General features: G+C 49.8%; 1 protein-coding gene across 1 annotated transcript; it reads right to left on the reverse strand.

The window, feature by feature from the left end:
• Positions 1 to 22,353: 22,353 nt before the first annotated feature.
• On the reverse strand, positions 22,354 to 43,165 carry Pard6b (par-6 family cell polarity regulator beta). The gene is made up of 3 exons (XM_038331707.1): positions 42,991 to 43,165; positions 36,644 to 36,866; positions 22,354 to 25,139 (listed from the first exon to the last, which is right to left on the reverse strand). The coding sequence occupies exons 1-3, from the start codon at positions 43,054 to 43,056 to the stop codon at positions 24,316 to 24,318; spliced, it is 1,113 nt and encodes a 370-aa protein (XP_038187635.1). The 5' UTR covers positions 43,057 to 43,165; the 3' UTR covers positions 22,354 to 24,315.
• Between the last annotated feature and the right edge of the window lie 28,034 nt (positions 43,166 to 71,199).

The following is a 71,199-nucleotide window of genomic DNA, read 5'->3' on the forward strand; positions in this document are numbered from 1 at the left end:
TTTCTCTTCAGTTTCCAGCCATTCAGTCAGGCAGCTGGTCCTAGGTTCTTCCGTCAGAAGGAAGGCTCTCTCCATCTCCTGCAGCCACCTCTCTGCCTCCTGCAAGGACTGGGACCTGAGGCCCTCTTTTGACCTCTGTGGGCACCAGGTATGTGTGCAGTATGCAGACATATACGCACGTGAAACATCCATACACATAATATAAAACATAAAATTTAAATGAAAGAAGTAGAAATCAACCAGGCAGGTTGCAGGTCTTGCGGCTCACCGGGAAGGGCAAAACAAGGTCACACATGCAAGGTGAGATTGGGCTGTGTAGTCTGGGCTTTTTTATCTCAAAAAAAAAAAAAAAAACAGGTTCCTTGAGATGGCTCAGTGGGTGAAGTCACAAGTAGAGCTAGCCAGATAGCGTGAAGAAGAGAATGGGCTTCACAAGGTCCTGTCCTCTGAGCTCCACAAGGTCACCATGCATGCATGCATGCATGCACCTGCACTCACACAGCTGATGACTATAATTAAAAGAAAAACCATCTGTGGTTTCTCAAGACAGGGTTTCTCTGTGTAGCCCTGGCTGTCCTGGAACTCTCTCTAGATCAGGCTAATCTTGAACTCACAAAGATTTGCCTGCCTCTACCTTCCAAATGCTGGGATTAAAGGTACGCACCACTACCACCCGGCTTCTCCAGCCAAGAATTTCAAGCCATGTGTTTTCATCATACTCACCTCTTAGATCATGTTCTTCTCCCTCTGATCCCTCCAGATGCACCTGCCGCTCAGTCCTTCCCAACTCCATGGCTCCCTTTTTCTCCCCCCAAATAACCAGCTGAGTCCAATTTGTGTTGTCTGTTCATGCACAGGTGAGGAGCATTCCGCTGGATCATGGCAAACCTACCATACATCAACACCTTTATAGCAAACTGACTCTCCTCCCTCCCAGAAGGCATCAGCTGCCAATCATTTCTCAAGTAGAGGTGAGGGTTGTGAGCCCCTCCCTGCTCCATGTTGACTGCTTGATCTTAGGTAGGGCCTCGTGCAGGCAACCACAGCTGCCGAGTTCATGAGTTCAGGGTCCTGTCTTGTCCAGAGGACACTGTCCTTCATGACCTCTGACTTTTACAGCAGCTCCACTCCCTGACCCCAGTGGAATTCTTCTAACCCAACACCTACAGCTGGAATGCCCCAAGGCCAGCGGGTCAGAAGGAAAGACACACCCCAGTTCTCCCACAGGTTTGCAAGCTGGACAAGGAGAATATTATCGGTTTCACAATGACACAGTCTCGCTCATATTTTTCTTGAAGTTTAACACCATCTTTGGTTAATTTATGGTGTCTTAGGGTTTCTATTGCTGTGAAGAGACACCAGGGCCACGGCAACTCTTATAAAGGAAAGCATTTCATCGGGGCTGGTGTACAGGTTCAGAGGTTTAGTTCATTATCATCTGGTGGGACATGCTGGCATGCAGGCAGATATGGTGCTGGAGAGGAAGCTGCGAGTCCTACATCAGGATCAGCAGGCAATAGGAAGAGAGACTCTGGGCCTGGCTTGAGCATTTGAAACCCCAAAACCTGACTCCAGCGACACACCTCCTCCAATAAGGTCGTACGCACTACAAGACCACACTTCCTCGAGACTGAGCACAGTAGACGGATGGGATAAGGTGTTGGCCACTTTGCTCTGAGCACCTCACAGCACGACAAACATAACCCTGTCCTAGCAAGAACACAGGGCTCATGTCTGGTCCAGGGGACAGGATCTGGAGAGCCCTGAGTCACTTCCCTCTTCACATGCTGGCTCTCCCCTGCCAGCATGCGGCTTCCAGAGACCTTCCCTGAACTGCCTGTCCTCAGATGAGGAAGCAGGAGAAATGTGGGACTACTACACGGCCTGCCAACTCGGCTCCTCTGTCCCGGGGAAGATGGTGCCAGAGGCCTGCATGGCTCTGCCAGCTCCCACTTCAATAGTGACCCTTCTAACAGCAGGGTCTTTCTCTTCTCCATCCTCGAGCTCTGTCCTAATGCAGAACCTTTGCAACAACAGATCCCTGAACCAGAAAGGTTTGTTTTTAGATTTATTTTTAAAAGATTTGAGTGTATGTGTGTACGTGTATGTGCCCTCTTGTCTGTGTTTCAGGTGTCTGCAGTACCCATGGAGGCCAGAAGACGGTATCAGACCCTTGAAGCTGGGGTTACAGGCAGTAGTAGGCCATCCAGTGTGGGTGCTGGGAATCATTGTCCCATCAAGAACAGCAAGTGCAATCAGCCACTGGGCCAGCCGTCTCTCCAGTCCCTCATTACATTTCTTACATTGTTGGAGAAAGGGACAGAACCCAGGGCCTGGAGTGTGCTAGGCAGGTCTCTACCACTGAGCTGTCCTAGCCCCCTTCAAATGAACTGCTATCTCTATAGGTGTGTGTGTGTGTGTGTGTGTGTGTGTGTGTGTGTGTGTGGGTGTGGGTGTGTGTGTTGCTGGGAATGCCACATGGTACCCAGGGCCTTGTACATGGCAGACAAGAATTCTACACGGACCAACAACCCCAGCCCTTGATTTTCTGAGACAGGGGCTTGTTACACGCAGCCAGGGCGAACTCCTCCACGCTCTCTATCAACAACAGCTCCACTCTTCATTTCAAACACTCTGTCCCACTGTGGGGGTCTTAAAAGAGAGCGGGTGTAGAATTTGGGTAGGTGACTTCATTCATACACCGCAATAGACCGCCCGCCACAGCTGGAGCCCAGTTTGAGATCTACTTTTTTGGGTTTTGGTTTTTTCAAGACAGGGTTTCTCTGCCTATCCTGGAACTAGCTCTTGTAGACCAGGCTGGCCTCAAACTCACAGATATCCTCCTGCCTCTGCTTCCCGAGTGCTGGGAATAAAGGCGTGTGCCACCACCCACCACCAGGCTGAGATCTACTTTGTTTTTATGCGTTTAAAATAGAACCTGTGACCAGGACGCATATTTTTCTTCATAGCAACCACAGTTGCCTGCAGCCTCCAGGCTTCCTGGAACCCACGTGGCCTACACACCGTTCCTGGCATCTGGCTCAGCCTGAGGAGAGCTGAGGGGGCTGAGACTCTGCAGCTGAACCAGGTCCTGCCTCCGGGGTCCTGTGTGGCACCGGGTGGTAACTCTGGACATTCTCAGCCTGCTGCACTGGAAACCTGGGGTTGCTGGGGTCCCTGTGCAGAGATGAGACTGTTGTGGGGATGGATCTCAGATGAGGATGGGACCCAGGTAGGGATGGCACCCAGGTGGGGATGGGAGTAGGGGGAGGGGATGTGGGTCCCAGGTGGGGATGGGACCCAGGTGGGGATGGGACCCAGGTGGGGATGGGTCCCTGTTGGGGGTGGGAGTAGAGAGAGGGGATGTGGGTCCCAGATGGGGATGAGTCCCAGGTGGGGATGGGACTAGGGGGAGAGGATATGAGTCCTGAGTGGAAAAAGGTCCAGGTGGCGGGATGGGTTGGGACGGTACCTGGGTGGATATGATCTGAGTGGTGTGGTGATGGACCTGAGAGGGTCTCTTGGTCTCTCCAACGGGAGTGGGGTGGAGGGGAAAGGGATGTAAGATGCATCTCTGGGTAGCTCCGAGCAGCCACAGTCTGGAAAAGTGACCTCCTGTCCCCAACCCTGTTGATGGCATGGTGAAGCCGAGGTCGCTCTTAGTTTAAAGCCCCGACATGCAGGCTGGCGAGCGCGCTACCCCGCCGGGCTCTCCGCCCTTACCTCTGCCCGAGCTCTGGGATCAGAGAGAACGCAAACTCGTGTGTCCCTCCGGCTCAGACTGGTCGTCCGAGTGCCACATCTGGAGGATGTCCTGTACTGGCCCGCTAATGTCCCGAGGCCCGCCTGGCGGAGGCGGAGCAGGTGCGAGCGCAGGACCCGGCGCCGGCCGAGCGCACAGCGCCGCCCAGTGGCAGCCGGTGAGCACTGCAACGGCTGCAGCCCGCGAAGCTCGGACGCTCGGAGCGCACCGGGTCTCTGCGTGCCTCTTTAACAGCCCAGCTCACACGGAGAGCTGTCCTTGTACGCCAGCTCCCGCTGCATGGCAGAAACCCACACGGAGCTTTTAAACCAGACCAGGTGTTGTTGCTCACCGCACTCCCCAGATAGAAGTAGGGGGATCAAGATATAGGGGGTTCGAGACCAGTCTTGGCCTTGTAAGATCTCATCACAAAAGCAGCCTCCCCACCCCTCACACAAAAGACCTATGGAAATTAGGAAAGCCTTGGGGGTAGCGGATAGGCAGCCCTCTTCCAGGCAGCTTTTATTTATTTTACAAGTATTTATTCAGTGTGTGTGTGTGTGTGTGTGTGTGTCCTTCCAGCTTTTAAAATCAGTTCCAATCCCATCTCACAAAAGTAAAATGGTGCAGATGAGGTGGCTCAGAGAAGGAAGGCGCCTGCAGCCAAACCTAAGGTCCTGGATTAGACCACTGGGACCCACACACGGAGGGAGACCGAATTCTCGAAGTTTTCCTATGACTGCCACACCTGTGGTGGCATGTGTGCACCTACTACATGAACACACACACTAATAAAATTAACGCCGGGCAGTGGTGGCGCATACCTTCAATCCCAGCACTCTGGAGGCAGAAGAAGGTGGATCTCTGAGTTTGAGGCCAGCCTGGTCTACACATTGAGTTCCAGGACAGCCAGGGCTACACAGAGAAACCCTGTCTCAAAAAACCAAGAAGGAAGGAAGGAAGGAAGGAAGGAAGGAAGGAAGGGAGGGAGGGAGGGAGGGAGGGAGGGAGGGAGGAAGGGAGGGAGGGAGGAAAGAAAGGTAACAGATGTAAAACTATAGCAATATAGCACATGTTTGAAAAAGTTGCAGGAGGGAATTTGGTGACTCTGGAGGTAAAAGCCACACTCCTTGGTGGTTCCTTCCCATAATTCCAACAACCTGGAAGCTGAGTCAGGAAGACTGCAGTGAGTTTGATGCCAGCCTGGGCTACAAAGTGAGAGTCTGTCTCAGAAAGGAAGGAAGGGAGGGAAGGAAGGAAGGAAGGAGGGAGGGAGAGAAGGGAGGGAAGAAGGAGGAGAAAAATAGAAAAGAAAAGAAAAGAAAGCCCTGACTGTGAGCCACCCAGGCAGGAGGATCACCTGGACTGCAGAGTGGGGCCTCCTCCTCCCTGCAACACAAATGGGAAAATTCAAAAGGCAAAAGAGTCAAACTCTAGTCTAGTTTTGGATTCCCAGCTGATGTCTTTTAAAATATTACATTTACTTTCCAATGGGTTGATCTTAGGGTTGATCATAAATATCCACCGCCCTTGTCCCTTCTCCCCACTGTATATGCATTATATTCTGTCTGGCACCCTAGGCGGCTAAACAAACTTCATCTGACTGTTGTGTGCTCTAGCGATGTTAGCGTTCCTCCTCCAGATGTGTGGCTGCTGGTTTTCCATAGCCATTCGTTCCCTGTGACCTTCCGGCCAGCGTCTTCTAGAAAATTCTTGGCAAAATCCCAGGTGCTTGAACTCCTATTGTAGAAATCCACCGAGGCACACGTGGCCCATCCATCCATCCTAGTTACGCCTTGCCTTTCCTAGTTCTGGTCACACGGTCACCTGCTGTCTAGCAAGCGAGCCCAGGCTGCCCTTGGGTGGCACTAAGTGGTACAAGTCACTGGGTGGATAGCCAAAAGAAAGGTTACAAGTGAGTGGGTGAGGTCTGGCAGTGTGTTCTGCCGTCACCGGGCAAGGCTACACTGTGCGTGGCTTCAGCTGTGGCCTGGCCGCTACGCTGTGGAGGGGCAGGATTTGGGGCTGAGAGAGAGGAATCTGGGGAGGAGTGTGCTCAACGTTTGAATATTTGTGGTCTGTTTCTTTAGTGAGTTGGTTATAATTGCCAACCTTTAGCGTGACCTTGGGAGGCAGAGGCAGGAGGATTAATGTTTTTAAGGCCACTGCTGCTTAATGAGTTTGAAGGTAGCCTGGGCTGGATGAGCTCCTGTCTCAAAAACCTGACCTGGACTCTTGAGTATAAAGCGTGAGTGGCTTGGGGAGGCTTTTCTGGGGAAATTATCCCGTCTTCAAGAGTTACACCCTGGGTAGAGCTGGGGAGCTAGCAATCACTGCGCTTCTAGAAACCGGTGCCATTGATCGGTGTTGATACACAAAGTCTGAGAGCCACCCCAATTCAGGGCTTCGCCTAAGCCCCCTGTGCCAGGGACTCTGCCCAAGGCCACAGGAAGGTTTTAAACAAAGGGTTGACTTTGCCCGGGGTCTAGCCTGCCAGAGGGACTGTAGCTGCGACCCGCTCCAAGGCCCTGCTAACGGAGGTCTTGCCCAGGCTCCCCAGCCCTTGGAAAGGCCTGGGAAGTGCTGTGCGCCTGAGGCCTGGAATGAAGCCTGCATAGGCCGCACCCTGCCCAAACCAGTTTGAACCAGCTGTGGGAAGGAGCCGGGCCAATCCCTTCGAGCTCCCTCTGGCGCCCAAGTCGGGCTCGGAACTGCAGCGGGTTTTAGAGGTCTGCGCAGTTGGGGGCGGGGCCCCAGCAAGGCCTGAGGATGGGAGTGCGAATGCGCGAATAAGGGGTGGCGGGTGGCGATAGCGGGGTGGAGTGGTTGGGGTGTCTGCCGGTCTCTGCCCGGTGGGGAGTCTCCCGGGAGCCCCAAGCTGTGCCCCAGGTCACGCTCTTCCGCTCCTGCACCTTCTGGCATTACCTCAAGGGCACAATGGTTGTCAACCTGCTTTTCAGGGTTCTCTTGGCCCTGTGGTGCTTGTTTGTCTGTTAAAGCCCCCAGTTGAGGTGGAGGCAGGAGAGTCAGGAATTTAAGGGCACTCTTGGCTACACATCAAATTTGAGGCCTTGATATGTATACAAACCTATCTCAAAGAGCAAAAAGCAAAACAAACAAACAAACAAACCAAAAAACCCATGCAAGTTGTGGCCTAGCCATGCTTCCCAGATTTGCCTGCACAGTGGAAAGTTCTTTTTTATGTAACATTTTAATTTTGATTGCATTTACTTATTTATTGTTGTGGTGGGTGGTGTGCCGGTGTGGGGGCCAGAGGACAACTTGTGACAGTCAGGTGTCTCCTCCCACCACGTAAGTCCCAGAGAGTGAACTAAGTCAGCAGGCTTGGCTAGTTAATTGGTGTGTGTGGGGGGAGCCTTGGTGCTGAGCTTTGGATGACCCAGGGTCAGTCCCTTGTATCACGCTCTGGACTTGCTCAGCGGTGGCACTTCCAGGCCCTGCAAGTGTCATCATATCGGCGACCCAAGTGTCACCACGTGCCAGGCACTGTTCTCAGCTCACCGGGTCCCCATCCCACTGGTGATGGCAGGTCAGCCCTGCCGTGTTCCCATTGTACGAGGTGGAGGAGGAGGAGAGGAGAGGTTGGGCCACGCATCGGAGACCAGGACCCAATCAGGGACAGTCTGACACCAGACACACCTAGCAGCCACTGCCATCTTCACCAGAGCAGCTGTGACCATCCACAGGGGTCCCTCAAATCGGGCCTGCGGCTGTTCTGTCTCAGAAGGATCTAGGAAGGGTCTGGACCCTCGCCTGAGATCCCAGCCAACCCCTCCCCAGCTGTGCGCAATTCCATCCCAGTGGCCCGTGGTCTGAAGGTGTGTAGACCACGGGCAGATAATGACGGGGACTCCATCCACGCAGCGCTTGGGAAGTCATCTCCCTTATCGGGGCAGTGTTTGAGCGAGAAATGCCCTCCATAGGCTCACATATTTGAACATTTGTCCTCCGGTTGGTGGTGCTGTTTGGGAGGGGGTTATGGAACCTTTGGGAGGTGCAGCCTTGCCCGAAGAAGTACATCAGTAGGGTCACTTCCTCCCTGTTTGCTTTCTGCTTCCTGTATGCAGTGAAGAGCTGGTCTCCCAGCCTCCAGCTCTGGTTGCCTGTGGCCATTATGGCCCCCTCCTCTGGAGCAGTAAGTCAAACCCAGCATTGTTGTGTAAGTTGCTGTTGGTCATGGCGTTTTACACACAACAGAAAAGTAGCTCACAGGCCGCAGATGATTTGGGGTCACTTCGGTTCCTACCTGAAACTCCAGTAAACTCATTGGCTCAGCAAGCTGAACCTGGGCAGAATGTGTGTTCCGGTTGGCCGATCCGATGGTGCCCTATCTGGAGCGAACAGGAATGGACTCAGTTCTCTCCAGGCAAGTTCACCATCTGTCAGGCCCTGCACGGCTACCGCGTATGGCCGCCAGGTCTCAGCCACAGGGTGAGCTGGCGTGTGACCATATCACACGGACAGCTTTTCTGCACAAGATATATGAATATCTGCCTCCAGCAAGCTCAGCGAGCCCCCAGAAAAAGCTGAAATCATGGCTGGTGAGATCCCTCTCAGGTAATCTTGCCATCAGCCCTGAGGACTTGACTTGGATCCCCGAGACCCACACGGTGGAAGGAAAGAACCGATTCCTGCAAGTTGACCTCTGACCTCTACTCTTGTGCTGTGGCATGTGCACACCCCAAATAAACAAATCTTTTCTTTTTAAACAAGAGCGGAGGCCGATGTGGTGGAGCCCATCTTTAGTTTCAGCACGCGGGAGGCAGAGGCAGGCAGTCCTCAGAGTTTGGGGCCAACCTGGTCTACACAATGTCCTCAGGTTCTAGGATATCTCTTTTTTGTTGCTGTTGTTTTTGGTTTGTTTGTTTGTTTGTTTTTAAGACAGTCTCTCTGAGGAGCCCTGGCTGTCTGAGTATTGGGATTAAAGGTGTATGTTACCTCAACTAGGTCCTCTTGAATATGGCAGGCAGCTTTGAAAGGAACTCTTTCTAGTGGCCACCACGCAGCGGGTGGACCTAACCTATGTGGGTTTGAAAACTGCCTCCACGGCTACCCTGTGTGATCTTGGTGGAGTTGCTTAACCTCTACCAGCTTCCTTTCCTTCATTACCTAATGCTGCTGCCCTGCGGCCTGCCAGTGTACTAAGGGCTGCTGGGTACTCACCACGTAGACGCCACTTAAGAGCGTCTGACAGAGAGATAGCCTCGCTCTGCACTACACTGGGAGTGGGATGGACAAGCTGGTGTTTTCAGGAGAGGACAAAGCTGGCCAGGTCACAACGTTAACGGGTGAACCTGCCGGGCAGGGTCTTTGTGAGCAAGCACGCACTGGGCCTTCTGAGACACTGCAGTATGCGGGTGTGCCGGGGGCTGCTATGGAGGCTAGAGAAACGCTTTCCCTGGAGGATGATGGGAAAGGAATTCAGTGAACTCTATGGGGTCTCTAGAAAGAGGACTCCCAGTGAACCAGAGATACAATGCCCCACCCGATTATGCAGGCTGGTCCACCCCTGCCAGGCTGCAGAACCTGCACCTGGTGCTGTGCTGTGGGGACCAAGGATGGCAAATTCTGACTTGTCCCGGCTATGCCTGCCCCCTGGTGGACATATCTATTATGGCACCCTTGCAGAGCTTGGGCGGTGGTTCCATTAGTTGCTTGGGAGTTCATCAAAGGGGTTTGTCTCTCTAGGGCACACTTGATGTCATAGGGCCGGGCTCTTTAGGAGAGCTGAGAACTCGGAGATGGAGAAAGACTTAGTTAGAAGACAGCAAAGGTCCCTCCAGCTGGCCAGAAAGGAAGTAGGCGGCCTGGTTGTGACCAAGAGCATCTGGTGTTCAGGAGTCTGGGCTGCTGGCCGCAAGTGTCCCTGCACCCTCCTGAATGCACCTGGAGGAGGCCTGAGCCTCTCCAGGACACACCCTCTACTCAAGATGTTTGGCCCCTCGCTCTGACCCCAGGACAGTTCTAACAGAGAGGCAGCAACCTCTCACACATTCCTGACACACAAAGACGGAGTTCATTGTTGAAGTAAAGTTGACAGAGGCCAGTGTAGATAAAGGTCTGCCTCAGACATAAAAGCGACCCGGGGTCCCCGGTGTTCCAAGGGTAACAACCTCCCTGGGGACCCATTAAAATACTTATGAGTGTATATATTATATATATATATATATATATATATATGGGGGGAGGGGCATAGGCACATGTGTCCCACAGTGTGAAGGTGGAGGTCACAGGACAGTTAGCCAGAGTCCAGTCTCTTATTCCACCATAGGAGTTCTGGGGTTCTAAGTTCTAGGTTCTAGGTTGCCAGGCTCGGCAGCAGGTACCTTGATCCATTTTACCAAGTGTGCTTGGAGATTTGGTCAACGTGAAGCCCAAGCAGGCCAGTGTGGTGGCCTGACAGCTGTTGTTCCTCACATGATGTTAAGGAGAAGGTGGTAGAATTTCTGATAGTCTCAGAAACATTTTTCTTTTATTATGTGTGTTGTGTGTGCATGCATGTTTACATGTGTGGGTGTATGTGTGCGCACAGGCAAACCTGACCGTGTGTGTGTGTGTGTGTGTGTGTGTAGGCTGATGTTGGAAGTCTTTCTGGGTGTCCCTCCACCTTATTCTCTGAGGCAGAGTCTCTCAGTGGAATCCCAGGCTTGCTGTTTGCCTAGGTTAGCCAGCTAGCTAGTTGCTCCAGGGAATCCTGATTCTGCTCCTAAATGCTAGGATGACAGGCAGTTGCTGTATTCAGCTGGCACTTACAGGGCACCAGGACTTGAATTTGCATTCTCATTCTTGGGCAGCAAGTGCTTGATCTGCTGAGATCTTACACCACCACCGCCCCACCACCCCCCACCCCCCCCACCCCCGCCTCCACGCCTTCTTTCCTGGGACAGGACGGCAGAGCCTGGTCCCCAGGAAGGCTGCTGTTTGTCTTGATCATGGGTGTGTCCACCATCTGACAGAGGAAACAGTGGCATATCTCAAACGACTGAATTTTCAGGGTCCTTCATTGTGCACAGCCTCCCTGACCTGTGACTCCGATCCTAGGCACCTCTCCTGTTCACAGTGTGCAGTTCAGGGCTGCCTAGTGTGCACAGAACCCCGAGTTCCATTCCCAGCACATGCAAACAGACTCGCTCCTATAATCCCAGCGCTTGGGAGGGGGAGACAGGAGGATCAGGGCTTCAACACCAGTCTTGGCTGGTGTCAGGCTGAACTACACAAAACTCTGTCTGAAAAAGGGAGAAGAAACTGAATATGGTGACCCACATCTTTAATCCCTGCATTGGGAGGCAGAGGCGGATCTGTGAGTCCATGGCCAGCCAGGATTACAGTGAGGGTGCCTAGAAATGAGGAAAGAGAGCGTCTTAGCTGTGTTTCCATTGCTGTGGAGAGACGGCATGGCCACAGCCACTCTTTTAAAGGGAGTGTTTAATTGGGGCTGGCTTACAGTTTCAGAGATTCAGTCCATTATCATTGTGGTGGCGGAAGCACTCAGGCATCATGGTAGCTGAGAAGTCTAATCTAGATCCATGGGCAGCAGGAAGAGACAGACACTAGGCCTGGCTTGGGCTTTTGAAACCTCAAAGTTCACCCCCAGTGACATATGTGTGCCAACAAGGCCACACCTCCTCATCTTTCCCAACTGGGGACCAAGCATTCAAACATATGGGCCTATGGGGGTTGGGGGGCATTCCTATGCAAACTACCACAGAAAGAAAGAAAAAGAAGAAAACTAAACTGCCTGAGGAAGACAGCTGCCCACAGAAGTGGTGATTTCAGAAGACATTTGAAGGTGAAAAAGAAAAATTGGGGGCTGGAGAGATGACTCAGTAGTTTAGAGCACTGGCTGCTCTTCCAGAGGTCCTGAGTTCAATTCTCAGCACCCACATGATGGCTCACAGCCATCTATAATGAGATCTGCTGCCCTCTTCTGGCCTGCAGGCATATGTGCAGGCAGAGCACTGTATACATAATAAATAAATAAACCTTAAAAAAAATTGGGGGACATGAAGCTGCAGTCCCTACTCTTGGGAAGCCCAGGCCAGAGGACAGAAAGTTTCAGGCCAGGCTTAGCTACATAGCAAGACCCCGTGTCAGAGTCATCCCCAAATTCATGGCCCAGGCTGGACAAATGGCTCAGTGTATACAGGTGCTTGCCACCAAGCCTTCAGTCCCCAGAACCCACATGGTGGAAGGAAGGAAAGAGCCAACTCCTTAGGCTGTCCTCTGACTGTCTGCCTTGTTTAAATACGCATGGCCCTCATAGGCTCATCTATTCGAATGCTTAGGCACTGGGGAGTGGCTCCACTTGAGAAGGATTAGGAGGTGTGGTCTTGGAGTAGGCAGGGCCTTTGGTGGAAGTGTGCCACTGCTGGAGGGCTTTGAGGTTTCCAAAGCCCAAGCCAGGCCCAGTGTCTCTCTCTTCCTGCTTCCTGCTGATCCAGATGTAGAATTCTCAATTCCTTCTCCAGCACCACGCCTGCCTGCATTCTGCCATGTTCCCTGCCGTGATGATAATGGACTAAACCTTTGAACTGTAAGCCAGCCTCAATTAAATGTTTTCTTTTATAAGAGTTGCTGTGATCATGGTGTCTTGTCACAGCAGTAGAACACTAAGATAGTCCACACACACACCATAGTACACTTGCATGCACACACACACACACACACACACACAAAATAAAAATATAAAAACAGGGGCTGGGGAGATGGCTCAATGGTTAAGAGCACTGGCTGCTCTTCCAGAGGTCCTGAGTTCAATTCCCAGCAACCCTATGGTGGCTCACAACCATCTGCAATGAAATCTGGTGTCCACTTCTGGCATGAAGGCTGAACACTCTATACATAATAAATAAATCTTCAAAAATATTTTTAAAAAGTGTAAAAACAAAAAAAAAAAAATCATGATACACAGATGACCCCTGACCCTCACCTTTGGTTTATCCTTGTATTTCTAGCTCTTGGGAGACTAAGTCGAGATGATGATTGTTAGAGGCTAGCCTGTGCTACATGGTGAGGCCTTATCTCCAAAACAAATCAAATGAACCATGCAACCCAACAGAGGTGACTGCCCTGGCATCCCAGCATGCACCTGTATCGCAGCCATGCTCTGACAACATTGAGGACAGCACGGAAGAACTGTGGGTGGTTCTTTCAGGTTATCTCTGCCACAGCAGTGCCGGGCTGCAGCGAAGACCCCTCTCGGCACGGGCCCAGTGTCTCCTCAAGAGAATTCCCAGAGGACCAATTGCCAGGTGGAAGCAGATGCTAGTTTTCAAAAAGAAAGAAGGGAACTTCTCTCCCTCCCTCCGGCCCCTCCTTTCCTCCTGCCCTCTCTCCCTTTCCCCTCCTCCCTCCTCTCTTTCTCCTTCCTTCCTTCCTGACAGGGTCTCATGCAGTCCACTTTGGTCTTATACTTGCTGTGTAACTGAGGACGACCTTGAACTTCTGATCCTCCTGCCTTCACTCACCAGTGCTGGTGTCACCTGTGTGTGTCACCGCCCATGGCTGGTGTACTTTTTACAAGTAATGCTCAAACACAGAAACACAGGAGGAGGCCAGGGGACAGGGCCCTGTAGGAAGAGAGTTTGCCTTGCACGAAACCCGGGGTTCATCCCTACACAATCTGGAGAGGCTGCCGTGTGCTCCAGGGGTGGAGGCAGGAGGATCAGAATTTCAAGGTCATCCTCTACTATGTTTTGAGTTTTACACCAGCCTGGGCCACATAAGAGCCTGTCTCAAACTACACTAAACTAATTAATGTTAATTTTTATCATTTATTTATGATGATGTGTGTATGGGTACACACAGGCCATTATACCCATATGGAAGTCAGAGGTCAACTCGTGAGAGTCTATCTATTCTCCTTCCACCGTATTGCTCCTAGGGAATTAACTCAGCTCAGACTTGGCAGCAAGAGCCCAGTGGGGCCATCAGAATAGCCCCCCCATCCCTTCACCCACTGGGCCATCTCATTAGCTCCCATGCCTTTTTTCCCCTCCCATTGTTTTTTTGTTTTTGTTTTTGTTTTTGTTTTTTGTTTTTTAAGACAGGGTCTCTCTGTGTAGCCCTGGTTGTCCCAGAACTTGCTCTGTAGATCAGGCTGGCTTCAGACTCAAGAGATCAGCCTGCCTCTCCCCGCTGAGTGCTGGGATTAATTGCATGCACCACCACAAGGTCTCTGCTTCTGTTCTGAAGCCCAGACAAACCCGAGGCTCAGACAGAAATCCAACAAACTGTAGTTTTTGCTTTGGTTACCTGTGGATGAAACAATATTGGGTGCTAGACTGTGATTTGGGGGTTTCGTGTCCTGAGGTAGATTTCTTTCCTAAGTGTGAAGCCCTCTGTTAGGTAGATGCCCAGCATGGAGACAGAAACTAAGGGGAAATGATCATATCTACCTGTCAGCAAGAAAAATGTATAACAATTAGCATTGGGAAGAAAAGTCGAGCCAGGCAGATGTCAAGGACGTGAGATGGTTGGTTGTCTGAGAGGCCCTAATGAGGGCAAGGCTGAGGGCCGGAAAGGAGCATCAACCACGCCATGAATTATGCATGGCCGCTGTTAAATATTTCATCCACTCTTAAGCATGGTTTATCTTAGCACAGCTAAATGAGGAATGAAAAAAATTGTTGCGGTCGGAAGCCGCGTCGGTCTAGTCACAGAACGGCCACCGAGCTCCAAAGACGGCGTTGCAGGGGCACCCTGGTGCAAGCGAGGGCCCGCAGGGTGACCTCTGCCTTCCGTAAGGTGAGGGCTGGCAGAGCGGCTTCACCTCCCCCTTCCGGCCCGTCAGCCTTCCGATCAGTACCATATTCTTCGGCTCAACATGCTGTTTTTAAGACTGTATGCAGTGTTCCTAAGGGGTCTGAGTTCCCCTGGGAGTCCCACAGTAAGTGGGCAGTCCAGCAGGACGTCTGCACTTGAGGAGCAGAGGCGGGAGGCGCCTGGCTCGCCTGGCCAGCTGCCCAGCCCGCCTGCTGTTGGCGCTTCTCCCTTTACCACGGATTTTCTCTGGCTTCCTTGGCTCTGTGTGCCCGGCTGTTGGAGGCACACGCCAGCCCCACTGGGCACGGGCACTGGGAACACAATCCAAGGCCTCCTGGGGAGGAGGGCACTGAGGCCAGCTCCCAGGGAACAGGCTCCTGGGGCAGCAGAGTCACACGGGCTTTCCTGTGCCCTTCTGCAGGGGCTGGGACCACAGTCGGGAGAGCTTTGCTTGTGTTGCGGGTGTGTGCATGCCTGTGCAGGAAGCTTAACTGCACATTCAAGTGGATCGTGTGTGTGTGTGTGTGTGTGTGTGTGTGTGTGGTGTGTTTTCAGAATTTACTGATCAGAATTGGGCTGGCTTAGCTGGTCTTATAAAGGCGCTTGCTGCCAAGCCTTATGAGCCAGGTTCCATCCCCGGGACCTACACAAAGGAGGAGAGGACTGACTCCTGCAGATTGTACCCCCACATGTGTGGTACAATGGCAAACGCACACAAATAAATAAAAAGCAATAAATTAATATTTAGGCCAGTGAGATGGCTCAGCGTGTAAAGATGGATTTATGTGCGGAGTTCAGCCCCAGAACCCGCTTAAAGGTGGCGGGGAAGACTGACATCACAAAGTCGTCCTGTCATCTACGCACACCATGGCATACACACTCTCCTCGATTAAAAGGCAAAACAATGTATAAATGAATAAATCTGGGTGGTGGTGGCACACACCTTTAATCCCAACACTCAGGAGGCAGAGGCAAGCACATCTCTGAGTTCGAGGCCAGCCTGGTCTACAAGAGCTAGTCCCAGGACAGCTAGGACTGTAACACAGAGAAACTTTGTCTCAAAAAATCAAAACCAACAAACCAAAACAAAATAATAAAATAAATGAATAAAAAAAAAGTGTGCCTGTGGTTTTGAGACAGGCATTCTTACAGAGCACAGGGAGACTGCTGACTCTCAATCCTCCTGCCTCAGCTTCTAGGTGACAGGATTACAAGTGTGGACTTCTATTCCTGCCAATGTGTATCAGTTAATCTATTCAGGGACTAGGGAGATGGCTCAGTAGTTAAGAGCACTGGCTGCTCTTCCAGAGGACTTGGGTTCAAATCCCAGTACCCACATGACAGCATACAACTGTCTATAACTCCAGTTCCAGGGGGTCTGATTCCCTCACACAGACATACAGGCAAAACACCAGGGCACATGAAATAAATTTTTTAAAAATTTATTTATTAATAAGGTCTCATGTAGCTTAAGTCAGCCTCAAATTTGTTATGTAGCTGAGGATGACCTTTGAACCCCTGACCCTCTGGCCTTTACCTCCAGAATGCTGACAACCAGACATGTACCAAAGTGCTGAGTGAACGCTGTGAACGCTGTGAACGTTGTGAACGCTGTGCTGGGGATAGAACCAGCACCCGTGGCTGCCGGGCAAGTGCGCTATCACAGCTGTAACTCCAGGCCCCGTGTGTTTTTACTTATTTTTCTGAATGTTTTGCAGTTATTTATGTACGTGTATGCAGGTGCATGTGTGCCGTGGTATGAATTTGAAGGTCAGAGGCCAACTTTCAGGAGTCAGCTTTCTCCTTCCACTACGTGGATCTGGGGGATCAAACTCAGGCATCAGGATTGGTGGCAAGTGTCTTGCCCTGCTGAGCCATCTCACCAGTCCCCTGTGGGTTTGGAGACCAGAGGGTTCCCTGTGACTCACCCAAAGAAGTGGTACCCTGTATGAGTCGTGGAGTTGTAGCCGCTTTCTGATTCCAACCGAGCCAAAGATCGCTCCCATCTCTCTGGGAAGCCACGCGGCTGGCTCTGTTGGCAGTGTTCGGCACCGTCCCGGCATCCTGGAAGGCAGGCACTCTGCCTTGCCCTCCGGCCCTCCTCACCCATGCTCTCCAGCCCTCTGCTAAGTTAATGATTGAGTTTCTGAGTCACTAAGCACACATTTGGACAGTCGGTGAGGGCACACACCTGAGACAAGCAGCTGAGGGCTGGAAATAGCCTGATTAGTATCTCCGTCCCTCCTGGCCAGGTAGCCTGGGAAAAAAGGTATGTTCTAGAAGAACTCGGTGGAGGCTGCATGCTTGCGTTGAGAGCAGTCTGCTCAGGTATTAGAAATGAAGGAATGAGTGCTATTTGCTCACGTCCTTAAGCATCTTGGGAATCCAGACGGAGAAGAAGGCTGTGCTGATAGGCATCGGTGGTTGTACTGGGTCCAGTGCCAGCGTCTCTCCTCGCAGATGACACAGCACAGAAATGCAGACTGAGGCTCTCAGGGGCTCATTGTCGGCATGCCTTCAGCGAGCCTTGCCCTGCTGTGGGGAGTGACTGGAGCCATCAGAAATGTTTCTGAAGGGCTACATTCCTGCACCTTGGTGACCTGCAGGCCAGGACTGTTCCAGACGACTGAGTTACGGCCATGAGAACTTCAACCATACTGGGGGGCTAGCCTTGTCTACAGAGCCAGCCAGTGACACTACCGCAAATGAATTCCAGTCTCCTGGAATGAGCATTCTCTCCTTGAAGTGGCGCCAGAGCAGACGGGGTAGAAAACAAACCCCTTGAGGGCTTATTAAAGCTAGAAACTACAGAGCCAAGGGTGCCAGTCAGCGCTACAGTGCTTGCCTAGCCTGTCCAAGTTTCTAGACTCGATCCCCTGTGGGGCAGGGGAAAATAGCCAAGTGTGGTGGCTCATGTTTCATAGTTCTCAGGACTTGAAAGTCAGAGGCAGGAAGATGAGGAGTTCAAAGTCATCCTGGGGTACATAGTGAGTTGGAGGCCAGCCTAGATGACAGGAAACCCTGTCCTAACGTCAGAGAGAGCAGGCGCAGCGGCTCAACAAATTAACAGGGGTTGGAGGGATGGCTCAGTAGTTAGGAATGCTGCTTGTTTTATAGAGGGCCCAGGTTCAGTTCCAGCATTCATAGAGTGGCTCATAACCATCTGTAACTCCATCCCTGGGATCCAAAGCACTTTTCTGATTTCTGTGGGCATCAGGCACACACACAGTATGGAAACATACACACAGGAAAAACACTTGTACACATAAAATCAAATTTAAAAATAAATAAAAATTAATGTGGGCAGCCTGAAGAGATGGTTCCGTGGCTAAGAACACTGGCAGCTCTTGCAGAGGTCCAGAATGTTTCGTAGGAAACTGTGGGTTTCTGGAATACCCCAAAAGTCAGAAGTGCAGACAGCCTTGGGCTGACACATACCCAAATGGTATTCCTGGAAGTGCTGAACCCCTATTCTGAAGGTTCAGGGGCCCCCATTTGTCAGCCCCATCCACCCTGTCCCATTCTAGCCCCAGGACATTTGAACCAGCAAGAAAACTATTAGCACTATAGACTCCCACCACTGCAGAGGGATGTTTACCTCTGTTACATACACATGTGTGTGGGTACCCACAAAGGCTAGAGGAGGGTGCTGGATCCACTGGAGCTGGAATTACAGGATGTTCTGAGCCACAAGACATGGGTGCTGGGAGTCCTCTGAAAGAGCAGCCTTGGTTTTCAGCCACGGAGCCACCTCTTCAGGCTGTATGTATGTATGTATGTATGTCGTCTGTTGTATTGAGACGGTATCTATACTTAGCCTTCTATCTATGAGTCTTGCACCCTGATGTAAGGGAATACCCCCCAAGGTTACACTGGGACATGTGTCCAGGTTAGGGTAATGAAGTCACTGGGCTGGCTTGGCTCAGGCATAGCGGGTCAAGGACACTGAATAGCAGAATAGAATCTGCAGGCCACCTTTGCCACCACAAGGCGGGGATCCTGTGCCTGAGAGAAAAGCTAACTGAATTCAAAAGCATAAGCAGGGAGGGTTGTAGTCACCAGCCACTCATGGCCACTTATCTCATGTGCATGTGTGTACATGCACATGTTCATATGTGACAGTGTGCATATACACAGGAAAACATACGTGTGCATGCCTAAGATTGACACTGAATGTCTTCTCAATTGCTTTCCATATTATTTTTCTTTTCTTTCCTTTTTTTTAAAAAAAAGATTTATTTATTATAGAAACAGTGTTCTGCCTGTTCTGTCTGCAGGCCAGAAGAGGGCCCCAGATCTCATTACAGATGGTTGTGAGCCACCATGTGGTTGCTAAAAATTGAACTCAGGACCTCTGAAAGAGCAGTTAGTGTTCTTAACTGCTGAGCCATCTCTCCAACCTCCCTTATTTTTCTTTAGACATTTATTTTTAAGAATTTGAGCTGGGTATGGTAGTGCACACCTTTAAATCCCAGTGCTCGGATGGCAGAGGCAGATAGATCTTTGTGATTTCAAGGCCAGTCTGGTCTACATAGTGAGTTCCTGTGCAGCCTACATGGAGAGACTGTCTGAAAACAACAACAACAACAACAACAAAGAATTTGTGTGTGGAGCATGCATGATACTGCACAGATGCAGTCAGAGGACAACTTGAGGGAGCAGCTTTGCCCTTTCATAATGTGGGCCCTGGGGATTGATGTCAGATTGTTAAGATGTGACAGCAAGCTCCGCTATTCACTGAACCATCTTGCTGGCCTCCAGCTTATTTTTGTGAGACAAGATCTCTCACTGTATCAGGAGCTGATTCCACCAGAGCGGCAGGTCAACTGGGCCTGTATAGCAGGGCTATACGGCCACACCTGGCTCTTTTTGTGGGTGCTGGGGATCTGAACTCAAGCCCTTGCACTTGTATGATGAGCTCCTTCCCGAGAGAACCCTTGCCTTGGCGCCCCATTTACTCTTTGGTACCGGAGACTGAACCTACAAATTCATGGATATTAGGCTAGATCTCTGCTACCGATGTCTCAGCCCTGTTCACATTTGAGAAGGGGTGTAAGTTGTCTAGGTTGGCCTGAATTTGCCATCCTCCTGACTCAGCCTAACCCAGGAGCTGGAAGGACAGGTCTGTGCTACTAGGTCTGGCTGGCAACCATCAGTCGACATAACGGTGGACATCTCCCGGGCGGGCTGTCTACATCACATCACTTTCTTTTCTTAAAGACAAGGTCTTGCTGTGCAGCCCTGGCTGGCCAGAACCTGTGCCTACCTGCCTCTGCCTCCTGAGTGCTGGGTTTAGGGTATGTGCTACCATGCCTGGCTATTTTTATAATTTTAAGGGTGTGTTTTGCTCATATGTGCACCATGGGCATGCCTGGTGCCTGTGGAGGTCAGAAGAGGGTGTCAGCCCCTGGAACTGGAGTTAGATGGTTGTAACTGCTGTGTGGCTGCTGGGAATCCAAGGCTGTCTGGAAGAGCAGCCAGTGCTCTTAACTGCTAAGCCATCTCTCCAGCCTCCACTATCTTTATCTTAAACATGCAGGTGTCATACCAGGCTGGGCCATTCTACACGCCTTGAAATCTGGAGCTATCAGACAGTGTCAGAACCCTCACCATGGGGTGGGTGAGGTGGCTCTGCCATCAAGCCTTGGGGGTTCAAGCCCTTCCACAAGTTGTCACTTGTAAGTGCACATGCACACTCACATTAATAAATACCGTTTAAAACTGGGCAGTGGTGGTGCACACCTTTAATCCCAGTACTCAGGAGCAGAGGCAGGTGGATCTCTGTGAGTTTGATGCCAGCCTGGTCTACAAAGTGAGTTCTAGGACATCCAGAGCTGTTACACAGAGAAACCCTGTCTCAAAAAACAAAAGCTGGGCAGTGGTGGCGCATGCCTTTAATCCCAGCACTTGAGAGGCAGAGGCAGGCAGATCTCTTAGTTCGAGGCCAGCTTGGTCTACAAGAGCTAGTTCCAGGGCTGGAGAGATGGCTCAGAGGTTAAGAGCTCTGACTATTCTTCCAGAGGTTCTGAGTTCAATTCCCAGCAACCATATGATGGCACACAACCATCTGTAATAAGATCTGGTGCCCTCTTCTGGCCTGTAGGGACACATACAAGCAGAATGCTGCATACATAATTAATAAATAAATCTTTAGAAAAAAAAAAGCTAGTTTCAGGACAGGCTCTAAAGCTACAGAGAAACCTTTTCTCAAAAAAACCAAAATCCAAAAACCAAAACCAAAAACCCAAGAACAGCAATATATATATATACATATATATACACATGTGTATTTATATAATTTAAATATATGTAATATATAAAACATTTTGAAAATACATATATATAATATATATAAAATATAAATATAAATATATAAATTAAAAACAGAAATCCTAGTCCCAGCCATTCAATTCCACAGGCCAGGAAATCTCACTGAACTTGGGATTGATTACCCCATCCCCACTCCCCCAAAACAGAGCCTCATGGCGCAGGCCCATGACCACCACACTGTTTACACTGGGGCAGCACAGGGCCATAGGAAATAATCACCAGGTCTAGGAACTCACCCACAAACAGCACTCAAGAACATTCATACCAGCCTCTGCAAGATGGCTTGGAGGAAAAAGTGTTTGCTGTTGAGACCACAGCTCCTGGAAACCCATGTCGTAGGAGACTTATTCCTGAGAGCTACCCATTGCCCTCTATATACGCTTGCTGTGCCCACCCACCCCTCCTCACAAAGTAAAGGATACATGGGCTCACAAACCAACCCAAGTTTCTTGGGACCCCAAGTCAAGACAAAGCCGAGTTCAAGGTCAACCTGTGCTATATAGTGAGATCTCAAAAAAACCAAGAGGCAATAGTGATGACACATGGTTTAATCTCAGCATTCAGGAGGCAGAGGCAGGTGGGTCTCAGTGAGATCAAGGCCATCTGGTCACAACCAAGTTCCAGGCCCAAACCAAAAGCACAAACAGGAGAAAAGAAGCCAAGGCTGGTGGTGTTTGCCTGCAATACCAATACCTGGGAATGGTGGGAGGGCCAAAAGCTAGTTCCATGAGTCAGCCTGGGGCTATGGGAAACTTTCCCAAAACAAATGCCCTAAGATTAAAAAAAAAAAAACTGAAATAATTTAACAAATTCAACAAATTCAAAAGAGAAAACCAAACTGTACCCTTTGACATCTGGACATAGGTCTCTGAGAACCCAGTGCCCAGCAGGCAGAGGCAAGAGTATGAGTTTCCGGCTAACCTGGGCTACATGAGGAGCCCTTCCCTCACACAGTGGAGAGAAGCTACTCCTACAAGCTGTCCTCTGACCTTCATAAGCAAGCAGTGGCACATAAACACACGTGTGCTCATACACAAAATTAATTATCTAAATACTGCAAGGTCTACAGTTGGATCACAGAAATCCAACTGCCTCTGGCCTCCTGGGTGCTGGGATTAAAGAAAGGCATAAAAAATTTTTAAAAATTTTGATTTTTAATTAAATTTTAACTTTAGACCTAAAATTAAAAAAAAAATAACCCCAGGGAACAGGACAATAGCATGTGCCTGTAATTCCAACTACAGGAAACTGAGTGCCAGGAGTTCGAGGCCAGTCTGGACTATTGGGAGAGAACTGTAGAAATATAAAAATAATACAGAGGCTCAGTGTGTAGCTCAGGGTGGAGATGTGGTAACTGAGAGACCATGTGCTCAGTCTGGGGCACTGGAAAGGGAAGTCAGTGAATCAGCTGTGACTCAGTCTCCCTCCTATGGACCTAATAGATGCCTGATAAATATTCTAGAAGTACTCTTTTGATACAATTTCAAACAAGAAAGTAGCCTTTACACAAGTCCATCTTTATTTGTAAAAAATAATATGTAACTAAAGCTAACTTGATTTTTAAAATCAAAGTTCATTTAGTGATAATGTACATTTTATAATAAAATTGTAGTAAAATACTGACATTTGATAGTTTAAACAAAGTATCATTCATGTAAAAATCATGTTATAGCATGTAAAATTTAATTAGAAAATTCATGGTTCACAACAGCACAGCATCTTGTTGACACAGCTGAGGGCAGAACAGAATTCACAGTGAGGCTCGATGTTTGCCACAACAGAACCGCATGCCAAGCTGCTAACGCTTATGCTCTCGTAAGGTGCACTGAGAACCGAGTCAGTGGGATCGGACCCCCCACAACCAAGGCTCGTTGGCCTCACAAAACGTCTCTGGGTCACTTACTTCATTCACTAAGACCTTGGTGCAAACTCTATTGTCCTCCAAATTAAAATAAGCGTCAGCAGCTTTGATCGCCATTTTCGGACAGAAGATAAATCTGTGTTTTACAGTTAAAATCTGTACAAAAGTCAAGCCCTGAAGTGTTTTCCCCAAGAGAAAAGTTCTAATGTTAAAACTCTGTTAAAAAAAAAGAGAGAGAGAGAAGAGAGAGGTAGTATGTGGAAGTATTTGGACTTACAATGTTGAGCCCGTGTGCTACTTAGCTCATGAATACAACTGAGCCTTCCATACCTAACGTTACCTTCCGCCCGAGAGCCACACTGTGAGAACTCACTCATTCATGGTGTCAGAGCTGGACGCTGCCAGCAAGTGGTGCTGTGTGAGAGGAGAACTCGGTGAATGCAAGGAAGTCAGTGGGTCGCTGCGCCCAGTCTCGGCTAGGTGCCTGCAAAGAACGCGTTCAGTATCGAGTCCAGCTCCCTTCACTGGGTGAGACTTCATCTCCGCGGCTCTCTCCGCAGAGAAAGAGCGTCCTTCATCGGAGTCTTCGCTGTTGTAGTAGGAACACAACTGGGAGGCGTGCATACGTGCCCCGCCAGACGGTTAGGTAATAAATAACTGTCAGCCTCAGGGATCCACACATGTGGATCGCGGTGCCTGTGCATGCCACCGAGGGCCTCAGGCGAGGGAGGACAACTGCTGTCCCCTCCTCCTGAACGGATGCACAGAAGAGAATAAATAACTCAGACAATTAACACCCCTTTGGGTGGTGAACGTGACACAGGCTTCCCAAAGTGCAGGCAGCGCCCTAGAATCCCCAGGAAGAAAAACTCATCTTTTGTATAAAAAGTGCACGCTTGTCCTGTGTGTTAAGTCTTTTCACTTGGGGTCCTTTTATCCAACATGATCCACACTGCCTGGTACACTGGAAGAGTGTGGAGCACACTAAACGCACAACACACACACACACACACACACACACACACACGCACGCACGCACGCGCCAGAACAATCTCTAATGGACTGGGGGTCCACTGGGGGTCAAGAGGTTAAAGGGCAGTCAGTAGGACTGGGGTACCCTGCAACTCTGAAGCTACAGGGTGGAGACAACAGGGGTGCTCCAGGGCTGGGTGGCGGGAAGCACCCCTAAATACGGCCAGCTAAAGTCTTGGGAAAACAGAACGAAAACTGCACTTGAAAAAAATGTCACAATCAACAGAGGAACATTTTTAAGGGTCAGAATACATCAAGGCTGGGAATCCAAGAACTGAGGTTCCCAGTGGACCAAGCAGACATCAGACATCACAGAGGACAAACGATCGGCTCTGCAGGGCAGGTGGAGACGGCACTGCAGCAATGCTGCAGGCGGGAGCAGCATCCAGCGTTGCAGAGAGCAGCACCGCCCCTGCAGCCAGGCCTCTCACCAGCACCATCAGTCCGCCAGCAGCCACCCATCCTAGCCACGCTTTAGGCTTGCCCACGGAACACCGAGGCCCGGAGGTCCACAGTGCCAGTCTCGTGCCACAGCTGTAGCACTTGGAAAACACGTGTGTCAGGTTCACAATGTTATGATCGTGCCATCTTCCTCTAAGAGTCTCTGGTCTGGAGCGCGGGGTTCAAACTCTGTGTCCAGGCTGCTGGGCACAGGCACCGGGTCCTGTGTAGGGGAGAACCCGTTCTGCCCTGACTCAAAGCTGAGCTCGATCTGGGTCAGGGACTCCAGGCTGTGGGCATCAGGGGCAGCCTTCGGGATCTGCTGTGGCTCGCCACTGTCTTCAATGATGATGTCGTCCTCATCGCTATCCTGGTCCTCTGGTTCAAAGCTGGCTTCCGCCTGCTGCGGGTAGCCCAGGAGGCTGTTGTCGGTAGACTGGCTGGAGCTGCCAGAAGTCCGACTGTTCCTCACCACGTTGTTCCTCTGGTTGGCTGGCCGCACAGTGATGATGAGGTTGCGGCTGTTGGCTATCATCATGTCGGTCACCTGGTCCAGGCTCTTCCCGGACACCTCTATACCGTTTACTTCTAAAACTTCATCATTGACAGCAAGCAGTCCTGTGCTCTGGGCCAGACCCCCGGGGACGAGCCTGGATATGAAGATGCCGGGGACTTTCTCTAAGCCATGCGGTGTCACGCGGACACTGGAGCCGTCACGGATGTAGAAACCCAGGGGCTTCTCCGTGCCATACTTGTACAGCCGGACCCTCCGGTGGGTCTCCGGGAGGATGTCCACATCTATGATGGACGACACCGGCCGGAAGTCCTGGGGCATGCTGATGACGATGTGGGGCTTCTTCCTATGGTTGTCAGGACGTAGCACGTTGCTCAGCACGTTCTTCTTCCGGATCAGGGTGTCCGTACCAAAGGCACTGTAGTCAGCTTCTTCTGCTCGGAGAAAGCAAACACAAGACGGTTACAGAACCGCTGGAACACAGCTGCCCACAGTGGGCCTGGCAAAGGATGGCACCAGCCAACATACATGCTCAGACAAGGACTGCAATGGTGTCTGTCATGCCATAAAGAAAACACTAGAGGGCCCCCTCAGACACAGCTCAAAGGCACCAACTACTGAACTGGCTGGTGAAATTCTGATACAGCCAGGCAGGGCCCCACACATCTAAGTTCAAGGCCAGCCTGAGCTACAGCCTGGGTTACAGAGTGAAACTCTGTCTCAAAATCTAAAAACCAAAACAACAACACAATCAACTGTGGTAGCTCTGCAGGCTCACAGACTTCCCTCCCCCTTTTCTTTTGAGGTAGCGTCTCACATTGCTATGCTGGCCTGAGTTGCTGAGACACTTAACTCTGTGTGTAGGTATATCACCGCTCTGAGCTACAACCTCACTCCCTGCTCCTCCTCCTCCCTCCCCATGTAATGTTTTGCCTATACTCAAGGCAATCCTCATGCCTCAGCCTCCTAAATTACAGGATATGCCACAACGTTCAACTCTGTCTCTTTTTTGGGTTTTCAAGACAGGGTGTCTCTGTGTAACAGCTCTGGTTGTCCTGAAACTTGCTTTGTAGACCAGGCTGGCATCAAACTCACAGAGATCCGTCTGCCTCCCGAGTGCTGGGATTCAAGGTGCACGTGCCATCACCACCTGGCTTCATTTTTTTTTTTTTTTTGACTTTAAATTTTTTTTTAACTGTACACTGGGGTTTTGCCTGCATGTATATCTGTGTGAAGACGCCAGATCCCCTGGAACTGAAGCTATAGTTTTGTACTGCCGTGTGGGTACTAGAACTGAATCTGGGTCCTTTGGAAGAGTGGCCAGTGCACTTAACCACTGAGCCATCACTCCAGCCCCCTAAACTCATTTTCAAAAGTCAGCTTGGGTTCGCAAGAGGACTCAGTGGTAAAGGTGTTTGCTGCCAAGCCTGAAGACCTGAGTTTGGTTCCCAGGACCCACGTGGCAGAAAAAGAATCAACTCTTACGTTCTTCTCTGAGCTCCACATACATACACACTGTTGGCACACACGCACACACACAGAGAAGTAATCTTAAACCAGACATAGTGGCTCACACCTGCAATCCTAGCACCGGTGTAGCAGGGGCAAAAAGATCAGGAGTTCAAGGGCAATCTCAGCTACATAGCGAGTTCAACACCAGCCTGGGCTACATGAAACCTTTTCAAAAACTGTTTTTTTTTTTTATTTTAATTTAAAAATATTTATACATCTATGGAAATTTTGCCCGTATCTATGTATGTATGCCACATATGTACCTGGTGCCCCCAGCGATCAGAAGAGGGCATTGGATCCCCTGGAAGAATAGACAAAAATCTTAACAGCTAAGTTATTTCTCCAGCCCAAATAAAAATCATTTGTGCCAGGCACGGTGGGGCATGCCTTTAATCCCAGCACTCACTCAGGAGGCATAGACAGGTGGATCTCTGTGAGTTCAAGGCCAACCTGGTCTACAGAACAAGTTCCAGGGCAGCCAGGGCTACACAAAGAAACCCTGTCTTGAAAACAAACAAAAAACCAACTTGAGATATGGTTTCACTCTGCAGCCTTGGCTGGCCTGGTACTCAACTATGTACAACAAACTGGAGCAATCTTCCCGCCTCTGCTGTCCCAACATGTCCACTTAAAGCAGCCCCTTTAGATTAGGTTCTCTTTCATCTAATTAAAAGACTTCCACTGTATATTTATTACATCCCAAACAAGGACAAGGGAACGGGCACTTACTTCAAGGAACTCCAGAGAGCACGATGGCTAGGGTGTGGCAGGCAGGAAGGGCACTCGCCTCAAACTGGTGAGGCCCTGGGTTCAATTTTGGCACCAGCGGCTGGAAGGGTGGGAGGGAAAGGACCTAACCCACGCATCAACACCCACAGCTTAATTAAGTGAAGCAAGAAGGGCAGCAAATACTTAGAACACTTGTCTCTCGGCAAATAAAACTCCCTTCTACCCATGGGCTCTCAATCTCTCACCTCCTGCTGCAGCAGAAGCAGAAGTGTGACCCCAGACTGTGACAGACTGGGGTGGGGGTGGTAAAGACTGGCAAACTTGGAGCTCCTGAGTCTCTGTTCTCGACATACCCTTCCCCCATGATGGAAGGCCCTGTTTTTTCAGGTAAAACTTTGGTTTTTGTTTGTTTTGTTTTTGTTGGTGAGATGGCCCAGTGGTTAGGGTGCTTGCTGCTAAGCCTGCTGATCTGAGTTTGAGCCCCACTGCCCATAAAGTAGAGAGCGCCACCTCCTGCAGCTGTCCTCTGACCTCCACATGCGCACTGTGGCACACGTGCTAGATAAACAGAAAGAGGAAAAAATGCTAATGCCTATTAAGTAACAACAAAAACCATGTGCCGCCTAATTGTGCACCTGCAGCTGAGTTAATTCCTCAAGCCAGCCAGTCTGTCACATGCTAGAGACACTGAGCCCTAGACACCGCTGTCACCAGGTGAAGGCAGAAAACACACTTAAACACCAGGGACTGAAGGGCAACAAGGAAAAGGAAATGAGCAGCAGGAGGAGGGCTGAAGGCCACGTCAGGGCTGGGTTTGGTGCTTGGGCACAGGCCTAGACTCCTGAGGCTTGAGAGGCTCAGAGGGAACACCGAGCCCAGGCTGCGCTGCGCCAGGGACCTTATCTCAAAGAACAAAGAAAAATCTAAACCAACCAACCAAGCAATAACCAAAATCAAAACTAACTGGGAAAATGGTCAATTAACAAAATATACTTCAGCCATAGGAGTACAGGATGTGGAGGTGGAATCAGGAGCCCAGGGTCACCGTCCTCAGTTTCCCAGAGAAGACACCCTGGGCCACACGGCACTTTGTCTCAAAAAACCCAAACCTCTAATGTGCTCCTTTATCCCCCTGGAGGCTAGAGCTAGCAGGGCCTGTGCGATGGCTGCCTCCTCACAGGGCCTGCCCACAGCAGGAACACCCCCTCATGATCTTCAGTTGCCAGTCCAGGGGATGAGGAGCACAGAACAATCTGAGACGGGGTGAACCCAGGTTTCTTGACTGGACAGGTGACTTCCAGGTTCCTACCATGCGGGTCAGGTATGGGCACCTCGGAAGGTGGGAGTGTCTGGCTCCTTTTCTCAGGCAGTGTGACCAGGACCAGGGACGCCATGTCTTGGCATCCCCCACCCACAGCCTCTCACAAGGAGTCTGTGCTGTGCCTTTAGGCAGAAATGTGCTTTATAGTTTGGTCTGAGAAATGAATCCATTGAAACAGGAGTTTTTGGCAAAATCTCACGAAAAGTCGTGAGGATTACTCGTATACTAAACTGTTTACTTCAGAACAACCAATAGCAGACGCCTGCATAACATGTCGAGGGAAATTCCAGACCACAGCACTGAGAAAGCTACCGAGCAGCCTGCATGCCTGCTCATGGGAAACCCTACCGAGAAAACCCAAATCTGCATAATTTGGCAGGGCCTAAGACTCCCTCTGAATGCTCGCTCTAAATTCTCAGAAGCACGGTGCCCGCACAAAGGCGCCTCTGTTCTCCCACCCAGCTAATCAGTTTCCAGCCACTGGGAAAGAAACAGCTGGCCTCAGGCCAGGGTGCAGGGTGTGAGCATAAAGTGTAAAGGTGACCATCCAGGAGGGCCCAGCTGGAGGCCAAGGTCACTCCCAGAGGCCCTGGGAGTCCCACAGACCCACAGCAGACCTGGCCGGGGCCATACAGACACACCCCATGGAGAACTCTGTCCCTCACCCAACAACCTCTGCTCACTGCCCTAGACAAGGACCCACCCAGAAGCTTCTGAAGGGCCAAATGGGGTATCTTCCTCACACGGGCTCCCAGCTTTACTACAGTGAGCCCTGCAGGGCCTCTCTCTGAGCCAAGACTTTTTTAAACATCGGTTCTGGGAGCTGGTTCCCTCATCTGAGCTGAGGGCCCATTGGGATGGTGGCAACAGAAGAAATGGCCACAGAGAACAGAAAGCAAACCTGGCAAACAAAAGCCTCAGCACGGCACCAAGCATTCCTGGACAGGAAAAACACTGTACGGTCCTCAGAAGGCTGGAGAGCTTGTCCCATTGGAAGGTCAGGGGAAGATGGAGCAGCTGGGCCTGGTGGCACGGCCTGTAATGTCAGCTACTTGGAGGCTGAGACAGGAGGCTTGGCTCCAGGCCAGTCTGGAGACCTTAGGGAGGGAGACCTTGTGTCAAAATCAAACAAAGGGCTCGGCAGGGCTGGACACTGGGGAGTGCAGGAAGAGGATCGGGAGCTCAAGGCCAGCCCCCTTAACACAAGCAAAAAAGAAGGACGGGCTGAGGTTAGCACAGAGCTCACACTTCAATGGTAGGACACTGACCTAGCAGGCATGAGGCCCTGTGGTCAACCCCTAGGAACAAGAAAAGGAAAGAGTGCCAGGTGTGATGACATTCATATCACTCAGAACTGAGGTACAGGGAACGGGACAGGACAGCCACAAGGAACTGTGAGTTCAAGACCAGCCTGGGCTACACAGCGGACCTTGTCTGGTTCCACAAGGCACGTATGTAAAGGAATAAGTAGATACGTTTCAAGGAAACTATATAGAAAGAAACGTCAGGCCTCTGCTTGCCAATCCCATCTAATCCACAATGAAAAGAAGATTCTGGGCAGCTCTGGGGCTTGCAGAACAAGGCAGGATTCTCTGTGGGAATGAGGTGTCTCCTGAGAAGAGCAGTAGCAGGTGACTGGGTAGGAGGGGGAAGACGTTCCAGATGCAGAGAGGGTGTGTATGTTGGGGGAGGGGAGGATGAAGAAGTCTGAAACATTGGGAAGGAAGGGGGACAAACTGGAGGTTCAGAGCTCCTGGGAAGGGCTTTGGGCTGCGAACCCAGAGATGGTAATCTCATCTGGTTTGTTTGTTTGTTTTTGCAAAGCTCCCTGCAGCGGGCTGGAGAATATTGGGCTCTGTAGGCACTGAGGATGGTGACCAGTTTGAGGCAGAAACAGCAGGGATAGGAGCATGTGGAAATAAATCAGAGCGTGAGCTGAGCTTAGTGACTGAGAACAGGTTTTTTCTGAGGTGGGATCAAGGCTTCCGGAAGGAACAACTGACATCATCTTGTAAACTGTGGCTCTACAGTTTTCGTAGTAAAAACTTTTTGTGCAAGTACTTATTTTTGAATTTCTTCTTTCTTTCTTTCTTTCTTTCTTTTTTTTTTTTTTTTTTGAGACAGGGTTTCTCTGTAGCTTTGGGACCTGTCCTGGAACTCGCTCTACAGACCAGGCTGGGCTCAAACTCAGAGATCCGCCTGTCTCTGCCTCCCGAGTTTTGGGATTAAAGGTGTGCACCACTACCTCCTGGCATATTTCTGTTTTTATTGAGGCAGGGTCTTGTTGCTATGGAGCCTTGGCTGGCCCTGAACTGACTTCCTACCAGGATTGCAGGCCTGTGCCCCTACTCCTGCCTCTCCTGAAACTAACTACTGTGAGGAAAAAAAAAAAGAAAGAAAGAAAAGAACTACTGTGTATCCCTTGGTTGAATTAAAATTAAACCCTGGCTCATTAAAATGTAACCTTAAAACACAAAGTCATGTCCAGTGCTGGGTCAAGGTCTAAGAACTGGTTTTCTGCCAGTTACAGGTGTGTAACTGGAGCAGGAGGCCCTGCCAGCACTGCTCACAAACGCAGGACACAACACATTTGTCACATACAGAACACCAGCACAGCGAGAAGACAGGGCACAGAAATGATTAGATTGGGGAGAGGGCCTATGCTCTATCATGTCTTGGGATCCCAGACTGAGCAGGTCTGTTTGGAAAGCTCTAGAAACACATCACCTGGACTCTGTTCCAATGCTATAGGAATGACCTGGTGGATTTATGTTGTTGTGAGACAGAGGCTATGTAGCCCTGGATGTCCCAGAATTCACCCTGTAGATTAGGCTGGCCTAGCACTCGCAGATCTGCCTGCCTCTGCCTCCTAAATGCTAGAATTATAGGCGTGTGTGCCACAATAACTAACACATTCATTTATTGCATGTGACTGAGTATGTGTGCCTGTTTGTGTGCCTGGGCGTGCATGTGGAGGTCAAGGGACAACTTGGGGAATTCAGTCTCTCCTTCCACCACGTGGGTTCTAGGAATCAGACTCTGGGTGTCAGGCTTGTGGCAGGTACCTTTCCCCAGTGAGCAATGTTGCCGGCCCACAGGGAAACACTGGTCCTGGTGGTCGAGTCCCCATGTCACTGGCCCCACATGGGCAGTTTTTAAGGCAGCCCAGTACTTCTAGCCTGTCTAGTGCAGCCATGTGGCCACCAGCACAGGACAGTGCTCACTGCACAGTCTCACCCTCGCCCAGACACAGCAGGACAAACTCCAGCCTCAGGAGCCCTCTCTGTGAAAATAACTTTCAGATATCAGGTTTTTTGTTTTGCTTTATTTTGGCTTCCCTGAAGACAATCAGAGAAACAAAGTGTGGGATTTTTCACTAGCAGAAACTTGTCTTTCTGAAGTGTGGGACACGACTGTGTAGGCACCAGCTGTGAGTGTACACACTCAAGCACCGGCTTTCTCCCCAAAGAAACTCCATTCAGTAGCTTATCAGGAGATTCTCAAAGATCACACACTCTTTAAACTTTAAATGGCTTTAGTTAAGTTTCTGGAAAAAAAATCACTGTGGAAGAGGACACAGTCCAGGGTGGTCAGCCTAGTGCTTGTACACGGAGGCCTTAGTTTTGAGACCTAGAACCACCATGAAACAGAAAGGAAATAACAGCTAACAGACCAAGGCTTCACTTTAATCCCAGCACACAGGAGGCAGAGGCAGACAGGTCTGTGAGTTCAAGACCAGCCTGGCCGACATACCAAGTTAGCAAGTTCCAGACCAGCCAGTCTTAAAAGGAAAACCAAACAAACCAGAACACAGACTGCTGCGATTCTGCAGCAAGATGCAAGCAGCCTTGACCCAGGCTCTCTGCTGGCTCCAAGCAGGATCAGTGCCTGCTTGAGCCTTTGTTCCTTCTGTTTAAAAATCATTCAATCCGATTCAGAATCAAGTCTCTGCCTTGTTTGCTGGGACCTGGTGGTCAGCAGCACATGAACAAACCAGGTATGCCTAGATCTGCAAGGAAAACTGGCCAGGGAGGTCCCGAGAGACCCTCCGGCAAAGCCAGAGGCAGAAAGCAGGGAGCTCCCAGTCCACAGACAGAATGAGGCCCTGAGGTGGGCTGACTGTGAACTTGCCGGTTCTCATGCAGGACAGTCAGGCTGTACTTGTTCACCCAGGACTCCTGGCTGCAGTGGGTGCCATCACACGATGCTTCAAGCAATGGTTAATGGGGTGACCTCTTTCCAATTGTCACTAAAGTCATAGTGTATTCAAGACACATGTGTGTGTGCGTGTGTGCGTGTGTGTGTGTGCGCGCGCGCGCGTGCGCGCGCCACGGAGCTCATGTGGAGGCCAGAGGACAACTCTAGGAGCTGCTGACGGTCTTCCCCTATGCTGGGCGCTGAGGATCAGACTGAGGTCATCAGTCTTGGTGGTAAGCACTCTAACCCACTGGGCCATCTCACTGGCTCTCACCATGCACTTGAAGCTGACCTGGAACTTAGCCCAGGGTACCCACCAACTAACTCTCAAGCCTCCTGTCTCTACCTCCTGAGTACTGCGATTACAAGGGTCAGCAACCATGCCTGACTTAAATTTATACATGTACACACAAAAATCAAATATACAATACATATATTTACATTACACTTTTATTTGTGTTGTGTGTGTGCACATAGCCACAGCACATATGAAAAGGAAAGAGAGCAAACTTCAGAAGTGAGTTCTCTCCTTTCACCATGTGCATCCTGGGGACAGAAAAACTCAGGCTGTCCACACTTGGTGGCCAAGAGTCCTTATCCTCCGAGCCATCTTACTGGCCCTAAGCCTTAATTTTTTTTTTCTGAGACAGGTTTCTCTGTGTAGCTTTAGAGCCTGTCCTGGAACTCGCTCTGTAAACCAGGCCAGCCTAGGACTCACAGAGATCCACCTGCCTCTGCCTCCCAAGGTGCTGGGATGAAAAGTCGTGCACCACCACCACCTGGCTGTAAATCTTATTTTTAAAACTAAAAATCCATCAGGAGTGGTGGTAAAAACTCTTAATCTCAGCACCGAGGCAGAGGCAGGTGAAGCTCTGTGAGTTCGAGGCCAACCTGGTCTACAGAGTGAGTTCCAGGACAGTCAAGACTACACAGAGAAGCACAAAAACACCAAAAAAAAAAAAAAAAAAAAAAAAAAAAAAAAAAAAATCCCAAAATAACCACAACAAAAAAACACAATAAAAATCATTTAAAATTTTGTATTTAGTTTTGTTTATGCGTATGTGCATTTGTATGTGTATGTGTGTTGGGGAAGTATCTTGTGAATAATGGTGCACAAGTGGAGGTCAAAGGGCTTGGTTCTCTCTTTCTACCCTGTGGGTACCAGAGATTGAATTTAGGACATCACGCTTGGCGGCAATCATCTTTCCCCGGTGAGGTACCTTGCTGGTCCCCTGCATCAAACTCTAAGGGTTATTGATTTTACTGGATATTCTACTTTTATTACATAGAAAACCTTTATCCACATATAAACAAACTTCTAAACCTTGATGCCCACGAAGCTGGCTATGGTGGTACATGCCTGTAACTCAGTACTAGAAGGCTGGAGTGGGCCCAAGCCATGGTTGGACATCTTGGGCTACAGCGCAATGAGTATCAAAACAAAAAGCCAATGAAAACAAAGACAAAACCCAATGAACAGATGTAAAATAATGAAATGAAATTCCATTGACCACACTGGCAGACAGACTGAGGCTCAACAAAAGGGGACCCTAACAACACGCTGTAAGGGATGTAGTTTAAAAAGCTATCTTCAGACAACACTGTGGCTCACATATAATCCCTGACCTTGAGAAACTGGGGCAGGGGAACTGATGGGAGCTTAGGACAAGCCTGGGTTACTGAATAAGACCCTCAGGGAGAGGGGACACGATTCAACTGGTAAGGGTGTTTGCTGCCAAGTCTGTCTCTCTCTGTGTCTGTCTCTTTGTGTTGATTCCTAGAACCAACACAGTGTAAGGAATAATCCCCATATTGTCCTTGACCTTCACAAAGCATGCTGTGGTGTGCACATCCCTCTCCCCTCACAAAACAAATGTAAAAAACGTAGATACTTACATATATGTAACTGCTAATAAGAGGGTTATTATTAGCTTCAAATGATGAGTCCCATCAAGTGTCTTGCCCTTCCCTCTGCCTGTCCATGTGATATAATCTACCGTTCCCTAGGTCTGGCTTCAAGCTACCACCTTGCTTGCTAGTCTTGCTGCTCTTACAGCTTTTACGTTGTTTCGTCCTTTTGAAACAGGGTCTTTTTTTCCCCCACCTCCTGGTTTTTAATGAAACAAGGTCTTGTCTTGTTATGGAGCCCAGGCTAGCCTCAAACTTAGTACTCTGCCTGCCTTAGGCTCTTGTGCTGAGATTATAGGAATGAGCCCGCGCGTGCAGCCTTCACATTTCTGGCATACAGATCCCTAGACTCCCACCCTCAACCCCAGACTGTCATTTCTAATCCGCAAGGTGAGATAATTTGTTAAGCCTAGAACCAAACTCCTTATTTCCCCAGCCAGCCCACCTCTCTGCTAGACTATGATGACTGGTTATCGGGATCAAAACCACAGCTGTGTTCTGCTGTGCTTCTCGCTGTCGGCCAGTTTCCCACCTCACCTCTCTGCCACCTGCTCCTGGCTCTCCACACACTGATTCTTGCGAGCAGACACCAGGGCCTCTGGCAGTCAGTGTCTGCCCACAGTGTGCCTGCGTGGAGCTTGCCATCCACCTAAGGACACTTGGGAGCATTAACCCTAACCCCCTCAGGACAGACTGCAGTCCCTCAGCAGATGCGGCCAACAGATTTCAGCTTCTCCAAACCCAGAAACGCAAAGTAACCAGGCCGTGGGCATGTCAGACCCCTGGGAGCAATCTAACACTCACCATCCTCCCTTTCCAGCCACGCTCTGGGTTGGCCTGACACCTGTGAGGTCTTTATCCCACACTATTCAAAGCTCCAAAGTGGGTTCTTCTAATCTTTGCTTTACCAGAGAGAAAGGAGCAAGTGGTGGCCAACAGGACAGGCTGTCCATCCCTCCCATCTGTGGCCTCACTGTGTCTGTCTCCTTGTCTCACACACAGGGCAGGGCCAGTCTAAAGGAGTTTTAGGACTCAAGGCACTTTTTGAGAGACCATATTTACAGCCCCCAAAGCCATCACTTCCCTTCTCATTTCCCAGTTAGTTTTACATTTACACTATTGTTGCAAATGGAAGAATCTGCTGGGTGCCACCCTTCCCTCAATTTGTCCGTGTGGTGACGCTAAGGCAGTACAGCCACTCCATAAAGGATGGAGACTAGAGTAGCCTGCTGCACTGTCTAGGAGATAGGGAATAAAGCCTTGGAGGTAGGTGAGCCTCTGCTGCCAAATTTACTCTTCCCCATCAATCCCACAGTGAAATGAAGACTTACTATACACCTAATTTGACATACGCCCTGCCCCCCTCAAGACAGGGTTTCTCTGTGTAGCTTTGGATGTCCTAGAAGAACTCAGGCTGGTCTCAAACTCAGAGATCCTTCTGACTGCCTCCAAAGTGCTGCTGGGATCAAAGGCGTGTGCCACCACCCCACAGCTCCTAATTTGTCTAAAAAAAAAATCTATGAAGCCGGGCGGTGGTGGCGCACGCCTTTAATCCCAGCACTCGGGAGGCAGAGGCAGGTGGATCTCTGTGAGTTCGAGACCAGCCTGGTCTACAAGAGCTAGTTCCAGGACAGGCTCCAAAGCCGCAGAGAAACCCTGTCTCAAAAAACCAAAAAACAAAACAAAACAAAACAACAACAACAAAAAAACCAAAAACCAAAACCAAAAACAAAAAAATCTATGAGGGGGCTCAAGAGATGATTCAGTGGTTAAGAGCACGTGCTTGTTCTTTCAGAAGTCACGGGTTCAATTCCCAGCACCCCTACAGCGGTTCACATCTGCCTGTAACCCCAGTTCCTGACACCTCTGGCTTCTAACCTGTACACACGTATACAGAACTATGCACGCACACACACTCACTAACACACATAATTTAAAAATAAAAATAAACGTAATTTTAAAAACGCTAAGAGGGAAGGGCAGCGGCAAGACTGTACAGCAGCAGGTCAAAACACTACCTGCTGCCAAGCCAGTAGAAAAAATGACTTCCGCAAGCTGTCCTCTGACCTCCACAGGAGTCAGTCAGTCTCTCTCTCGGGAGTTAATGGTTAAAAGCACAGACTTTCTTCTGTACATTCATAGAAGGCTTGGACATTAAATAAGCCAGCAGTATCACCATGCGTTAGCCCCTTGCAAGGTGCAGACCCACTAAGTCAGAGGCAAAGCCGCTCCCCCGGAGGGAACATGCAGGCTCCATACAAGGGTACTCACCCTTCTTCTGTATAAAAATCCTGAGCAGTGGGTTGGCGGTGGAAACGGCCTTGTGGTAGTTGTCGTCATTGTTTATGGGCAGCAGGTCCCCGTGGATGTCCGCGTAGCCCACAAGCACGTCAACATTGGGGATCTTGTGCACATGTTGCAGCAGCCCGTAAAATTCCTCAAATTTCCCAGGTTTGGATCTTTCCAGCGAAAACCGACGAAACTCGGCTCCGAACTACAAATGTAACATCAGAAAGCAGGAAGTTAGCATGCCTTTAGTTCCACTTGGGAGGCAGAGACAGGAGGATCTCTGTGAATGTCAGGCCACAGAAAGCCATGCTGTGAACCTCACTGCAGGAGCTGAGGGAAGAAAGGCACAGGCCGAGGTGCCCCTGCCTGCAGCTGGTGCCTCACTCTGTGCCCAGGTCTCCAACTGTGCCTGGAGCCCAGACCAGGGCACAGGAGGCATTCACAGACCTAACCACTGCAGAGCACCCCATAAGAGGAATTATCTTTTCACAGGCTGACAGAGTGAAGTCTGAGTGGAGAAAAGGACTTTGAGCTTCGTGGCACGAAACAAATGACGTCATCGCGTAAGAAATAGGTCTAAAGACAGAAAAGAAGCATCTTCCCCGAGTTAGTGTAAGAACAAAAGAGCTTATTAACAAACACATCAGCTTTAAAATCATGCCCCATTTGGCTAAGGAGCACAGCTGTTCCGTCCATCCATCTGTCCAACTGTCTGTCTGTCCCTGTGCTGGGCTCAGTGTTGGGCTGCAGGGACCAGGAGGCCAGCCTGCTTCAAAAGCTCAGCAATTAGTGGGTGAGGAGAATAATCGCCTCAGGGAGGCTGGAGATCACAGGACAGGCCGGAAGCGCCTCTGTCATCCTATTTACCTTCCAGGGTCCCTAAGGCCACACATTAAAGTATCTCCTAAATCCTGTGGGACTGGTGTGGTGTGCTCGCAAATGGGAAGCCCAAGAAAGGCTCTTCAGGCTTCTTCAAAAAGTGTCCCATCACACAATTTTAACCCTCTCTTTAGGAGTCACTGGGTATAGAGCTTATTAAATGTTTAGTTAAATGCCAGGGGCGGGGCTGGAGAGACGGCTCAGCAGTTAAGAATACTAGCAGCTCTTGCAGAGGACAGGGGTTCGGTTCCTAGTACCCTCACAACCACCTCTAACTCCAGTTCCAGGGGATCTGATACCTTCTGACCTCCAAGGAGAAAAAAGGAAAGGAAGGAGGGACTCTGGTTCATGGAGGGGGGAGGATCTTTTTTTCTTTGAGGCTAGAAGCGTAGCTCAGTGGCAAAGTATGAAATTAGCATGTGCAAGGCTTTCCAGCCAAAACCACAAAAAAAAAAAAAATGCATAAAGTAAATGTTCGCCAAACATGTTTGACCGGCAGGCTTGTTTTCTGTCTAAATTCCTAGGATAGCCAGGAAACGTGAATATTCCACAGGAACGGCAGGTGCCAGGCAGAGAAAGGCCCTCATCCCAACAGGCTTTCACGACCAATGCCAGCCCAGGGCACCCAGCCATCCAGCCCTTTGCTACCTATGGCCGACGTCCTCTTGCCTGCATACCCACGGTTTGACATTAAAACAAAATTCACTGGTCTTACTCCTTAGCAAATTCAAAGTTTCCAAAACACATTCCTGAGATATAAACACTAACATTCGTCAAGAAAAATCAGGTGACTCATATCTAAAGCTCTCAAAAAGTTAGTCACACCTACACATTTCAGAGTAAATAAAGCCCAGGGAACACCCTCCATATCAGTCGTCTGAGGATGCTATCAAAGGCAGTTTCTCCTCTGCTTTCTGGAGTCCACAGAGCAGGCTGACTCACCCCAGGCTATCACCTCCCCTCCCCTCCCCTCCCCTCCCCTGGCATCTGAATGGGAAAGCACCTAATGATTTAACCCTTTAGGTTTCCCCAAAGCTTCTGCATGCAAGTTCTTGGCTCAACATCGCCTTCTCCGGCTTAAATATTTAGATTAAAAACAGCAGGTGCCCGTGGCAGCCAATGCTGGCCAAGGAGGGGAGGCGGTGGGAATGGGTTACCTCTTGCTGCAAAGTAGGATTGTAAAAATTTTTAGGACATGAAGAAAAATTAGAGATCAAATTAACCCAATCAATAATTATTCGCCTCGGATTTTTTTTGGCTGGACCAGTCTGCCTGGAATCCAGATGTATGTGGACTTGTTTCCCAGCACCTGTTGGCATAGTCTAGAACTTGGTTCTTTGGAGGGAAGGGGAATGAAACCTGATCCTCTAGAAGAGCAGTCAGTGCTCTTAACCACTGACCCATCTCTGTCCCTAATTTTCTTTGTATAGTAGGATCTCCCTGTGTGGCTTTAGTTGGTCTTGCAGTGGGGGCTGTGATGAGAAGTGTTTTTAGAAGGACTGTGAACTCTCCATGTGCCCCTGAACAGCAATTAGAAAGCTGTCTGTTTCAAGGCTGTCCCAAGGCTGTTTGAGAGGGGCAAGCGTCTTGGCTGTGAGGGAGATGCAACCGGCCCCAGTACGCCAGTTAAGCTCCGGTACAACAACTACAGCCCCCGCCCTCGGGACCAAGGTTACCTAAGGACGTCACCGTGATTACAGAGAACTTTCCCAGTTCTGGAGAAACAATCAGGAAGATAAATCAGTTACCGAAGAAATCACCCAGTTGCTGACTTCACACTTCTACCCAGACCTATATTTACACCATTACTGTATTATCTGTACCATGCCTCCCTTTCCAGAGTAAAGATGATAAAGTCGACACTACTGTTTCTCTTTCTTTCTTCAAGACAGACACACAGGGTTTCTCTACACAGCCTGGCAGTCCTAGAACTAGCTCTAGTCTCTAACTCAGAGATCCGCCTGTCTCTGCCTCTTGAGTGCTGGCACTCGCCTCCCAGCTGACTCTTGTCTCTGTGACGGAGGCTCCTCGTCGTCATGACCTGCGTACTATCCAGTTTTGGTTCCAGTCTCTTAATTGTGGTATTATAAAACTGACATTGAACCAGCAAAATGGCTCAGCAGGTAATGGTGCTTGCCACTAAGCCTGACAACCTGAATTCACACCCAAGGCACACGTGGTGCTGAGAACCCACTCCCGAAGGTGTCGTCTGACCTCTGCACCCACACTATGGTACTGGTGAATCCCCCCCCCCAGACTCATGCACACCAAGTAAATAATCAAAATGTAATATTTAATTAATTTTTCCCATCATGTAGCATAAAATGTAACTTTTTTTACAAGCCGGGCTAAGCTAGGACTCCTGCAGACACCTTTACTCACAGCACAGGCACGCAGACCTCTATGAGTTCAAGGCCACCCTGGTCTACAGAATGAGTTCCAGAACAACCAGAGCTATGTAGAGAGACCCTGTCTCAAAAACAGAACAACAACAAAAAAGGAGGAGCATGAACTGCTCTTGCAGAGGACCGAAGTGTAGTTCCCATCCATTTCTGGTGGCTCACAAGCACACGGAACTTCAGTTCCAGGGGAACCAACGCCCTCTTCTGGGTTCCACACACACCTGCATTCAGGCACACATACACATATAATCTTTCCTTCTTTTTTTTAAAATAAAAATTAAGTAAATTCCAGTGGTAGAGGAAGTCAATCTCTGAGTTCGAGGCCAGCCTGGTCTGCAGAATGAATTACAGGACAGCCAGAGCTACACAGAGACCCTGTCTTTAAAAAAACCAAGAAACAACAACAAATTTAAGGTCCACAGCCCTCTGTTTTCGTTTACTGGCACGTGGAACAGCCAGTCTGCATTTCACAGAGCATATGTTCTGATCGCCTTGCTGCCTTTAGGGGAGTGTGCTCGCTAAAGTGCAGGATGGCAGCTGAAATACACACCACATACTTTGGATAGAACTATGTAAAATATTCAAAATCAGTAGATGGAAAAGAAAAATAAAAAGCTTGAAATTCCAGTCCCCAAGAACTCAGTTTCCTACCACCAGAGACCCACTCCTACCTGATTTATTGGCACACCTAGAATTGCTACTCATTTCGCCCTATGATAAAAAATTAAAGACTCACTACCTACCAAGATCGGACCATAAAACTGAGTGGTTAGCATTGTGCAACATCACAAGTGGTTTTCTTTTCTGACCTCAAGTCCCACAAGCCAAACTACAAAAAAAAAAAAAAAAAAAAAAATGCCAGGAGAAAGTTCATGTGCTGGGTCTGGCACAGACAGCCACAACAGGGCCAGAGAAAAGATGTTTGTTTCTGGAGTTACTGTTACCCTTGCATTCAAACAAGTCACCTCAATTGGCTATTATGCCATGGAGAGCTCAGCCCGGGAAGAGTATGCTTCTTAAACAACCATACAGTTTTATTTATTTATTTTTGTAGATCAGGCTGGACTCGAACTCAGAGATCGACCTGCTTCTGCCTCCCAAGTGCTGGGACTAAAGGCGTGCACCACCATGTCCAGCTCAGTTTTATTAAAAAAAAAAAAAACTTAAAAAAAATTTGGGTACATATGGTCTCTATACGTGTGGCATGTACAGCTGCCCTGGAAGCCAGAGCATCAGATCTCCTGAACCAAGTGAGGGGCTAGAGAGAAGGTTCGGTGGTTACAAGCATGGCTGCTCTTCCAGAGGCTCTGGGTTTGGTTCCCAGCGCCCATAACATGGCTCACAAATAAAACTCCAAACCCAGGAAATCTGATTCTTTCTGGCTTCTGTGAGCACTAGGCATGCAAGTGGTACACAGACATACATGCAGCCACTTATATACATAAAATAGGAAATTTTTAAAAATTTACAAGTTCTGGGCTAGAGAGATATAGCTCAGCAATTAAAGCATTGGCTGCTCTTCAAAAGGAAGAGCAATTCCCAGCACCCACATGGCAGTCCACAACTGTCTGTAACTCAAGTTTCAGTAGATCTGACTCCCTCACACCGGCATACACGCAGGCCAAATACCAACACACATAAAAATTAAATAAACAAAATAATCACTTTAAGAAATTAAAAAAAAAAATGTACAGGTGCTTTATGCTTGAGAGGGGTGAGAACTGAACGTGGGTGTCCCGCAAGAGCAGGGCCCATTAGTACCATCTTTTCAGCACCAACAGCCTATTATTACTAGACAGATCTGGGTTTGAATCTAGTAGATAAGTCCCTCCCTCCCCTTTATGAAGACTGAATCTCACTGTATAGGCCAGGCTGGCCTGGGACTCCTCCAGCTCTACTAGTCTGGCTACAAGGCGAGATCCAGATTAGTCTTAAGTCAAAGTAGATTTTTAAAAAAAGACATTAAACGCAAATGTAGATCTGTGATTCTTAGTTAACAGAACAGTGCTCTCAAGCCCAGACACCACCACACCTCACTCAAAGGCTTCAGCAGCTTCCTTAGGCTCCCTGAGCTTTCACTCAAACCACTCCCGGGACCAACATTCCCCCACGGGTCCCTTAACCAACACCCCACCGGTGTGCGTTACACCGCTCCTGTGTGTCTCACACCTCAGTTCTATCCTAAATTCTTAGGGTCAGCAATGCCCTCTGACCACTGTTCTATAAGTTGTTCCGTAAAAAATCATCCCGCAAGACTTGGTTCTAGAGCAGAGCTAGTGGGAAGTCACACCCTGTAGAAGCTGGTCATCTTGTCTCAGAATTCTCAAAGAACCAGGCTGTATTATTATTCCAGCTCCTTCTGGCCTTTGAAAGTCAGGAGAAGCTAGCCTACATGTTCCGGTGGCTGCAGATCACCTTCAAATTCCATCTGAAAAGCTCCCTTGGGAAGACCGCATTCCCTAGCTAATCCCCCACAGGCCACTCCGCTCACCGGGCCTTGAGATTGAGGAATTCCTCGGACACTGAAGTCACTATCAGCAGATTGGCAGACCCGCCAAGGGGGAAAGCACTGGACGTGAAGGGTCGCACTGAAAAGAGCCACAGCGTCTCAAACTGTCAAGCGCTGCTCCAGAGTAAGGCGATAGGGCTAATTCCATAGATTAAATGCATACCAAAGTTACAGCTGGAAAAAGAGCTCTTCTCCATTCAACGTGCCCCCGAACCCCAAGAAGGGGTGACATAAGACAACGGGGTGCTCCAAAACCCTCTGACTCATGCCCGGAGTGAAGGGCTTCCCCAAAGCTATCGCATCACCTAGCATTCGAGCGGTCCCCATCCCACCCTTAAAGCAAGGCGGGAATACGAAGGATGGAAAACAGAGGCTGTGATGCGGAACAGACGCGAGCGCTCCCCGCCGCCGCTCTCCACCAAGTTTCTCTTCTACGTGCTAGGTCCAGCAGATCGCCCTCCGCCCGCGTCCCCACCGGGGCAACCCGGGTCCACCATCCCGCCACCCCCGCGTCCCCGCCGCCCCGTCCGGCCGCGCACCTTGCTCTTCACCTCCATGGTGCCCAGGCAGCCGCTGCTCACCCCGTGCCGGTGGCCGCGGTTCATGCTGAGCGCCGGGCCGGCGGCCGCCTCGACGGGGGCCGGCCCTCGGGAGCGCGGGCAGCGGGGCCGCGGAGCGCGGGCTCAGGACTCGGAGCGCCGCACGGCGCCTCGTCACCGCACCTGCCGAGGTCCGCGCCGCGCCGCGCTGTGCCGGCTGCTCCGCGGCGGCCCGAGGGTCGGACTGGCAGTGCGGCAGGCGGGGACGCGGGTCCCTCCCAGGCAGGCTCGGGGGCGGCGGCGGCCGCGGTGACGAGAGGGCGGAGCACAGTCCCACAGCCGCCGCAGCCTCGCTTCTCCGCTGCCTCCCCCGCGGGCACGCGCGCGGCCCGGCGCTCGTGCACGCAGGCACGGCTGCAGCCGCGGCGGCACGTGCGCGCGCTCACCTGCAGCCTCCGAGCAGCCTCGGCGGCTCGCGCTCCGCCCACACCCAATAGGAAGCGCGCACCTGCGCCCGCGGCGCCAGCCAATCGGCGCGCGGCCTGCGCGGCTCGCGCGGCGCGTGGGCGGGCCTCGCGGGCCGAAAGCCCCTCCCACCGCCTCGCGATTGGCCCTGCGTTGCGAGGGAGGGGCGGGATCACCTGAAACTCGGGGGCCTCTGTATTGAGCAGGGGAGCAGGAGGACGCATGCGCTGGATGGGGAGTTTCCGCCCCGAGAAGGCACTCGGGGAAGGCAGGCCGGAAGCGCGAGCGCACCTGGACAGCGGCTGGGGAGGGTGTGTGTTCTGCGCACGCGCGGGAACGCTCCCGTGCACCCCAATCCCGGGCGGAGTCCTGCTGCGATTATTGGAGGCGGCCGGGCTCCCGCGCCCCTTTTCGGCCCGAGCCGCCGCGCTGCGGTGTTTAGGCACCCACTGCAAGTTGTGGCCGCAAAATTTAAGTTTTCCCGCCTTTGCGGGGGTCACTAGAGGAAAGGCTGGGGGCCCTGGTTCCGTGGGAGGAAGCTTTAGCTTTCGTCTAGATGGACGGTTCTCAATCTGCGGGTCGCGACCCCTGGGGTGTGTGTGGGGGGGTAACATCGGAAGCACAGGTGCTTATGATTCATCACAGTAGCAAAATTACGGTTATGAGCTAGCAACTGAATAATTTTATGGTTGGGGGTCACCACAGCATGAGGAACTGTATTAATACAGGTCAAGGCATCAGGAAGGTTGGGAACACTGCTCCAGATCTTATCTGTCCTTAGGGTACCCTGGGCCCCGGGAGAGGACCAGAGAGCTGAGGCTGCCATGATCCCTGCAGGCCCTGGCTCCCTGCAGACCTCACCATCCGCCCTCTCGGGGCTGACGTCTTCTCTCCATGGAGCCATTTCTTGGCTTTTGGCTGTTTGTACCAACGCCAGCCTCTGGGTTGTGTTCTGTTCCCCCAGCGACTGAGCTGTGTCCGGGGTAACACAACACCAAACCTACTCTCTGAGCGCCCCACACTGGGGCTCCCGCCTCTTTTCTGTTTTGTTTACCTGTTGACCCTGCTGAGGCTGGAAGAAAAGTGAAGTTCAAGAGACCCTCCAGATTCCCCCTGGGAGCCAGATGGGCTGAGAGCTGAGAAGTTCATCAGAGAGCTTCCCTTCTGTCGGCCCCTCTCCTTTTCCTGCAGAGCCTGACACCTGTGCCTTCCCTTTTCCTCTGTGATGGGGCCCAGTCTTCCTATTTTCCTTTGTGCATGTGAAGTTTTTGTTTTTGTTTTGTTTCTGAGACAGGGTTTCTCAGTGTAGCTTTGGCTGTCCTGGAACTAGCTCTGTAGACCAGGATGGCCTCGAACTCACAAGAGATCCACTTGCCTCTGCTCCCTAATATTGGAATTAAAGACATGAGCCATCCATCACTGTGAGTTTTGAGCTATGTTCCTCTACTTAAACGAGAGGTTCTCAAAGATGGGCGTCCCCTGCTTTGCTAAATCTGCAGCAGTTCACAGAACCAGTCTCCTGAGAAGCTCTCGGGGATGCCTTTGGGGACAAAGGAGCCAAGTGTGCGACTTCTCCAGGCTACACCCTATGCCTTCAAAGATGAGAAGCTCTTTCCATTGAACAAATTGGCTCACCAAATGTTAGTAGGAGACACTGAGGTTTCCCTGGTCTTTGAGCACTGGACAGAGAGAGACTGTCCCAAGCTGAATTGGTGGGGCTCGGTTCCCCACCAATACCTATGTAGAACCCTGGGGGGGAATAAGAAATTTGGCCAGCCTGGTCTACAGAGCAAGTTCCAGGACAGGCTCCAAAGCTACAGAGAAACTTGAAATACCAAGAAAAAAAGGAAAGACACCTGGTTGTGAGGGGGCAGCCACAAGCCTGGAATCCTTGCATCAGCCCAACAGTTGGAGCTGTTTGGGTCCCAACACCCCTTTAAGTAAACTACGAGAAACCTCAAAGTTTGTGTATGTCTATGCGTATTTATCGTATTGGAGTTAAAAGCAAAACTGGTTTAAAACAATACACAATATGCATTTCAGGCAGTCAAAGATGATGTCATCATTTGTCATGTCCCTTCAGGAAAACTTCATCATTTGCTCCTGAGACAAGGAAGGTGAGAAGTGACACCTTAGAATCATGAGAACAACTGGACTTTGGGAAATCCCCTGGCAAAGGGTTCCAGGTACCAGTGGATCTGTGCGGTGTGCTAGGAAACATGTCCACCTTTGCGGACCTCCAGTCTCGGCTACCTCCTGCCTCTGCCCTGAGCAGGGCCACGCCTTGAGAACCCTGTGGCCAGAGCGCCATGCGAATGATGCCTGGGTGGCTGCTGTAACTGTTATCGGGATTGCTTTATCAGAGGCTCTAAGGAGGAAGCTCACGGGTGCCAACGCACCTGCGTGGGCCCTGCATTCCTGGAGCTGTCGTCACATCCGTCCTCCCGTCCTCCCATCCCCCCGGGTGTGGCATCTTTCTCTACCTGGACTTTCCTTTCTAGAAGGGAGGGACAGCCAGAGCTTCCTGGATCTCTCAGGCCGATCTGCTGCGAGCCAGGGCTGTGTAAGGAAGGAATGTAGAAAATGGTTTGGCTTTGATAAAGGTGTTGTGGGGGAGGGGGGCGCCTTGTCAGTTTTGCTTAAGAAACCTGAAGACCAGAGGAGCTGTGTGGATTAGGCCTTAACTCCTGCCTCTCCAGTTTACAGACTGATCCTAACCTCATTTCTCTTCTCTCCCTGCCCCCAAATCCTCAAGCTGGAGCTGATGCAGACTGACATGGGGCATGAGAATCTTAGCGAATTAGTACTCAGTAGGTTGAGAGATAAGTAAAGTGACTGACCTGGCTCCATAAATTACAGGCTCCTGAGATCATGAGTCTGGAGTGGGTCACCAGAGCTCCACACCCACACACCACCATCCCAGCCCTGAGACGGCTCGGGCGAGGGTTAAGGTTCACCTTATCCTCTTCCAACATGGGCTTTCTTATACATTACAAACAGTCGGCCCAGAGTGGTGGCTCAACTTGTACTACCAGCACTCTAGGAGGGTGAGGCAGGTGGATTGCCTAAATCCAAGGCCAATGTGGTCTACAGATTGAGGCTCTGTCTTTAAAAATGACCGGACCCGGAGTGGCAGTGCAGGCCTTCACTCCCAGCATCTAGGAGGCTGAGGCAGGTGAGTATCTTGAGTTCAAGGCCAGCATGGTCTACACAAGTTCCAGGCCAGCCAGCAAGATGGCTGAGCCGGCATCACAAAGACTGACAGCCTGAACTCCATCTCCAGAACCCACAGAAACAGACTTCCACAGGTTGTCCTCTGACCTCCACACAAATGCTGTGGCATGTTCACCCCCACACATACACACCCACAAGAGAAATGCAAATACACACAACGAAAAGGCAGTCTGGGTATGGCTTAGTTGCTCAGGTGCTTGTGGAAGCACAGGGAACTGTAGTTCATCCCAGAACTCGTGGGAAAAGAGAATCAGGCCATGGTGGTATACCCTTGCAATCCCGGCACTAGGGAGGCAAAGGCAGGAAGACCCCTGCACCTTGCTCACTGGCCAGCCAGCCTAACCTATTTGGCAAATTTCAGATCAAAAAAAAGAAAGAAAAAAACAGTGGCAGCACTTGAGGACTGACTCCTGAAGCTGTCCTGTGGCCTGCATGGGCACACACACCCTTAGGCACACATGTGCGCACCTGCAGAACTGCACAGGCCAAAACTCTAAACAATGTGAAATTCTTTAGACATCTACCTTGTGTGATGGAAGCGCTTGGTAAATTTCCACGGTGTTTTTTTTTTTGTTTGTTTTTGTTTTAGCATTTGACACAAAGATCGTCTTCCTCCAACTCTTAGAGAAGGGAGGGAGCGTGAAAACCCAGAGGGGGCACAGAGTTACACACAGGGTGCCCTTCAAGGAATGTCTCTACCAGCTCTTTCTCTTTGGTTGCTCAAGTCGCAGTCCTGATGGAGCTGGTTAATGATTTTTTGAGAAATAGCTGAAGTGTGTGTTATGAATCTCTGGCTACTCACCCGAGCATTCTAAGCCCTTTAGCCGAGGTGGAATTCGTCACATGTTCTCTTTTCTGGTTAATGACTTATAATTCTTTACTGGTTTGGAGGGGCCTGAGGCCCATGGCTAGGGAGTGACTGTTGCTCCCTGTAGCCTTTTAGAGCTAAGAAAACTATCTTTGCAGGACGCATCTGGGCCAGGCAGCAATGCCTCTGCCTTGCCTTGTTCTGGTCCTGCCGCAGGTTAACCCTCTCAGGGACCCAGGATGAGGTCATCTCTACTATCCCTCCCAACTCAACACTCTGTGGCTCCCTAGGGATCTCAGAGAGTGATGGTATTTCAATATTACCAGCATGAGCTGGAACGGAAAAACCTACCTTCCCATTGTGGTCCATAGTCAGGCTGCAATCATTGGCCAAGACTCTTTTCCCAGGAGGAACTGATGAAGATGATGATTGTATTAGCATTTATATGAAACCGAACAGGTGCCAAGACCGGGCCTAAGTGCTTCTGCACGGTTTAACTAATTTAATCTTAAATTGCAGGAAAGAGTGTAGTGTCTGGAGATGGCTACCAGAAGATCCAGCTTGTTTTCCAGGCTGATAGGTCACTGAAGTCCTTGCTCTGCTCCTCACCGGGTGGCATGGACCCTGTGCACCCAAGCACCTGGCTCTCTCATCTCTTCTATGAGATGGGACAATAGTGTCGGCAGTGTGAACTCGTAGCTAGTCATGTTGCTCAGAGGAGGAATGGCACAAGACCGCTTTGCAAACCACCAAGTCTGGGGCAGACGAGTCTTACCGGCTAAAACAATGCCACCAACAGCTCCGAAGGCAGTGCCTAGAAATCAAATGGAAATGTGGCAAAACTGTTTTTGTTTCCAAAAGGGGGCTACTTTATGTGCATGTGTGCATGCAAGTATGTGTGTGTATACATTGTATTCACATGAGAGTACAGATTCCTGCACCTGTGCTCACAGATGTGGAGACCAGAGCAGGGCATGGCTGTCTTCCTCCATCACTGTCCCCAGATAAACTTTTTATTTTTTATTTTTTGGTTTTTCAAAACAGGGTTTCTCTGCAGCTTTAGAGCCTGTCCTGAAGCTAGCTCTTGTAGACCAGGCTGGTCTCGAACTCACAGAGATCCGCCTGCCTCTGCCTCCCGAGTGCTGGGATTAAAGGCGTGCGCCACCACCGCCCGGCCCAGATAAACTTTTTAATGAACAACATCTCTTTAACAGGTCAACAGTCAACCTGGAATGGTGGGTTTTTTGTTTGTTTGTTTGTTTGTTTTATTTCATTTATTTTTATGTATATGGGTTTTAGCCAACATACATTTCTATGCTAATCACCCTCTTGTTGCCTGCGGAGACTAGAAAGGGTGTCAGTTCCCCTGGCCTGGAGTTAGGAGGCTTGTGTACTTCTGTGTGAGGGCTAGGAATCAAACCAAGTTTCTCTGGAAGAGCAGCCAGTGCTCTTAACTGATGAGCTGTCCTCATCAGTGGGGTTTTGTTTGTTTGTTTATTTGTCTGTTTGTCTTTGAGACAGTATCCCATAGTTGTGTAGGCTGCCCTGAAACTGACTCTGTAGCTCAGGCTAGCCTCCAACTTGCAGTGATCCTCAGGCTCCCAACATGCTCAGATTACAGATGTAAGCTGTCATGCCAACCTTAGAATGGTCTGTGTGTGTGCGTGCACGCAAGTGTTATATGTGTGCATTTGTGCATATGTGTGTGCATGCATGTGTGCACCAATGTGTGTGTGTTACATGTGCATGCACATGAAGGCCAGAGGTTGACACCTAGTGTCTTCTAGCACCTCCACCTTATTTTCCGAGACAGATTTCCTCACTGAACCTGGAGCTCGTTGGTTTGCCTGGGCTGGACCATTTAGGGGTTTCCCCACCCCCCACTCCCCACCCTGCGCGTGCCTCTCCTGCCCCTCCTGCCCCTCCCTGTTCAGGTGAACCACTTTTTATGAGAGTGCTCATTATCTCTGCTCAGGCCCCTATGCTTTCAAAGCAAGCGCTTTATTGACAGAGCCATCTCCCCAGTCCTTAGAGAGGTCTAAGACCATGGATTAGGGACAGGATGGGCAGTTCGCTGGTAGAGTATTTGCGAGCATGTCGATGACCCTAGGTTTAAGTGTCAGTATAGGGCCGGGCAGTGGTAGCACACACCTTTAATCCCAGCACTCGGGAGGCAGAGGCAGGTGGATCTCTGTGATTTCGATGCCAGTCTGGTCTACAGAACAAGTTCCAGGACAGGCTGCAAAGCTACAGAGGGAAACCCTGTCTTGAAAAAAACAAAGCAAACAAATATAAAAGCCAGTTTTTAAAATATTTAGAAAAGATTTTATGACTCATGCCCAGCCTTGGGAAACTGAGGCAGGAGGATCCAGGGAATTATCTTAATTACTATCCTTTTGTCAGGACCATGTGACCATGACCAAAAGCAATTCAGGAAGGAAAGAGCTTCTATTTCACTCACTAATATATAACAGTTCATCTTTGAAAGCAGTGAGGACAGGAAACTGGAGGCCATGGAGGATGCTGCTTACTGGCTTGCTCTACATGGCTTGCTCAGCCTGCTTTCTTATAGAACCCAGGACCACCTGCCCACAGTGATACCACCCACAATGGGCTAGACCTTCCCCCAGCCATCACTAGTTAAGAAAACACCTTCTAGGCTTGCCTGCTTACAGCACAGTCTTCTGGTGGCGTTTCCTCAGTTGAAGTTCCCGCCTCTCGAATGATTATAGCTATGTCAAGCCAGCTTGGACTGCAGACTCAGGCCTAAGCTACAGAATGAGACTGTTAAAAATCAACCAATCAGGCCGGGCGGTGGTGGCGCACGCCTTTAATCCCAGCACTTGGGAGGCAGAGGCAGGCGGATCTCTGTGAGTTCGAGACCAGCCTGGTCTACAAGAGCTAGTTCCAGGACAGGCTCCAAAGCTGCAGAGAAACCCTGTCTCGAAAAACGAAAAACAAAAAAAAAAAAAAAAAAAAAAAAAAAAATCAACCAATCAATGAAACAAGAACAGACCTCAGCCTACAGGTGAAGCCTGTCTCTGATGCACATAGTATGGAAACTTAGTCAAGTCCTCTGAGACTCCATTAAGACATCTGTAAAATTAAGATAATAAGAGCTAATTGTCTGATGGTCTTAATTCACACACAGCACACTTAGGCTAGATCACAGGAATGGGGAATCCACGCAGGGTGCCTTTGCTCTCATTACTGCCGTCTAATTATTTTTATTGTTTGTTGTCTTAATAGGCTTCATTAGAGTAGCAGATGTCACCGTACCCCCACATGTGCACGGGATCCTGGCAGAGATGTGGCAACAACAGAAATGAGTTTTTGGGGAACCCCCATGATCCCAGCATTGGGAAGGAGGATGGATGAGAGCAGGGGGATGGCGGAAAGTTCCCGGCCTGCCAAGGACTACAGAGTCCTTGTCTCAAAACAAACTCAAGCTAAACAACATAAACAATGCACCTCCCACCCCAACCCTTTGTGGCTCACAGACAGTCACCTAAGGTCAGATGAGGAATCCAGGGAGGATTCAAATAGAGTGCCTGTTCCATTAAACCCTTGAGAGGTAACCATGAACGTCATTTGTAGACAGTGGCCCAGGATCATGAATGGAGGGGACCACTAGAGTTGACACCAACCAGAGAACCCTAGGTAGGACTGTCTCTCCTTAGGGGAGAATCTGGAGAAAGAAACATCCACCTTCCTTCACCTGTTAACAGTTATCCAATTCCTGTTCTTTGTCCACTAGTTGAGAAAACATCACAGCTGGGCAGTGGTGGCAAACATCTTTAATCCCAGCACTCAGAAGGCAGAGGCAGGCAGATCTCCGTGAGTTGGAGACCAGCCTGGGAGTTCCAGGATAGCCAAGGCTACACAAAGAAACCCTATCTCGAAAAACCAAACTAAAACCAACCAAACAAGCAAAACCAAAAAACTCTGCTTTTGTGGCACTGACACTGCAGGGAAAAGCAAACCTGGATCAACTCAGTGGATAAAGGGGCTTGCAGCCAAGCTTCCTGACAACACGAGTTCAATGCTAAGCACTGCGTGATGGAAGAGGAGAACCAAGTACTCCTCCTCCTCTTCCTTCTTCTCTTCTCCTACTCCCCTACTCCTCTTTCTTTCTTTTTCTGGTTTTCTGAGGCAGGGTACCTCTGTGTAGCTCTGACTGTCCTGGAACTCACTCTGTAGACCAGGCTGGCCTCAAATTCAGAGATCCACCTGCTTCTGCCTCCCAAGTGCTAGAATTAAATAAAGGCATGCACCACCACCACCCGGCAAGAATCATCTTCTGTAAGTTGTTCTCACAAGCACTGCACACACACACACACACACACACACACACACACATGTACGTATCCCTGGAGATGTAGCTCAGTGGTGGGTCACTTGCCTTGCATGTGGGTGCAATGTTGGGTTCAATCCAGCCCACAAGGGGACAAGGAATAAAGAGGAAGAAACAATATTTGAAGTAAGTGAATCGCTATGGTGAGCCATAGACAGGACTGGGGAGGCCTGGCTTGCAGTGAGACATTCAGGAAGAAAGGACACTTCCATCAGGGACCTGTGGACCACACCTGTAGTTTCAGCAATTAGGGAGGCCGAGGCAGGGGATCACTTGAGCCCAGGAGTTGGGTCCACAGAGGAATACCCTGTAGATTAATTAATTCCATAGTGTGGCAGGGCTGCCTCTGGGGGTTGGGTTTGTGAGTAAGGCTTAAGTCTGTGACGGGGGGCAGGGCAACTTACCCAGGCCCAGTGAAATAGCTGAAGGGTGCTTGCTCTGGTGGGTGCCTGGCACATTAGGGCTGGCAGGGAAGACACCAGCTGCTATTTTGAGCTATTACTCAGAGCTCAGGCCAGAGAGAGAAGAGGTAGAACAGAGAGAATGACTAAGTCAGCTGGAGGGTGAACTGTTTCCTGGGTGAAGCGGCCAGGGCAAGAATGAGTGGGAGTCCGCTGGGGAGCGGGTGGGGGCATTCCAGGGACAGAGCGCTGGGGAGGGGGCAGGGAGCTGACAGGGTGGGCTGTGAGCCAGCCCGGGGCTGGGCGGGGACTGGAGGAGACCTCTGTGGAAGATGGGTGGGAAGCAGATGGGGAAAACCTCAGAGGCTCCTAAGATGCTTAAATGCGGGGGTTGGAAGAATCGGATTTGTGTTTCCTTTCTGTTAAGATCGACTGAGGGAGGCGGCATGGGGGGGAGGGAGTTAATGAGTCTGGCAGGCTGGGTGTGATTAGATGGCCAGATGAGTGAGGTGGCCCATGGGAGGAGGAAGGGCATTTATTCAGCTCTTAGTTTGTATGTGAGAGTCGTGAGTGTGTGTGTGAGTGCATGTGTATGTGTGATTGTGGTGTGGAGCGTGCGTGGGTGTGTGTGTGTGTCTTTGTTGAGATCTCGCTGTGACACAGGCACGGGTCAAACGCTAGGCTAGTTTGGGGAATAAAACTTTGCACAATGAAGACAGTTGGGGAGGAAAATGAAGTAGACAGGCGAAGACCAGAACTCAGTGGGTAGTGGGCTTGGTGGCCCAGGCCTCTCAGTAGTGGAGGTGCTGAGAGACTGCAGAGGGGCAGAGGCCCTGGCTGAAGGTGGAGAGCTCACTGCAGTCCCTCTGGCTGAGGGACAGGCAGCTTCAGAGGGACGCCTTTGTGCCGGACACACTCCTGTGGCACTTGTGATTGGTGAACGTCAGTTACAAGTCAGGCAGGATTTGGGGACTGGAGTGTGTGTGTGTGATTCTATACACATACATACACACATACACATGCATATGCACACACATACTATATACACACACACATATATATTGCCATGTATGGTGATACACTCCTTTAATCCCAGCACTTGGGAAGTGGAGGCAGGAGGATCTCTGTGAGTTCAAGGCCAGCCCAGTCTACAGAGCAAGTTCCAGGACAGCCAAATCTACACAGAGGAACCCTGTCTCAAAAATACAAAAGAAAAAGCCAGGCGGTGGTGGCGCACGCCTTTAATCCCAGCACTCGGGAGGCAGAGGCAGGCGGACCTCTGTGAGTTTGAGACCAGCCTGGTCTACAAGAGCTAGTTCCAGGACAGGCTCCAAAGCTACAGAGAAACCCTGTCTCGAAACCCCCCCCCCAAAAAAAAATACAAAAGAAAAAACTTAAGAAAAGATCCATTGTCTTTGTGTGTATGAATCTTGTGCCTGCATGTACAACAGATGTGTGGCTGGGGTCCGGAGCCCCTAGAAGTGGAGTTACAGGCAGTTGTGAGCCACCATGGGGTGATGCAACCTAACCTGGATCATCCGAAAAAGCCACCAGTGCCTTTAACCACTGAGCAGTCTCCCCAGCCCTCCCCCCGAAAACAATAAAAGCACAGTTTGTGTATATGTGTCCATGTGTGTGAGTGCCCGAATGCCCAAGGAGGTCAGAAGCGGCACTGAATCCGCTGGAGCTGGGGTTACCCCGGAGGTTGTGAGCAGAACCACTTGGATGGTTGGATCTGAATTCGGGTCCTCTTGTTGAGGGAATTTGGTCTAAGGTACATCCTCTTGAAGGGCATTATGAGCTTTTACACACACACACACACACACGCACGCACGCACGCACGCACGCGCACACACACACACACACACCGCCCCCCTAAGCTATCTCTCCAGTCCAGAGTATCTTATCAGCTGATAGCCTGAGAAGAAATGAACTTCAAACTTCAGAGGGCAGAAAAATGCAGCTTTCCCACCTCCTAACTCACTTGGGGACCAAGTGTTCCACAAGCTAGGTGATATCAGTCCTTTGTCCTCTCAGAGGCTGGAAGCAAGAGGTCTAAGATCAAGGTGTGATCAGGGTTGGTCCCTTCTAGAGGTTCTGGGGACAGACTGTCCCAGGCCTGTCTTCCAGCCTCCGGTAGGTAGCTGCCCCTTACCGCAGGACTGCTGGGGCTTCCAGCTGAGTCACCCTAGTGTCTCCCCTTGGTGTTCTTGGCCTTTCCAATGCAGGTTTTTCAGTCTCCAGGCTGTGATAAGGATACCGATAATTGAATTTAGGACCGACCCTAAGAAGCTTATCTGAAAGTGATAAGTGTTTAAAAAACCCTGGTTCCTTTTTAGTCCCCTCCCCCTCTTAGGTCCCCCCCCCCCATTCCCTTCCTTCCTTCTTCCCTCACCTCCTTTTCCCTCCCTCCCTTCCCAGAACCCGGCCAGCAGCTCTCCCACTACCTCGCCTAAGCCTGCCTTGTGCACACTTGTCCAGTGTGCACTATCACACTGTGTGTGTTACAGCCTGACACAAGTGGAGTGGTCTGGGAAGAGGGAAGCCCAGCTGAGAAAATGCCTCTACAGACTGACCTGTGGGCAAGCCTGGTGGGCATTTCCTTGGTTAATTTGGGAGAGCCCAGCCCACAGTGGGCAATGCCACCCTGGGCAGGTGGTCCTGGGTGCTAGGAGAAAGCAGGTTGAGGAAGCCGTGAGGAGCAAGCCAGTGAGCTGCAGTCCTCACCTGCTTCAGTCCCTACCTCTAAGTTCTGCCTGCGCTCCCGCCTGACTAAAGGTACGACTGTGTGACACCACGCTCAGCTTGGTTATGAAATTTGTCACAGCAATAGAAACCTTAACGAAGGAACTGGAAAGAAGGCAGAGTGGTTAAGAGCACTGGTTGCTCTTGTGAGCCCACGTGGTGGCTCACAACTGTCTGTAACTCTAGTTCTAACAACATCCTCTTTGGGCCTCCAAGGGCACTAGTATGTGTGCGCGTGGTTCAATCAGGCATGGCAGTGCAGGTCTCTAATTTCAGCATTAGGGAGGCAGAGCCAGGTGGACCTCGGTGAGTTCAAGGCATCCTGGTCTACTTTGTGAGTTCTAGGGAGTGCTACACAGTAAGACCCTATTTATTTCAGAATAAAGAAATAAATAAACCTTGAAAGAAATTTAGAAGGCTGGCTCAGCAGTTAAGAACACTGTCTGCTCTCCCAGAAGACCTGGGTTCAATTCCCAGCGCCCATATGGCAGCTCACAACTGTCTGTAACTCCAGTTCTAGGGGATCCAACACCCTCATACAACCATACATGTAGGTAACACACCAATGCCATAAAATAAAAATAAAAAAGAAAGAAAACCTAATTAATACCCCCAGGCAGGCTCTGGGCCTACCCATATCAGGTGTCACAGTCACAGGTTTTTTTGGTTTGTTTACTTGGGTTGTTTGTTTGTTTTGATTTTCGAGATAGGGAGATGGGGTTTCTCTGAGCAGCCTTGGCTATCCCAGAACTTGTTCTGTAGGCCAGGCTTGTCTTGAACTCAGAGATCCAGCTGCCTCTGCCTCTGTCTTAACTAAGGCTTCGGCATAGCTTTTATGAGGATGCAATTTAATCTAGAGCAGGGACATTTGATGGGATGGCAGCAGCAGCAGCATCGTGGCAGCAGCGGTCGGTTCTGTGGGAAGTATTTCCCAGCATTCCAACAAGAGTCTGGTGTTAACACATCAGACTTCTGACCCTCGATGGGGCTCCAGCCATGGCTTGAAAAGAGGTGCAGAAGTCACTCGCTATGTAGCCCAGGCTGGCCTCAGACTCACAGGGATCCTTCCTCAGCTGCTGTGGGCTGAGATGACAGACCTGAGCTGCTGTGAGCGCCCAGCTTCCTTATTTACATGGAGGTTAGTAATAGACCTGCCCTGCCCCTTAGGTCTGTCATGTGGACCTGATGTAATGCTCCTAACACATTTCACATTTGACTTGGTGCCCAGTATACCAGTATACAGGAAACTCAAAAAGAAAGAGAGAGAGAGAGAGAGAGAGAGAGAGAGAGAGAGAGAGAGAGATAAAGGGAAAAAAGAGAGAAAGAAAAGAAAAGGAAAAAGGAAGGAAGGAAGGGAGGGAGGAGGGAGGGAGGGAGGGACGAAGGAAGGAAGAAAGGAAGGAAGAAAGGAAAAAAGGGAAAGAAAGAAGCCTACCTCTGACCTGGGGGTGTGGCATGTGTGAGACCTTGGACCCTAGCACTGAAGCACAAATTGTCACTATATTTCACACTGTCCAACCCCTAAGAGACAGAGAATGCTTGCGAGATGGCTCGGTGGATTTGCTGCCAGCCCTGCTGACCTGAGTTTGATCCCTGGTCCTATGTGTTGGAGGAGAGCACGGTTTTCCTCAGCCCTGGATACTCACCTGCCCAGCAGGCATCCCTGCCAGCCCCTCCCCTCAGGGCGTGGCTGCTTACAGGTTTCCTTTTCTTGGTTTCTTTTCTTTGTCTTGGGACTCCAACTTCCCAGCAAACCCCACACCATCGTCAGGAATACCATACACTGGCACTATTACCCTCAGCTTGTAAATCTGGGGGTTTGTGTTTGTGGAATGTAGCACAGGCTAGCCTCAAAGTTGCTATTTAGCCAAGGCTGACCTTGAATTTCAGACCCTCCTGCCCTCACCTCCCAAGTGCTGGGATCACAAGCGTGTATCACGCGTTCAGCTTCACTGTGAACCCTGTGAATCTGCAAATGCAATCGCAGAGCAGGTAAATTCTTGACCCTGCCCTGTTGGACATTCCCTAATCGTCTCGACTGCCCTTTACAGGGCTTGGGGCATACAGATGTCTGTGGCTGGCTTAAGACCATTTTATTGTATTTTTTAATTAATTAATTAATTATTATTATTTTTTTTTTTTTTTGAGGAAGGGTGTCAACATGTAACTCTGGCTGGCCTGGAACTCTCTATGTAGATCAGGTTGGCCTCAGACTCACAGAGATCCACCTGCCTCTGCCTTCTGAGCACTCCACTCCTGGACTGAATTGTTCCTTTAAGGGTAGAAGAATAATCTAGCGTTTTCTCTGCTCGGAAACAACCCACAGGTATAAGATGAGCTGAGACTCAGGTTGCAAGGCTCACTGCCTTCCAGAACCTTCTAGAACCTTCCAGAACCTTCTAGAAGCCGCTGCCTCACAACCCACACTTGAGCAGCTTGGAGAAAAGACTAGTGACTCCAAGGTAGGGGACAGGACAGCTTAGAGAACTATTTATTCCCTTAGATATTTAAGAAGCGAGCTTTTAAAAAAAAATTCAAGGCATGCCAGCCAAGCTTATGTAAAACTAAACCAGCACGGACTGAGGCTTGGGGACAACAACAAAGCCAGCCAGAGGCAGTTCCCAGGAGGGAATCTCGGGGAGGCCTAGGAGCACAGGTACAGCCAAGTGGGCGGGGCCGTGCCACCCTTGGGGCCTGGATTCCCCTGACAGCGCGGTTAGTTCGTTTGCTTGCTCCCTTGCTTGTTTTTTGTTTTGTTTGAGACAGAGTCTCACACTGTAGACCAAGCTAGCCCAGAACTTACTGTTAGCCCAGGCTGGTCTCGGACTTTCAGTCCTCCTGAGGGCTGGGACAACAGACAGGTACCATCCCTGGCCATTTGTTTTGGTTTCTTTCCCCCCACCCCCACCCCCGACCCCGCCGGCCTCCGTTTAATTCCAGACCTGTTTGTGTCTGGAGAGCGCCACAGGTATGCCTGGAAGTCTTCTTGATTGAAGGCATTTCCCTCTCAAAATCAGGCAAACATTTCAGGTAGAAGGTGTGTACCGCACAGCCCAGAGGCTTCTAGGTGGAACGGAAAAGTGCCATAAGGCTGGGTTCTGCTCCAGCTACGTTTCACCGGGAGTCAGCAGCAGCAGCAGCAGCAGCAGCAGCGGAAGGCGGGGACACCTTGAGTGAACCCCCGGTTCCCTGCTAGGGCCTCAGGAGGCCATGGGGAAAGTTTGCCGCACTGGCGCCCTCATCTGATTCTTCAGGCCTCAGCAGCTGATTCGCTTTATTAGCAGTTGGCTTTTCTTTCTCCACCCTTTTTCTCAGTTGATCAGTTCCACGTTGTGGAGGAAAAACTCTTTCCTGGGTGTCACCTTCAAAGTCAGAGTATGCTGGGATGGTGACATACATAGATTTGTTGTGGTTTTGCTTTGTTTTGTTGGTTTTTCAAGACAGGCTTTCTCTGTGTAGCTGCTGTCCTGGAACTTGCTCTGTGGACCAAGCTGGCCTCGAACTCCCAGAGATTCGCCTGCCTCTGCCTCCCAGGTACTGGGATTAAAGGCGAACACCAATACAGTCTGGCTTTTCTTGTTTGTTTTTTTGTTGTTGTTGCTGTTATGGTGGTTTTTTCAAGACAGATTTTCCTGTGTAGCCTTGGCTGTCTTGGAACCAGCTACACAGTGATTTTGAGGCCAGCCTGTGGTGCATGAAACCCTGTCTCAATCCAACTAACCAACACTATCCCCTTCCCTGTTCCTACTACTTAGATTAGTCTCTATGGATTCATTCTACAGATGAATATACTTTACCTGTATCATACAAGGAAATTCTTTGGCAGGGGAAACTGCCCTTCCCTTCCCCCTTCCTTCCAAGGCTTCCATTATATACATACCACACATAACTTCTGACAAGTCTTGCTAGGCACACTCTCTGCAACGTGTCATGGGATATTTCTTCTCATGTGCCCTCTTAATTCTTTTTCCTGGTTGCCTAGCTTTCCAGGGCACGGGCACATCAAGGTCACTGTGACTCACTGTGTTGCAGTGAGCAGCCCGAGGGGTTGTCCTGTGCTCTCCTGTCCTGAGTTCAATTCCCAGCAACCACATGGTGGCTCACAACCATCTGTAATGAGATATGGTATCCTTTTCTGACTTGCAGGCATTCATGCAGGCAGAACACTGTATATATAAGAAATAAATAAATTAAAAAAAGAACAACCAAGCTCAGCTGAAGCAGGAGGATTGCTAAGAGTTTGAGGTCAGCTGGGGCTACAGTGTTGTGATCCTGTCTAAACAAACAAACAGACCAACAAACACTTCTACAGCTCCCTGAACCCAGTGAGGCTGGAATTTCCTGCTGCTGGCTTCTGTTTTGTTTTTCCCTACTAGTAGGTGTTCAACCCAGGGCCTCCTGCACGCTGGGTAGGCGCTCCACCAGTTAGTTGATCCACATCCAGCTCATTGTTTTCTTCTAAGGGTTTATTTATTTATGTATTTTATGTATATGGACATTTTGTTTGCCTGTATACACACCCAAGAGGGCATGAGATCCCAGGAGACTAGCCATAGATGGCTGTGAGCTCCCATGTGGGTGCTGGGAATTGAACTCGGGACCTCTGGGAGAGCAGTCGGTGTTCTTCACCACTGAGTCATCTCTCCGGGCCCCCTGTCTTCCTTCCTTTCATTTTTTTCCCCTTCTGTTTGTTTTGTTTGTTTTTTGAAAGAAAGTCTCACTACGTGGACCAAGCTGGCCTTGAACTGCAGAGATTCCTTGCCGCTGCCTCCTAAGTTGAGGTATTAAAAGTGGTGGTTAAATGTGGGACCGCTCTAGCCTCTCTCTTCCTGCCTCCCTTTCTCCCTCCCTTCTCCCACCCCTTTCAATCGTTGTTTGAGACAAACCAAGGCTATATAGCCCAGGTTGACTTTGAACTTGAAGAAATCCTCCACGCTCATGAATGCTGGGTTACAGGCATGTGTCGCCAGGCGAGCTTTGTCTGCCTCTTAAAAACTCCTGTGGTGTCTGATAGAGAGAGATGGCTCTGTGCTTAAGAATGCTTGCTGCAGGGCTGGAGAGATGGCTCAGAGGTTAAGAGCACTGACTGTTCTTCCAGAGGTCCTGAGTTCAATTCCCAGCAACCACATGGTGGCTCACAGCCATCTATAATGAGATCTGGTGCCCTCATCTGGCATGCAACCATACATGGAAGGAATGTTGTATACATAATAAATAAATAAATAAAATATTTTTTTTTTTAAAAAAAAGAATGCTTGCTGCAGCTGCTACTGCCCCTTTAGATGTCAGCGTGGTGATTTCTCAGAAAATTAGGAAACAACCTTCCTCAAGACCCAATAATACCACTTTTGGGTATATATCCAAAGGATGCTCAATCGTGCCACAGGACATGTGCTCAACTGTGTTCATAACAGCATTGTTTGTCATAGCCAGAAACCAGAAATAACCTAAATGCCCCTCCACTGAAGAATGGATAAGGAAAATGTGGTACATTTACACAATGGAGTACTACACAGCAGAAAAAAATAACGACATCTTGAATTTTGCAGGCAAATGGATAGAGCTAGAAAACATCATTTTGAGTGAGGTAACCCAGACCCAGAAAGACAATTATCACATGTACTCACTCATAAATGTATTTTAAACATAAAGCAAAGAAAAACCAGCCTACAAATCACAATCCCAGAGAATGTAGACAACAATGAGGACCAGAAGAGAGACATACATAGATCTAATCTACATGGGAAGTAGAAAAAGACAAGATCTCCTGAGTAAATTGGGAGCATGGGGACCTTGGGAGAGGGTTGAAGGGGAGGGGAGAAGCAGGGAGGGGAGCAGAGAAAAATGTAGAGCTCAATAAAAATCAATAATAAAAAAAGAATGCTTGCTGCTCTTCTAGAGAACCTGAGCTCAGTTCCCAGCACCCACATCCATAAATTCCAGTTCCAAGGGCTCCTTCTTGGGCATAAAAATAACTCTTACAAACAACAAAGTCCTGTGACCAGGCTGGCAAGGTGGCTTGGTTGACAAACAGACTGGCTACCCAGTCTAATGACCTTCAGACCCGAATCTCTCAGAACTCTGCTGCCGGTCTCCTTTGCCGCACATTTCTATGAAGGGCACAGTGATTCTCTGGTCTCAAGGACTGTGACTTAATTTATCCCCCTCTCTTGCTAAGCTCCATGAGCCACAGCAGCTCCTTCTGTGGTGGTCAGCAGTTCCCAGGCTAGACTTCCCTTCACCTACCAGTACTGAACACCATAGCCCAGTGTCCCTGTTCTGTCTGCAGCCGGATGAACTCATGCCTTCTCTGTCTCTGACTGTACCCACTCCTGGCACACAATGTTGACACCACTCTCAATGGCCTCCAGGCCTGGTCCCCGTCATCCCGGCTGTTGGGCACCTTTACAGGCATGATGTCACTCCCCTCCCACACCTTGGAAGACAGGAACCATTATTATTAGGCTGTATTTCAGGACAAGGAAATCCAGCGCTACAAGAGTGAGGGAGGGAGTGACTCAAGGCCATTTGGCCAGAAAGTGGCAATGCAGGATCTGGGTCCTGTGGGTCTTAGTTGTGTCCCAAGTACTGGTCCCCATGTCCTCTAGGGTCATCTCATGAGCTGAGCATTGTGGTAAACTCCTATAATCCCAACACTCAAGAGGTGAATGTAAGACCAAAGGCTCAGGGATAGCCTTGGCTACACAGCAGATTTGAGCTAGCCTAGATTACATGAGACCTTGCCTTAAAGAAGGTCCTGTAGGAAGTCAAAAATGGAAATGGCAGCTGGGTGTGATGGTGCACACCTTTAATCCCAGCACTCAGGAGACAGAAGTAGGAGGACCTCTGTGTGTTCGAGGCCAGTCTGGTCTACATAGAGAGTTCCAGGATAGTCAGAGCTATATAGTAAGACCCTGTCTCAAAACAAAAGAAAACAAAACAAAAAACATGCAAAAGGCAGGAGCAGGGGCTGCTATAGAGACAACTTAGCAGGTAAGATCACTTGCTGCTCTTGTATAGGGTTCAGGTTCAATTCCCAGCACCGACATGGCAGCTCACACCTGTCTGCAACCCCAATTCCAGGGAACCTGAGACCCTCTTCTAGCCTTCTGGTCTGGCACACATATGATGCATAGACATAAACGCAGGCAAAACACCAATACACACACACACACACAGAGGCACACAGAGAGACACACACACACACGCACACACACAGAGGCACACAGAGAGGCACACACACACGAAGGCACATGCATACAAAAGCACACACATTCGTGAGCACACACACACAGAGGCAGACACATTTGTGAGCATGCACACACACAGGCACACACACATACACACAGAGAGATACAGGCACATACATACGCAAGGTTTACACAGAGAGACAAGAGCTGGAGAGCTGACTCTGGTTAAGAGCACTTTTTGCCCTTGTGGAAGACCCGAGTTAGTTCCCAGCACCTGAGACAGACAGCTCACAATCACCCGTAGCTCCAGCCAGCTCCAGGAAACCCAAGAGTGTCTTCTGGCATCCGTGGGTATCCATACAACATAGTAGAAAGCAAACATATAGAAAAAATAAATCTTTAAAATAAGAGAAAAATGATGGGCATGATGGTGCACATACCTTTAATCCCAGCACTCCGGAGGCAGAGGCAGATGGATCTTTTGAGTTTAAGGCCAACATGGTCTACAAAGCAAGTTCCAGGACAGTCAGGGCTATTACACAGAAAAACCCTGAGTGAAAACAAACAAACAAACAAAAAACAAAACAAAAAGATAAGTCTTTAAAATATTCCAAAGAAACCAATCCATGAAGTTTTAAAACATGGAAGTGCAAAGACCCAGCTTGATGTGGGAGTCCCCTCTGTGTGCTGTGATTACCATTAATGAATAAAGAAACTGCTTTGAACCTATAGCAGAATTTAGGTAGGCAGGGAGAGCTAGGCTGAATGCTGGGAGAAAGAAGGGCAGACGGAGTCAGAAAGAAGCCATGGAGCTGCCAGAGTCAGACATGCCAACACTTTGCCGGTAAGCCACTGCCACATGGCGCTATACAGAATAGTGGAGATGGGTTAAATTAATATGTAAGGTTTAGCCATTAAGAACCTAGAGCGAGCCTGGAGGTGGTGGCACACGCCTTTTATCCCAGCACTTGGGAGGCAGAGGCAGGCGGATCTCTGAGTTCGAGGCCAGCCTGGTCTACAAGAGCTAGTTCCAGGACAGGCTCTAGAAACTACAGGGAAACCCTGTCTCGAAAAACAAAACAAAACAAAAAGAACCTAGAGCGAATGAGCCAAGGAGTGATTTAAATAATACAGTTCCTGTGTGATTATTTCAGGGCTGAGCAGCCGGGAACCAAGAAGCGGCTCACCCTTCTCCAACACCAGCCTTTTCATTTTTTCTTTTCTCTTTTGAGACAGGATCTTACTCTGGAGCCAGACTGAACCAGAACTCATGGTAATCCCCCTGCCTCAGCTTTCTGCATGCTGGCCTTACAGGTGCAGCAACAAACAACCATTTTCTGTTTCACTTTTTTTTTTCCATTTATCGAGACAGGGATTCTCTGTGGCTTTGGAGCCTGTCCTGGAACTAGCTCTTGTAGACCAGGCTGGCCTCAAACTCACAGAGATCTGCCTGCCTCTGCCTCCCGAGTGCTGGGATTAAAGGTGTGCGCCACTACCGCCTGGCCATTTCATGTTTTCAAAGATCCAAGCGGGGGACTAGAGAGATGGCTCGGTGGTCAAGAGCACTGGCTGCTCTTCTAGAGGACCTGAGTTCAATTCCCAGCACCCACATGGCAGCTCACAACTGTCTGTAACCCCAGTTTCAGGGGATCTGACACCTTTATACCAATGCACATAAAATAAAGTTTTATTATATATATATATATATATATATATATATATATATATATATATATATAAAGAATAGTCTCAAAGATCCAAGCAGAGTCAGCTCCATCCTTGTTCATGGCTTGCAGGAGCTGCAGATGTCCTTGTCACCACCTTCTAGCCCTATGCCTCAGTCTCCACTGTGGCTCAGGATCTGACCATGGAGGGAGCTTCTTCTTTGAGCTCCTTCTCCACTCAGCTCCACTGCAGTCCAGTATGAGAAGCCAGCATTCTGGTAAAATCCAGTCAGATGATGTCCATCCTCCATAGTAGCTGCTCTGTCCGAGTTAGGGGTAAATTGTTAGGATAGCCTGACGACTCTGATCTTTACTCCCAATCTCGCCTCATCTCCCCCCCCACCCCGTCACCCCATCTGTTCCCAGCTTGCTGCTGCTGTTGAGAGTTGTTACCTTCTCCTCCTGTACTCATCACTGCCACCTCTATTTGCTTTTCGTCCCTCTATTTGCCTTATCGTCCCCCTCATCCCCTTACAGGAGCATACATTCCCAGAAGGCAGGGAATTAAGAATTTTCTACTTCATTTCCACAAATGGGAGGGTGGAGTCTAGAATTCAAAGCCAGCCTGGGCTCGATGAGATCCTGTCTCCAAACACCAAGAAAACCAAAAAGCCTCTTATTTCAGCATCCAGATCCATTCTGTCACACAGTCCCTGCTAATGAGGAGCTGAGGGCTGTCAATCAAAGCCTTGCATTATATAAGGAAGCATCAGTCATCAGGAATCAGAGCAGCAATCCCCTCTCTCCCAGTGAGGAGTGTACTGTGACACCATAGCTCAGGGAGTTAGTCACTCACGTGTTTGGTGAACACACCCCGTGTCGCTGTGGGGTAAACACGCAGCACGTGTAATTAGGCACAATTGCCACACTTGGCTGCAATAGCCTGTGAGGTTACGTTGTGTGGCTTCTGCGCTGTACCCGTCATTATCTTAGAGTGCTCTCCTACTTATAAAATCAAGTGTGCTGTCAAGGAGCCGGCTGGTGGCAGCTCATCCACCTGCGTGTGTCATTTTTCCTCCAGCTTGATTTAATCTCCATTGTTTTGCTCAAAGTGGCCCCGGAGGGACTGATCTGTCATTACACAAGCGGCAGGGTTCCTTCTCTAGGATTTTTTGGAAAAAAAAAGAAGGAGAAGGAGGAAGAGGAGGATGAGGAAGAGGAGGAGGAGGAGGAAGAGGAGGAGGAGTAGGAGAAGGAGGAGGAGGAGGAGGAGGAGGAGGAGGAGGAGGAAAGGAGGAGGAGGAGGAAAGGAGGAGGAGGAGGAGGGGGAGGAGGAGGAGGAGAGGGAGGGGGAGGAGGAGGAGGAGGGGGAGGAGGAGGAGGGGGAGGAGGGGGAGGAGGAGGAGAAGGAGGAGAAGGAGGAGAAGAAGAAGAAGAAGAAGAAGAAGAAGAAGAAGAAGAAGAAGAAGAAGAAGAAGAAGAAGAAGAAGAAGAAAAAGAAGAAGTTGAAGTTGAAGTTGTTTCTTTTGTTTGTTTGTTTGAGATGAAGTTTCTCTGTTTAACAGCCCTGACTTTCCTGGAACTTGCTTTACAGACCAGGTTGGCCTCAGAGATCAGTCTGCCTCTGCCTCTGCCTCTCAGATTCTGGGATTCTGGGATTACAGGTGTGCACCAAGCCCGGCCACACACAGGTCTCTCTCTCTCTCTCTCTCTCTCTCTCTCTCTCTCTGGCCACAGCACCTTTGAGGCAGGGTTTTGTGCATCTCAAGCTGACCTTGAATTCTACAAGCGCCTACGCTGGGTTAAAGGTGTCTGCCTTTGCCACAGTCTTAGCTGAACTACCTTGCCAGCCCATTTTCCTACTTCCTGAGGCAACCCTATTCTGGATATTTTTGAGGAGGCTGGAAACCCTTCCGTAGGCTAAGCTGGTCTTCACTGGAAATGATCCTCCTGCCCGGCCTACAAGTGCAGGGACAGCAGCTCCAGAGCACACACTTGATAATGCTGGAAGTAACAATGAGGGAGCTAAGTAGTGAGCTTATAGCTAGACCCTCCCAGGAGGTGGTGGGGACAGTGCAGGCGTGGGGGATGAATTGTGAGCAGGGGACACAAGGACGGGGCTGGTTTACAAAGGGTTCCTAGGACTATCCCTAGTTTCTTTTTATTCTTTCTTCTCCTTCTCCTTCTCCTCCTTCTCCTTCTCCTTCTCCTTCTTCTTTTTTCTTTTTTTTTTCGAGACAGGGTTTCTCTGTAGCTTTGGAGCCTGTCCTGGAACTTGTTCTGTAGACTAGGCTGGCCTCGAACTCATGGAGATCTGCCTGCTTTCTTTCTTTCTTTTTCTTTCTTTTCTTCTTTCTTTCTTTCCTTCTTTCTTTCTTTTTTGTTTCTTTCTTTTCTTTTCTTTTTTTTTTTCTTCAAGACAGGGTTACTCTGTGTAACAATCCTGGCTGTCCTAGAACTAGCTCTTGTAGACCAAGCTGGCCTCAAACTCACAGAGATCCACTTGTCTCTGCCTCCCGAGTGCTGGAATTAAAGGTGTACGCCACACCACCTGACCAGCTACTACTTTCTAAGCAAGTATGGAGCAGTCTTCTCTTGATTTCCCTAAGTCCCAGGAAATGCAATTTCTAGGTCTCAGAATTCCCAGGAAATGCAGAGTCAGTGAAAATTACACAGAGGCTTCTCTGTGCTTCTATGTGTGCTTGGCATAGTCCTGTCCACGTGGGTATGCAGGTAAAGTACAAGCGTGAGTATGTGTGGAGGGCAGAGGTCGATGGCAGTGTCTTTCTTAATCTCCTTCCTTATTTTTGTATTTTATTTTATTTGAGTCAGAGTCTCCCTGTGTAGCCTTGGCTGGCCAGAAACTCTCCAGGTAGCCCAGGCTGGCCTTGAATTCACAGAGATTCACCTACCTGTGCTTCCTGAGTGTTGGGGTTAAAGGTATGTGCCATTGCACCTGGCTAAATTTATTTTTATTCTTTAAAATTTATTTATTTATTTCAGTTTTTAAGATAGGCTTTTACTGTATAACCCTGACTGTTCTAGAACTCGCTCTGTAGACCAAGTTGGCCCCTAACTCACAGAGATCCCTCTGCCTCCTGAGTGCTGAGATTAAAGGCATGCACCACCACCACCTGGCTATTGGTTTTAAGTGTGTGGACACTCTTCCCTGTGTGTGTGTCTGTGCACCACGTGTGAGCCTAGTGACCCCAAAGGTCAGAAGAGGACATTGGAGCTCCTGGAAGTAGAGTTATGGGTGGCTGTAACCTGCCATGTGGGTTCTGGGAATTGAACTTGAGTCCTCTGCAAAAACAAAAAGTACTTAGAATGTAGGCGGAGGCTGCTCGTTCATTTCCCGGCTGCCCAGACCTGAAATAATCACACAGAAACCGTAGTAATTAAAACACTGCTTGGCCTATTAGCTCAGGCTTTTTATTAACTAACTTTTACATCTTAAATTAACCCATTTCTATTATTCTGTGTGTCACTACAAGGCTGTGGCTTATTGGGTAAAGTTCTGGAATCTGTCTCCTTTGGCAGCTATATGGCTTATATCTTCCAGCCTGGCTATATTCTGTCCTGCTATAGGCTGAAGCAGCTTCTTTATTAACCGGTGGTAATAAAACATGTTCATGGCATACAGAGGGGATCCACACATCAGAACACTGGGCCATTGTCCCTGCCCCTATTCTTTATTTTTGCTTATGTGCATGTCTGTGTGAATTTAGTCCATGTGGGCGCAGTCCCTTCAGAGGGCAGAAGAGGGCATCAGATCTCTTGGAGCTGAAGTTACAGGTTATTGTTAAGGTGCCTGATATGGGTGCTAGGAACCGAACTTGGGTCTTCTGGAAGAACACAAAGGACTCTTAACTGGTTAGCTGTCTGTTTTTCTCTATATATATCTATCTTTTTCACTCTATGTCTTTTTCTCTCTGTTTTTCTCTCTGTCTCTGTCTCTGTCTGTCTCTCTCTCTCTCTCTTTTGAGACAGGGTTTCTCTGTGTAACAGCCCTGGTTGTTCTTGAACTTGCTTTTTAGACCAGGCTGGCCTTGAACTCACGGAGATCTGCCTGTGTCTGCCTGTGTGTGCTGGGGTTAAAGGTGTGCACCACCACCATGCAGCTCTCTTTTATTTGTAGATGTTTTACCTGTATGTATATGTAGCACCTGCATGCAGTATTCCCTGAGGCCAGTAGGGGGTGTCATATTGCCTGGGATTGGAGTTACACTTGGAAGCTGCCATGTGGGTGTTGAGTCTGAACTTGGGGTCCCTGGAAGAGCAGTGATTGTTCTCAACCACGGAGCCATCGCTGCAGCTCCCACCTTCCTCTTTCTTTTAAAGAGTTAATTTTTTTATACTGTGTGTGTGTGTGTGTGTGTGTGTGCCTGCATGTATATATGTGCACCATGTGTGTGAATGGTGCCTTTGGAGGCCAGAAAGGGATTGGATCCTCTGGAATTGGAATTACAGGCAGTTGTGAGCCTTCAGGCGGGTGCTGGGAACTGAACACAGATCTGTAAGCACAGCCAGTGCTAACTGCTGAGACTCCTCTCCAGCCCCTTGCCTGGCATTTTTATGGGGCTGCTGAGGACCCAAACTCTACCCAGTGAGCCACCTCTGAAGCACCCTCTCCATAGGTAGTGCTCACTCCAAATTAACCTGGTTTCTGCTGAGATCCCAGAGTGGGTGGGTGGGACAGGTTCCTCCCCTACCTCACTCTAGTTGCTCCCTAAGGGCATCAGGACCTGAGCAGCCTTCCTGACCCCTGGCCAGGTATGTCCTGCACAGCACCAGGACAGCGGCCCCACCTTTCACCCCATTAGCAGCCTCTCATTTTCTTCCCACGACATTCTGAAAGTCCTTGATCCCTCACAGACCCTGCCCAGGCTGTCAGTCTAGCAGTCTAGGTTTGTGACATTCCTACCATTCTATTTACAACCCTTAACACAGTGCCGTGGACTCAAATATTTCTTGATCAGGGTCTTTTTTTTTTTTTAATTCATTTATTGTCACTGCAGTGCCAAGGATAGGACCCAGACCTTTGCTCTCTAGGAATATGCTCCACTGACAAACTCTGCCCCCACCTAATAAAAAGACTTCCCTCGACCTGCCATTGCTGTTGTTGGAACCCAGTACAGTGGGGACTCCTCTATCCCAAGAACATCAGTAAATACTGAGTAAATGAATGGCAGCAAAATCACATTGGACATTCAGTGTCCTAGTGAGTGAACTAAGGGTGTGTTAGCGACGATCCTGTCCCTTCTCATCCTCCCTCCCTCCCTCCCTCCCTCCCTCCCTCCCTCCCTCCTCCCTTCCTCCCTCACTCCCTCCCTTCTTCCTTTCTTTCTTTTTTTTTTGTAGCCAACCTCAAACTTAGAGCAATCCTCCTGCCTCCGCCTCCCAGTGTTGAACTCACTGGTATGAGCGACCATACCTAGTTTATCTCTCTCTCTCTCTCTCTCTCTCTTGAATTGTTGCTGTTTTTGTTTTGTTTTGTTTTTGAGGCAAGGTTTTGCTCTGTAGCCCTGGCTGGCCTGGAACTCACTACATATACCAGGCAGGCTGGCCTCAAACTTGCAGTGATCCTCCTGTTTCTGCCTCCCAAGTACTGGAATTACCAGCATGCACCACACTTGGTCAAGTTTTGATGGAAAACTCTTTTTTGGGGGGGGGGGTTGAGACACGGTTTCTCTGTGTAATAGCCCTAGCTGTCCTGGAACTCACAGATATCTGCCGGCCTCTGCCACCCGAGTGCTGCGATTAAAGGCGTGTGCCACCACTGCCTGGCATGATGGAAAACCCTTATTTGAGGTTGAGTGTGGGAGTTTCTATCTATAATTGTAGCAATGGGGATGAGGAGGTAGAAGGATCCTAAATTCCAGGGCAGCCTGGGCTACATAGTCATACCCTGTCTCAAGGAAACAAAACCAGGGCTGGGGGTGTAGTTTAGTGGAAGAACACTGGCCTAGCCTGTGCAAAGTTTTGGGTTCAAGTCCCAGAACCACAAAATAGACAACACCCAAAGTCTATCTGTTATGAGGTGTAGGGACTGGGGTGAGCTTTTATACTTTTGTGCCTCAGTTTCCTCATTTTAGTGGGACTACTCATGCCTACGGGGGCTGGGAAGGTGCGGGGAATGCACAGGGATTGAGCACTGAGCAGGCACCTTCAGTGGGGAAGAGCTGGCTGGGGACACTAGTCCAGAGGCTGAGCTGGCAGTGTGCCCACTGCATGCGCACTCGTCGGTTAAGAAAGTGGCTTACAGAAAGCAGTTTGGGGTCCCTTAATGTAACCACACACTAGCAACGCCAGCCTGTAATGGCCTGCTCCTGGCTGGCTCTCATTTCTAGCCCCATTATAAGGTATTTGTGCTTGGGATATAAATTATAAATATAAACACAGGCAGGGGTTGTGTCTCCCCCCCCCCCCCAAGCAGATTCCGAGAAGCACGAAATCAGCCAACCCAAATAAACTGCGCACTTGGCCCATTGTTTCCAGAACCACGTAAACCATCAGGCTTTGAAGCAGGGCCTGGGAGCAAGTTCCCCGCCATCAGGGTTCAATTTAGGCTGTGCATATTTGAGTGGTTTACTAGAAATCTGTGGCAAAGACAGGCATGCATGGTGGTGGCGGGGACCCAACTGGAGTGTCGTATCAAATCTCGAAAGATACCGCTGAGGGTCTCATCCCAAACTCAGACCTCTCACAGAAAGTCCTGTGCACCAGGGGCCAGCAGGATTCCTCAGCTGGTGGAGTCATCTCCGGAATGCAAGGCTCCCTCTCCGTGGAATGTCAGAGGACTGGCAGTCAGCACGTGGAGAAACACAGGCCCTCCAGACGCCCCCAGAGAAGCCCCATGGGTGCTTGTGTGTGGAAACAGTTTACTTAACTGGACTTGGTTTCTGCAAAGATTTAACAGTGGTGGGGGCAAGGGCGGGGGCTGGGGCCGGGGCGTTGTACAGCTTCTGCTGCTTTCTTTAGGGTCAGGCCTCGACCTCTTCTAATCACCCCTGACTGATAAGGTTTCCAGATTTCAGCGCTGCTTCATTTCTCTGCTAAACTAAGGTTTCTGGTCCATGTGAGAGGATCACAGTCAGTTTGTCATGGGGGAGGGGGTGTCAGAAGGGCCTGGAGTGAGGCTCCAGAGAGGTCAGATGAGAGCCCAGAGGTGACAGGGACTGATGCATTAGAACATTTATCTCCAGGCTGGACCAGGTAATCTGACGAGGTATGAGCTGAAAGTAGTTGCCATCGATAAGGGCTTCCCTCCTGGTCACTGTCTCCAGTCCCTCCCCCACAGGGGTCCCTGTCACACTCTGATGTCTTTGTCATTTTCAGGAAAGGGATA

The sequence above is a fragment of the Arvicola amphibius genome, chromosome 5 (genome assembly GCF_903992535.2).
Source record: "Arvicola amphibius chromosome 5, mArvAmp1.2, whole genome shotgun sequence".
Taxonomy (NCBI): Eukaryota; Metazoa; Chordata; class Mammalia; order Rodentia; family Cricetidae; genus Arvicola; species Arvicola amphibius.

Coding starts and splice junctions, on each gene's coding strand:
- Pard6b (XM_038331707.1), bottom strand. CDS start 43,056: ATGAACCGCGGCCACCGGCACGGGGTGAGCAGCGGCTGCCTGGGCACC. Junction 36,867..42,990: donor CCATGGAGGTGAAGAGCAAG/GTGCGCGGCCGG, acceptor TTACATTTGTAG/TTCGGAGCCGAGTTTCGTCG. Junction 25,140..36,643: donor GATTTTTATACAGAAGAAGG/GTGAGTACCCTT, acceptor TTCTCCGAGCAG/AAGAAGCTGACTACAGTGCC.